The 72,089-nt window shown below is 39.9% G+C and overlaps 1 protein-coding gene and 1 long non-coding RNA gene across 4 annotated transcripts; both read right to left on the reverse strand.

Moving 5' to 3' along the window:
* Positions 1 to 22,932: 22,932 nt before the first annotated feature.
* Positions 22,933 to 40,432, reverse strand: PPDPFL (pancreatic progenitor cell differentiation and proliferation factor like). The gene is made up of 5 exons (XM_062633431.1): positions 40,422 to 40,432; positions 24,654 to 24,753; positions 23,660 to 23,749; positions 23,470 to 23,569; positions 22,933 to 23,042 (listed from the first exon to the last, which is right to left on the reverse strand). The coding sequence occupies exons 2-5, from the start codon at positions 24,706 to 24,708 to the stop codon at positions 23,030 to 23,032; spliced, it is 258 nt and encodes an 85-aa protein (XP_062489415.1). The 5' UTR covers positions 24,709 to 24,753; positions 40,422 to 40,432; the 3' UTR covers positions 22,933 to 23,029.
* LOC134171149 (uncharacterized) lies at positions 25,738 to 27,944 on the reverse strand. 3 transcript variants are annotated; one of them, XR_009967511.1, is made up of 3 exons: positions 27,692 to 27,944; positions 27,195 to 27,338; positions 25,738 to 25,847 (listed from the first exon to the last, which is right to left on the reverse strand). It is a non-coding gene; the product is annotated as an uncharacterized LOC134171149 (long non-coding RNA). The 3 variants fall into 3 exon arrangements; XR_009967512.1 differs by lacking the exon at positions 27,692 to 27,944 and adding an exon at positions 27,594 to 27,651; XR_009967510.1 differs by lacking the exon at positions 27,692 to 27,944 and having other exon boundaries at positions 27,195 to 27,574.
* Positions 40,433 to 72,089: the final 31,657 nt, after the last annotated feature.

Consider the following 72,089-nt stretch of genomic DNA (forward strand, 5'->3'; position numbering starts at 1 on the left):
TGTGGCACAAGTAATTATTCCTCAGACCATGTCTTTCAGATGAAACTGCAAAAGCTTCTGGTTCTGGTGTCTTGTTTAGACTGTAGTAGTAATAGTGCAGTACATTAGACATTTTCCAAAGAGAAGCCCATACTCCAGGGACCTTTTAGTCATAATGTATTGTTTGAAAATATTTATATTACAAATAATTTTGCAGTTTGAGGCAGTGCCACAGAACATGAGCAAAATGTTCAGTGCCACTGTTCCTGTAGAGGTGTATATCTCTCCAGAAGGGGTAGATCATCAGAGGACCTGCTCTTGAAGAACTGCTCCTGAAGGAGTCCTAACCAACCAGAAATAACACAGAGGTGCAAGAGGTGCTGAGAACACGCAAGGGAATAACAATTGCCAGCATTTACTTGTGAATTCCAAGTAAGAAAATAGCCTCCAAATTTGCAGAAGCTTGTTTATAATTCCTATACGTTCCCTCTCTCTCTCTCTGTGTGTGTGTGTGTGTACATGTGTGTGAGAGAGCAAAAGAAAGTGCCAGATATGCCCAGAAGGAGTAAAGCAGTGAAAGAGCTATTTGAGCATAGGAAAAAAGGTTACTGGTGTGAAATGCCATGCTCTGCTGCACATTTCAGATATGCCACAGATTCAAAAAGGTCATTGCCAAGAGCTGTTTCCTTTGTTGTAGAGACACAGTAAACGTGTGAAATGGCTTTAAGAGCAAGGCTTAATACAAACATGTTTGCTCTGCAGCATTTTGCTCTCTCCTTTCAGATTTGTTTTTTGATCAGTCCTGTAGTAAAGATGTTAGTCACAGCCATTTGCAAGCAAAACTGTATGTTTAAAAGAGCAAATATGAAATCTTAGCAATGGGAATAACACCAAGGGAGGAAAGTTGTTTAAGGAAATGTGTCTGTTAGCTGTCTGACACAGGTTAAAAAACAACAGCTGAGCAGTTTTGCTTCCTCAAGGAAACTCAGTGGCCAAGTTTTTAACACCTTCAGGTAAAATTTTGTGCTCAGTCCTTCTGTTGGGTGTTGGCAGGAGCAAAGTGGGGCTAATTTTCAACAAGTTCATATTATATTTAATAAGTAGGGCATACAACATAAAACAATCATTTTACAGATTGATCACCACTTTAAAACTTCCTTTATCCCCAGGTTAACTGCACATTTTGTCTGATTAGTTTACAGAGTGGGGCAGAAAATACTGTCCTTTAATTTTTGTTATGGGGATTGCTTGATATTCTTTTCCATGTAACCTAGTTACGGCTACCTAGAGAAAATAACTGACCTCATTGAAGGTCACAGTGCCTTTTTCAGCAAATAAAGTGGGGGGGGTCTGTTTTGTTTTGTTTTCTGGGTTCTTCCCATTCATGGAACAATTTAACACATCATGCTATACCTCAAAGCCTTTAGAGAATGTCAGTTGATCCGATAGACAGGAAGTTGACACTGGCTTACTAAATACTGTTTTCCTATCACCAGGTTGATTTCTCTTGAGTAGTCTAAGTGCTTCTATCTAGTTTCTGACTAGCTATTCTGTGGTTCCCAAAACTACTGTAGAAGCTGTCCAAGTAGTGGGGTATTAGAGAGTTTCTTTCCTCTGGGGCAATGCAGTTAATGTACTATCTCTCTGTTTCATAATAGCTCTGACATAGCTGAAATTTCTTTCAGACACAGTTACACAGAATACATTCTTGGTCATCACTGTTTTAAACATCAGCAGTTTTAATCTATTACAGTAGCAGGAAAAGACTGCTGGTCTTTGCACAGCTACTCTGACCAGTGAATGATGGGGATAGGGCTAAAGCTCCTGGGAGTCACATACCTAAATTCATATTTGAGTAAGACTCCTTGCAGGCATGAAGGAAGCTTTTATTTCTTATCATCTGAGTCACCATGTAGCCCTAACTGATTTCCAGCTTTGTAAAATGTGTTCAGTGTGTCTCCTCTGTTAGTTTTCAGACACTGAAGTATTTTGGCTATTTAAACCAAAGTTAGGTTAGGACCTAAAGGGAAATTGCATGTGGGAGTGTAGTTCTTGTTTATGGCTTTGTTGTGTATATATCTGTACATGCAACAACACTTCATGATGTAGACAAGTATTTTAACAAACAATTCTCACACATCAAATTATATTCAATCATATATTCAAAGGCAAATGTAAATCTGCCACGATGGTTTTGAACAATGAATCCCTTTAAGCAGTCAAACACACATTAATAGCATTTTGGTGTTATTCAGTTTACACCTACTTACGAGAAACATGCTCTCATGCTTCGCAGAAGTTGTTCTATTAATATACATTTAATGAAAGTTTACTGCTGCAGTAATGAAAGTTCACATGCAGCAGTGTCTGAGGCTTTGAATTTTAGCTCACATTATTTCTGGTCTTTTAAATAAGTCTACTCTATGAGGTAAGGCTTTGATGTGCAGACCTGCTCTTAAGAGGAAGTATGGAGAAATAGTACTTAGACAATAGCACAAAACTGTTAGGGTGAATTAAATCTTACAAAATTTATTTCTAGAGGACTTTCAGAATTAGTTTACAAGAATATATCAAGCGTTGACTACTTTTAAAAATGTTCAGGAAAGGGTTTTGCATAACCTTATTTTGGTTTAGAAACTGCAGTTGGAATTTTAGTTCCTTACAATCTGGAATTCTCCACCTAGAGCAAAGCTTTGCTTTCTAAATTTAAATCAAATTTTAAATTTGCATGTGAAAGATAAGTGTTTGATTAAAGTTATTAAGGAAAAATATCTATGTTTCTCTAAAATGGCATTACCAGTCGTAATAGAGAAGGTGCATTTGAATAGACTGGTGTGGAAGGACTAGTACCAAAACTAGTTCCTATGACCTGCAACTCACCCTCATGTGACAAAAATCAGACCCTATAAAGGGGAAAAAAAAGAGAGAAAGACTCAAGTGCACTTACAAAAGACTGATTTGTCCATTCCAGAATACTGTGCAGAGCAAGGCTGTTGCACAGTGTTATGGGACATGTGCCCCAGCCTGCTCTCAGTATAATAAAACTAGATGGGTGAGGGTGAGAGGTGGAGAGAAGAAAAGAAAGGGAAGTAAGTCTACACTTATGGCACCAGGTAGAGGCACAAATAATAGCAGACATTTCTAGTGAGTTACAGCAACATCAACATGGGTTTCTTTATGTCACTCATGTAAAGTCCCAGTAGTAATAAAGTTGGTGCCCACAGAACAAATAAAGAAAGGGGAGTAGACTTTCATATATATTGCTGATTTGAATTAGTAGCCAATGGTCTTGCACCTTAAAAATGAAGTAGAAGAGGTTTATCATTCTGGGGGAAACAGAATTAAATAATGGTTTATGAGATTTATTTTGGCAGATTTTCTTATTCTGATGTGACTTGATCTTACTACTAGAGAAAAGCACCCTTAGTGAGTTGGTTTATGGTCTTAGTATATTGAAAGAGTTATTAAGCTCACAAATTATTTTTTTCAAGCTAAGGTAAAAAAAATAGGTGGTAGGTATTTACAGCTGAAAACAGTCACTTTTTATTTCAATAAAACTTTTTATGGTGTGCTTAGTTAAGTTGAGCATTTACAACTCTTTCATGGTCCTCTGAGAGTCTGATTGATTGTGACGTGGCTCCTGGATCGATAGTGCTATAGCATAACAAACAGTTGCCAGTGTGAGTTGCGTGATTGCCTTATAGAAAGCAATCTGTCACTTTTCCCCTTCTTGCATATATGCTAATTCAGCTCTTTTTCTGGATGCAAAGCATTTCCTCCAAGAGTGATATCTGTGTATATGTAAAGTGCTTTCATTGCCATATTTTTTCTGAATACCTAAGTACTTAATGAACAAAGTACATTCAGTAGCACAAGGAAACAACAAATAATTCATTCTGCTATTGTCTCTGACCGGTATAAAAAGTTCTTCACAATCAGGCTACAGCATTGCATCTTTGCTAAGCAGATGACTGCAGACTTTTTCTCTGCTCACTAGATGATCTTACAATGTCATATAAGCTTCTAAAAACTAATGGATTCCCACAGGTAATAAGGAAAACATCAGCCCCTTCTTTCCTTTTTGCAAGTACAAAATACTATTCTTTACTGATGCTTTTAAAAGCATGACACATAATGAGGCATCATGACAAAAACCCTCTTACACAAAGCAAGAAACCACAATGGACTGCTCTGTAAGACTGCTTCTTGAAGCAATGGTTAATAACCTTACTAGCAGTAGTCAAAATATTCTTCAGCTGAAACTCAAGCAGAGTTCCTTATACATCATGTTCCATTTCCAGTTTTCTTAAGGCTGTAGCTTTCATATCCACCTGAACTGTCTCAGAATCAAACCAAGAAGGAGAAAAGCTATGTAAATATTACTGAGGCTTGATCTGTATGGTATAGGGCAGAATCTACCTCCTGGCTAATCCTAGAGTGAGCATGATGCTTTATTAAAGCTTAACATCACAGGCAAGTTAAATGTTTACTGTGGACCAGCTTTCCGACAGGACCTTGCTGTCTACAACAGAAGGTAAAGCTGAACAGGGTAAAATGCACTGCAACACTATCTGTGCTATCAATTTTGTCTCAGTTTTTTTACTACAATACAATGTAAAGTTGTTATGTTACCGTATATTGAAAGCATTTCTCTTTTGTGCACTCTGAAACAAAAATCCAAAACACATTTTTAAATAAAAAGCTATATGGCTTGGCAAGATATTGTTTTCTACCCATTCTCTTCCTGTGATACAACTAAAAGTGTTCTTCTGCAATGATGCCTACATATTATGTTTACCCAAGACAAAACTCTCTATTTGGCTCATTCAGATGTATTACAGAAGCAAGTTATCACCTTTTTGCTTGCAGGCTGTAGCATCAGACAAAAGCCTTGGTTCTGTAATGGCCTACAAAACTTTAAACTAGATATTAGAACATTCTACAGAGCACAGGAACATAAAATGTCTTTATGAAAGTAATACTGTCAGTGTAAATCAAATTCTATGATTAAAGACACAGGAATAAAGACATTTTTAGAGTGTCCACATACATTAAAATTAACATATTAAAATATATTTGGTTACAGCAACAATAAATTTAGATCATGCCTGTAGCAGCAGCAGTTTCTTTCAGCAAAAGGAGTAACAAATGCTCTCATCTGATGCTCAAGTACATCACCAAGCTAATTCTCAGGAATATACCAAACAGTTTAAACACCTGCAGAAACATGTGTAAGGCTCAAGTAATTAATAATATCTTCTAAAATCTTCTTGTGTGCCCATATTGCTAGCTGTGCTTCATAGTCATGCAAAATAAATTGAAAAATAAATTACTCAGAAAAACGCTATTCCAAAAACTGCTTCATAGAGGTGCTGTACAAAATGAACGCATGAAAACCAGTAATTTATTGGGTTTGAATTTAATGAGACTTATAAGAGCAACTGTATGTTATATTACATAATATCTCTATCATTACTTGCTATTGTTTAAACAGAAGAAAAAGGTAGTGTTTAGAATTAGAATACAAACCTTGGTAATAAACAAAACTGAGTTGGGTATGTTTATTTTTTTAAACACACACATGCTTCAAAGAGTACAGTAGCCTTTCACCAGTCCAGATCAATGTACGCAAAGTTAAATTTAGGCCCTTGGAGTTTGATCATGAAATGTTTTTTTAAAGCTAACTTGTTACTGAATTCTTCCTGTGTCTTTTTTTTTTTCCTTTAGCAAAAATTTGGCTTTGAGAACTGTTTCTTTTACAGTAGTACCTATTTTTCTAGCTCTCATAAGGGGAAACATGAAGCATCTTCACTGCTTTGCGTGATGATGGATTTCAGAATATTGTTGCTGCCAAGGATAGTTGTGAAATACAAAGCAAATAATGATTAAGATTGCTTCTTTGGAAGAAGTGGTACAATGGAACATGAATATGTGAAAAATATATATTAATGCAGAAGCCACTTATCTTGCTGCATCCCACATCCCATCAACACAGTTGAAAATACGTATCAAATGCCGATGCCTATGCCTGCTCTTGAAGATTCCGTTTCAAACCACTCAGGACTTACTAGCAGCAGAACAAAGTTGTGAATAAACTTAATTTCCTTGACATTACACGGTTCCAGGGAGATACCCCCCAAAAGGGGAAGGACCCCCTGCCCTCTCAGGCAGAGGGGGATGGCCCGAGACAGCCCCTGCCCTGTAGCTGTAGCGCAGAGGTAGGGGACCAAAAAGACGACGAGGGTTGGAAGCGAGTTCCGGTTAGACGTCGGGGGAAACCCTCCCCCCTTCCTGCCCTGCTTCCCCAGGTGTCCCTCCATAATAGGTTCGAGGCCCTGGATCTTGAAGGAGAGGTAAGTGAGAATGTGGGGCAAGGCCAGCCCACAAGGCCACATAGGAAAAGGGGGTCGACTTTGCACCTCAGGACTGCCTCTGTTAAGAAAGAAAGAAGGGTCATTGTAGTAGGGGATTCCCTTCTGAGAGGAACAGAGGGCCCGATATGCAGAGTTGACCCTCATCATAGGGAAGTGTGTAGTCTGCCTGGAGCCCGGATCAGGGATATCACCAGGGCGCTCCCCAGCCTGGTGCACCCGACAGACTACTACCCGCTGCTGGTCTTCCAGACAGGTGGGGAGGAAGCTGCTTCCCGCAGTCTGAGGGGGATGAAGAAAGACTACAGGGCCTTGGGGAGGATGGTGAAAGAGTCTGGGGCTCAAGTGATCTTCTCCGCACTCCTTCCATCTTCCACTGATGATGTGGGAAGGAATGGGAAGATTCAGTTCATGAACAATTGGCTACGAGACTGGTGCTACAGGCAGGGCTTTGGATTCTTTGATAATGGCTGGTTTTATAGGGCACCAGTCTGGACAATGTCAAGTGAGAAAGGTTTGTCTCACAGAGGCAAAAGGATACTGGGGCACGAATTAGCAGGGCTCATTTGGAGAGCTTTAAACTAGATTCGAAGGGGGATGGGGTTGTTGCTGGGCTTGCCCCAGTGGGGCAGCGCTCCAGAATTAATGAAGACTGGGAGGCCTCCTATAATCCTAGGGTGAAATCGGTGTGCTCAGCTCGCTCCCTGAAATGTCTGTACACCAATGCACGCAGCATGGGAAATAAACAGGAGGAGTTGGAAACCTGTGTTAAGTCAGGAGACTATGATCTGGTGGCAATTACAGAGACGTGGTGGGACAGCTCACATGACTGGAATATAGTCATGGAGGGCTATGTCCTTTTTAGGAAAGACAGGCCAGCCAGGAGGGGTGGTGGGGTTGCTCTTTATGTGCGGGAGGAACTACAATGCACCGAGTTCTGTCCAGGGGCAGATGACGAGCGAGTTGAGAGTCTGTGGGTGAGAATTAAGGGGCAGGCTGGCAGGGGCAATACTGTTGTAGGTGTCTGTTACAGACCACCAGATCAGGGTGAGGAAGTTGACGAGGCCTTCTACAGGCAGCTGAGAGAGGCCTCACAGTCACAGGCCGTGGTCGTCATGGGGGATTTTAACTTCCCTGATGTTTGCTGGAAGGACCACTCGGCAACCCAGCTGCAGTCCAGGAGGTTCCTCCAGTGTGTGGATGATAACTTCCTCCTGCAAATGGTGGATGAGCCGACCAGGAGAGGAGCGCTGCTGGATCTCATCCTCACTAACAAGGAGGATCTGGTTGAAGCAGTAAGGGTAGAGGGCTGCCTTGGTTGCAGCGACCACGAGATGGTGAAGTTCAGGATCTTGTGTGGTAGGACTAGTAGAATACCAAGTAGAATTGCAACCCTGGACTTTAGCAGGGCAAACTTTGGCCTTTTCAAGCAATTGCTAGGGGAAATCCCATGGGCAAGGCTGCTTGAAGGAAAAGGGGCCCAAGATAGTTGGTTGACATTCAAGGACTGCTTTTTCCGTGCTCAAGATCGGAGCATCCCGACACGTAGGAAGTCAAGGAAGAGGGCCAAGAGACCTGTGTGGCTAAATAGGGAATTGCTGGGTATGCTCAAGTGGAAGAGGAGAGTTTACAGGTCATGGAAGGAGGGGCTGGCCACTTGGGAGGAATATAAGGCTGCTGCTAGGGGATGTAGGAAGGCAGCTAGGAGGACTAAGGCTTCCTTAGAATTAAACCTGGCAAGAAGGGTCAAGGACAGCAAAAAGAGCTTTTTCAAGTACATGGCAGACAAAACTAACACCAGAGGAAATGTAGGCCCACTGATGAACGGGATGGGTGCCCTGGTGACAGAAGATGCAGAGATGGCAGAGTTACTGAATGCCTTCTTTGTCTCTGTCTACTCTGCTGCAGGCAGTCCTGAAGAGCCCTATACCCCGGAGACCTTAGATGAAGTCAGGTCGACGGAGCGGTTTGCCTTAGTCGATGAGGAATGGGTTAGAGATCAGTTGAGCAATCTGGACGTCCATAAATCCATGGGTCCAGATGGGATGCACCCGCGGGTGCTGAGGGAACTGGCGGAAGTCATTGCTAGACCACTCGCCATCATCTTTACCAAGTCCTGGGAAACGGGAGAGGTGCCTGAGGACTGGAGGAAGGCAAATGTCACTCCGGTCTTCAAAAAGGGCAAGAAGGAGGACCCGGGTAACTATAGACCGGTCAGCCTCACCTCCATCCCTGGGAAAGTGATGGAACACCTTATCCTTGGTGCCATCTTAAAGCATATCAAGGATAAGAGGGTTATGAGGGGCAGTCAACATGGCTTCACCAGGGGGAAATCATGTTTGACCAATCTCATAGCCTTTTATGAGGAAATAACACGGTGGATGGATGATGGCAGAGCGGTGGATGTGGTCTACCTTGACTTCAGCAGAGCCTTTGACACAGTCTCCCACAGCATCCTCACGGCTAAATTGAGGAAGTGTGGACTGGATGACCAGGTAGTGAGGTGGACTGTGAACTGGCTGAAGGAGAGAAGCCAGAGAGTTGTAGTCTATGGGGCGGAGTCTAGTTGGAGGCCTGTAACTAGTGGAGTGCCTCAAGGGTCAGTACTGGGACCGGTATTATTTAATATATTCATCAATGATTTAGATGAGGGAATTGAGTGTACTATCAGCAAGTTTGCTGATGACACTAAGCTGGGAGGAGTGGCTGACACGCCAGAAGGCTGTGCTGCCATCCAGCGAGACCTGGACAGGCTGGAGAGTTGGGCAGGGAATAACGGGATGAAATAAAGGGAAAGTGTAGAGTCCTGCATCTGGGCAGGAACAACCCCAGGTTCCAGTATAGGTTGGGAAACGACCTGCTAGAGAGCAGTGTAGGGGAGAGGGACCTGGGGGTCCTAGTAGACGACAGGATGACCATGAGCCAACACTGTGCCCTTGTGGCTAAGAAGGCCAGTGGCATCCTGGGGTGTATTAGAAGGGGGGTGGTTAGTAGGTCGAGAGAGGTCCTCCTTCCCCTCTACTCTGCCCTGGTGAGACCCCATCTGGAATATTGTGTCCAGTTCTGGGCCCCTCAGTTCAAGAAGGACAGGGAGCTGCTGGAGAGAGTCCAGCGCAGGGCAACCAAGATGATTAAGGGAGTGGAGCATCTCCCTTATGAGGAAAGACTGAGGGAGCTGGGTCTTTATAGTTTAGAGAAGAGGAGACTGAGGGGTGACCTTATAAGTGTCTATAAATATATAAAGGGGGAGTGTCACGAGGATGGAGCCAGGCTCTACTCAGTGGCAAACAATGATAGGACAAGGGGTAATGGGTGCAAACTGGAACACAAGAGGTTCCACTTAAACTTGAGAAGGAACTTCTTCTCAGTGAGGGTGACGGAACACTGGAACAGGCTGCCCAGGGAGGTTGTGGAGTCTCCTTCCCTGGAGACATTCAAAGCCCGCCTGGACACATTCCTGTGTAACGTTATCTAGGTGTTCCTGCTCTGGCAGGGGGATTGGACTAGATGATCTTTTGAGGTCCCTTCCAATCTCCAGCATACTGTGATACTGTGATACTGTGATACACAGACTGAGCACACTTTTGCCTGTGAGGTATGCAACTCCTGTTGAGGTCAGCCAAAATTCTGTAGTCTCACTACAGATCGAGACTGAATGTTAAAGTGTCTAGTGCTAAATTGTCTTTCCCTGCATGGGTACAAAAGTAGAAAAACACAGGAACACTTCCTGTGCAGCATCTATCCAGAACAAGTGTATTAAGTCACTATAGTAAAAAGCCAAAAGAAATTCAAATTTCTGACCATATGAAAACGTCTGTACCACAGATATACTTGTAAGGGTAAGGAGTTAACAGAGTTACCTCTGATAGTTTAGCTTTAACAAGTTACTGCTTCCTACAACTCTGGCACTTGTTGAGGTGAGGTGTAACAGCCATCACCCTGAGTTAGACAGCAATGTCTGTCATCTAGCGGGTAAATTAAAAATTAGGGTTTTCAACTCTTTCTCCTCTATGCCTTGACCCCCACAAGCCTCACAACAGTTCTGTCTGCCTGTGAAGAAAGAGTCACAGGCAGATCATGAGAAATATTAGGGTTTTGGGGTCAGATGAGTCCATTTTCCACCTTAAGCTCTAGAGATTCTAGATTTCATGATAGGAATCTATATGGATGGGTGAAGACAGGTTTAAGGTAAATTCAGTTCCTAATAGCTAATACACCAGTGCTCCCGAAGCTCATCTAAGAGCTAAGCATTTCTTCCCTACAGTTCATTATAGTGCCTGAGCACTCTGCAGAAACAATTTTTCATTCATTTATAGAAGGAGATGTTATTGACTTTACTTTTATTTAACCTTCAGTAGTACCTAAATTGTGCTTTTCAGTTGCAGAGAGAGACTGCAAGAGAGATCTTCCTGAAGGAACAGACATTAGAAATTTCTGGGGACACCTCTAATTTGACAAATCAATGACCACCATTTATTTTAAGATACATGACTTTAAACATTTAGGACTAAAAATGGAGACCTACGATTTATGACTATCTCACAATGGCTATATCTGAAAGTAGGGTAAATAATATCCTGGAAAAAAAAGTGAAGTAATTTGTGACAGGACCCAAATTAATCCAAAGCCTTGAGAGGAATCTCTCTGCTATTTTTCTTAAGGAGAACATGTCAAAAGGAGCACAAGATAGAAAACCTTTCTAAGCACAGCAAGTTTCTGATCTATTGGCAGATCAAAATTAAATGCTTTGAAAACACATACATCCTTCATAGCCAGTGGGACCTTGCAAGTTGCTCCAAACTTAATCTCAGTCTATCAGTTTCCAGGAGCATTTGGGGCTGTAGAAAATAACATCCCCACAGGGCCCATAGGAAGTATTTGTCTTTTCATCACCTTGGAAGCCTGACTGTGTGTGCTCCCCACTGCAGTTTCCTTTCCACATCCCTTCTGCTTCTTCCCACCTGACTCAATGTTCACACATGCACACTTTGGCACACAAACTGAGGTGTCTTTCCCACAGCTAATTCAACTGCCTGTGGAGGAACTCTGATTTATATAAACTCAATAATAGTGATTCCTTCTTCTGGAGTGAAGATTCCTAATAATGACTCCTGATCATTATTCATATATTGTTCTTATTGTTTCAGAAGGCAATAGATAGCATCAAGCATACACAGCTGATGACAAAACGGTTTCTAAACCCTTGTTTGTTTCTTTAATATATGAGTTCACTGGGTGGAGGGGGGCCTTTAAAGACAATATTATAGAACAGCCTCAAAATATTATAACGTCAAATTTGAATGCTTACCTTATTTGAATGTTTCACCTATGTGCATAGTTAATTACTGCATTCAGCTCTTCTCAACATGAGAAGATCGTGGACATGTTGGAGCAAGTTCAAAGATGATCAGAGGGTTGGAGCAGCTCCCATATGAAGACAGGCTGAAAGTTGGGGCTGTTCAGCCTGGAGAAGAGAAGGCTGAGTGGAGACCTCATAGCAGCTTTCCAGTATCTGAAGGGGCCTACAAGGATGCTGGGGAGGGACTCATCATTAGGGACTGTAGTGATAGGACAAGGGATAATGAGTTCAAACTTAAACAGGGAAAGTTTAGGTTAGATATAAAGAAGAAGTTCTTTACTGTGAGAGTGGTGAGGCACTGGAATGTGTTGCCCAAGGAATTTGTGAACACTCCATTCCTAGCAGTGATCAAAGTGAGGCTGGACAGAGCCTTGGGTGACATGGTTTAGTGCGAGGTGTCCCTGCCCATGGCAGGGGGATTGGAACTACATGATCTTAAGGTCTTTTCCAACCCTAACTATTCTAGGATTCTATGACATTATTGCAGCCTTCTGGTATCTGAAGGGGACCTACAGAAAAAGCTATAATTGTGATTATTGATGCTGTGCCTATATACATGCCCTGTGCAAGCTTAAATCTTTAACTGGTTCAGGAACTCTGCAGCCAGTCATCTGCATAGGTGAGATAGTAGGCCAGAGGTGAGGGCTTTATTACTGTTATCATTATTACTATGATCATAATCATTATTTTATTAGAAATAAAGTTCAATCTTGAGCAAAGCACAAGACAAAACTTTGATAATTGAGGCTTAGCTTGTTGTAAGGCACAGGCTATTACTGTAAGAGAACTAGAGAACATCTTGGGCCAGCAGAGTTGATGTTAGTTACTTTGACACAGGCACCAATTTTCTTAATTATGAGCCTATGACTTATGCTCGTTACTACTTCTGTAGGTATCATTGCAGATTTTAATACTGTCTTCAGTGCATGTTTTAGTAATCATGCATAACATTGGGAACATCTCTGGACTTGCTGATTTGACTTGATTTACTGAAAGGTCATTTAATTTACTGTCAGATCCGCTAACCACAGGGGAATCTGAGATACATGTGAAAAGAGGACGACATAACATATGCACAGGCCTGCTTAAGCAAACATTAAAAACTAAAGCAACATGCCTTTGGTAGAAGAACAGCCCAAACCGATTCATGATTCTGAATCCAGTGGGTCTGTGAGGACTTATATAATAAGCCCAGGATGCTTTACCCAGTATATGAGGACAACTATTTTAATACACCACCTGATCAGTAAAACAGAAGATGTATTTTATATACTTTCAACTGGATTAGTAGCAGCTGTTACCAAAACTGTGTCATTAACTATGGTGCCTAAAAGTTAAACCACATGGAAAATTATGTAATGCAAAGTTTCACTTCAGTCTGAATCTCAACTCAAATAACAGTATAATGCTTCCATAAGCATTATAATGAATAGAAAAGTTGCTATTTTTAATGTTATTACTGTTAGATTTTAACAATAAAAGCAATTTTTAAATATACAATGTATGACCATTCCAATGTAAATTTATATGTACACACAAAAACATGCACGAAAGTGCATCTTTTTACAAAAAGAAAGCAACCTCCTTGGAAAACAAAAACTACTTCATAAGAATTCAATATGTTCAGAAACAACTTTCACTGCAGAAATGCAAGCACCATTACGCAGTATCCTTGATTATAAACTTATTCTAGTACAGGCCCCACTAATTACACAAAGGCATCATTAATCGTGCTTTGGTGGTCTGATATGAGACTGAACACAGGGAACTAGGAAGTGAAATACATTGCTTTATAAAATGCATGCAGCATTATCCACTTTATGTGAAAGAAAAGATAAGATGCTAATACAGTTTTAAGATTACACAGTCAAAACAGGGTATGCAAGTAAGAGTTTCTGTGGAAATGCTAAACACTCTGTTGCATACAATAGTAATGATAATTTTGGGGAAGGAGCTATAGTTCAAAAATACATACTACCCTAATAAGCTTTATAAAGTACATATATGTATAAAATTCTTAAACAGTTCCAGAAATATTATATTTTGTATTTGGTAAGATATAATATTGTTGCTTTACCCTTATATTAATATAGGCTTTGAAACAATATTTTTACTATTAGTGAGAGAAAAATCTTGTTCTTATTGATGTTTGGTTTTAATTCTGACTGTTAGCCTCCATAGGTCACAAATCACTGCTGTTAAGTATTCCCTTTCCTGTTCAGTCAGAGTCTGGACTGGTAAAAGAAGAATAGTTATAAAGTGGAAAAAAATCAATTTAGTAAGAAATGGTCTCTTTGGAATTTTCAGAAAACTGCAGAAGGAAGCAAGCTAAAGTCAGAAGGTTTATATTCCACTTTCTCTGCTCCTGTCTCTCCCCTATCAAACATTTCTGGCTTTCCCTATCTTTAAATACTGACTGTATGTGTTGCAATCTCTTGGTTTTTTTTTAATGTACTCATGAAACAGGCCCATAACAACCTACAGGTTGATACCTCTTTTGTGTCCTAATTTAACTCTGTGTCAGAAAGCAGGGCTAATTAGACAATGCTGAAGGAAATGTTTATAAGTCTCAAAAGAACGATCTCAAAAGAGAGATTTTGCTGTGCCTCTACTGATCAAATTGTGCCTACTCTTTGCAATGACCCAAAAAATGTGCTGTTCAATGAACACTGAGAGTACAAAGTATTCCTTCTCTCCTTTAGCCCATGCCTCTGTGCACATTACTGTAGGAGGCTCATAAAAGTGAAGCACCAGGGATAAGGGCCTTTATTTAGCTGAGGCATAATAATTTTATACAAGTGCAATGCACATAATATGTTGAATTGCAAACGGAATAATCTAAGATTTTCAAATGCATGCTTCTAATAAGACCATATTTTAAGAACACTTTTTAAAACTAATGTGCTCAGACATGCATGCTTTCTCTATTATGTATTCATGAATCTCCTTCTCCTTCAGAAACTTGAAATAAATGTTGAATTGATTTGCCAACTAATTATACAACAGTGCTAAGCAAGTCTCAGCACAGTAACTTCAACTCTAGTGTCCTGAGTGACTTATGTAATACTAGAGACACTTGGATTTCTTGGAAATAAGGAGCTACATGAAATGAACTCATTCTGTATTTGTAGCACAGTGTTTCAGCCAAATATAAGCAGTCCTCTTTCTAGGTCACTCCTCAACATGAGGGAAATGGAAGCGAGGTTTCTTATCTGAAATTTATTTTCAGATGAACAGTCTTTTCAATCCTGAAAAGACACCATAAAAATATCATTTATTTGTTCACTCTGAAAGTTCATCCCTTTCATTAACTAAATGGATACCAAAGCAGATGAAATCCTACTAAAAATATATCATTACAAGTATTCTGCCATAAACTACATAGTTATTCTTCATATTGTAAATTATGTAAATAAAAGGTAACTTTAGTTAATGAATTTGCATTATTTTAAGCTAAATGGATAACAAAATCATGATAATATATGTAGCTGTTTCAGAGAGAAATTCTCAGGAGCTAAAAACTAACAACGTTACTCTCTCAGCATCTGTTTGCTCAAGAATTTTCAGCTCATTAGAGATTTCTGTACCTATAGCTAAAACATTTGTCAAGTTAAATAAATAAATAAATAAATAAATAATCACTGATTCTTTTACTGTAAAATGGTGAACAACCTCCAATAGTTCTGTGACAAGAAATCTGTCATGTTAGCTCTGGACCCCAGATGAGCCTGCAGATTTTCTTTCTGATAAAAAAAAAAGTGAGAGTTTGGTTTATTGAGCCTTCTTATCCCCTTGCTATCTGCTCACTTGATGGCTCTGGTCTAAGTAGAGACATCACTGCTAGTGCTGCTTATTGAAAGGAAGGGAGAAGCAAGCCCCTATATGCAATTTACTTCAGTAGTTACTGTTGCTTAGCAAAAGACTAGTAAAATGCTTGCTTTCTCTGATATTGCAGGTTAATGTTTAATTTTCACCTTATTCCTCACACTACATCTCCTTGTAACAGTCAGTATGGTCAGCCAAAATGTTCCGACATATATTTTTTCTGTTCTTTCACAGAAATACTACAGATATTTTTAAAAATACATTTGCCCCCAAATTCCCAGGATTTTGAATTAAATACACACTAGGGGTATGTCTCAGGAAGGTTTTGCTTGGCTGCAGCCCATCATCGTGTTCCCCATAAAGACTTAATTCACTTTAACACAACATATGGATAACACTCTGGGCGGTGGAAACAAGAGAAGTCATTTCTGAGAAGACTAGCCATAAAAGAGGTCTTAAATAAACTCCCACTAGCCATCACAGGAACATATCCTGTCAACATGTTTCAGGGATGTTATTTTTCAGCCAAAAAGTCAAGGTTTTATAGGAGTAAAAGAGTGTGCTGCAATCCTACTGCCCATTTTACAGCAAGGCTGTAGTTTCTTTCAATCTGTTTTCCTTACTTGAGAGTTGGCTCATATAAATGATACCCATGCCTGGTGTTTCTGAGCTTCTCATATTGTCTAGATTATTTCCTGGCCACAGCAAAATACTATTGGTGTTCGTGTTTGGTTTTATTTCTTTCTTTTTAACTAGAGACAGAATGTTGTATGTCCTGGAGATAGGCTAACCCATTCTACAATTAAAGGGACTGCTGTTTGCCATGGCTATCCTTTCTGTCTTATTTCTGGATTATTCCTGTGTAGATGCTGAAAGAGTGTTTGTTGGGTTTTGTTTTAAGTAGTGCAGAGAGCAACAGGGGAGAGTAAAGAGGGTGAATGATCATTGACATTAACCTCTGTGGCTCTTGCTATGGTGATGTCTACACATAATTAGGATTTTAGGTAGGTGTGAATGACTATCACAACTATTCACTTTGTGACCTTTTTGGGTTTTTTTTTACTTCATATCCACCATAAATGTATTTATATCTATTTATTATGAAAACCACTTTTGATCTCAGTGAATTTCAGCATTAGGTTATGTTGAAGACGAACTGCCTTCAGTTTAAATAAATCTCAGGTGACTTTCCAGTTTGGGACTGAACTTAATGCTATGAGCATGAGCAAGTCAAATATATGGAGGGTATAGTATTTGACTGATACTGTACAGAAAAAGGCCTCTTCTCAGCTGAGGAATGTTGTGGCCAATAAATTGTAGTCCTTACTCTTGGCAAGTCTTCCTTTAATATATATGATAAATGCTGTGGGTGATTTATGTCAAAAAAAAAGAAATAAAAATGTGAAAGGACATCCCTTTTCAGAATTAGTCATAAAGTCCTCATATAATATTATAATGCCTGGCAGTTAATGCCTGTCAAGATTAATGTCCAATGCTGTGTTGTAAAAATGCAGAATAAAAATCAGTCCTTACATGAGAGAGCCACAGCCCATGCACATTTATCTCAGAAGGTCTGGGCTGACCTGCTCAGTCACTGGAGCTCTGTTTTAACAGTGTGTAGGTGTTTAAAAAGTGTTTACACCACAAAGCTGCCCTTCCAGATAACACTCCTGCTACATTCACAATATAGTGACAGATAAACAGAGAACAAACAACTCCCCCACTAAATACATTAAGCAATAATGGCACAAGATTAACGTAGGACAGTAAGTATGACAATCAGGAAAACAAGCAGTGAAAATAACCATCTGTTTGCTTAATGCATTTCAGTTTGTCATTCTTTGGCAATGAAATTGAAAGAAATGCAAAGCAACTAATGCTTCACCTAGAAAAAAATGCTCCCAGAAAGCACAGAATGAGAACAGGGAGGGAGTTTTCGTAGGGTGCATTGAGGTTTTTTTTCCCCAAAATTGATTGCGTATTTTGCAGGCAGGCATTTTATTGTGACAGAATGTGAAGAGATTACTATGTATAACGTACATTTACCTTGCCTTTTACATTCAGGACTTCACTCAGTCTGCCACTGCCATGGATAAATTCTGTAGCCACTAACTAGTGTCAGTGTGATTCAATAGTAATTCCAGCTTCACCTGAACTGAAATGTACAGTGGATCTCAGCTGGAGTCATGACAGCATTAAATTAACCTGGTTAAAATATAATGGGAAAATACTTATCCAAAGGAACTTACTTCATTGTGTATTTTATCCCAAGTATTATCTTTTTACTTCTGCACTAGTATGAGAAGTGAAACTTGCAATTTAGAGGTGCTTGGAAAGGTAGATTATATCTAAAATAGGTTTATTGTAAGAACCTATTATAGGTTCTAAAATTTATTCAAAATTTAAAATGTTTTTTTGACATGAGGAAGCTACTCTATATGTAATGTGCAATGGAATTAAACACAAAAAGTTGCACAATACCTGTCATCAAAGATAGGATTGAAAATCATTTTAAAATTAAATTAAAACATATACATTTATGTGCTATTTAATACAAGTACTTTATTGCAATGGGAATATATTATGATTTGAGATAGTAAGGAATCTATTCACTAAATTCCATTTTCAAACAATATGAACAAAAGCATGTGGTTTAAGGTACAACATTTTTGTGCCATCCCAAAACCACACCATCATTTTTTTTCCTTCTTATTTGGTTTACTTAGCAATAACTTATATATTCTCACCCAATCTGAAATAAGTAAACTACAGAGTGGGGAACCTACTCTTAAGAGACTGGCTTTTAACTTTAACAGAAGCAAAAAGCTTATCTCTGGCTGCTTCCACCTATTGATCCATTCCCATTGTGCTGAAATACTACTTGAAGTCGATGTAGCTGGAGATCAAATAAAATGATACAACCTCGTCAGAAATCACTATCAAGGCCCTTGAAGAAGAGGTGGAATCAGCACTTTAAAACTTTTTTTGCTTGTTATTTGGGTCATGCATTCCTGACTAACACCTGAACTGCTATTCACAGAGAAAGTCAAGTTGGCAGCAATGGGGAAGATCTTTAAAGGTGAGTGGAATCAAGCACTGAAAGTTTTACTATTTTACTATGGGTGTTTTACAGACTCACCATCACTGAATGCTTCAAAGTCAGGATGAGATGGTTTTTCACTTGTAAAAAGAGCAACTCCAACAAAAAAGAAAAACCAACCAAAAACTCCAACAAAACACACACGCAAAAAAAATACATATAAAAAAACCAACACCACAACACCACCAAACCTGTTCAAGAGATTATCCCAGTACGGTTACTGATGTCCAAGCAGTCCTGTCAGTCCTTTTCTATTATGATAGAGGCTGTACCTCGTAAATGGACAGGACAGTTTTGTCTTGCACCTAAGACTGCTACCTCAACTAGACAAGTAAAGTGAGATTATGGGTTCTGATTTGCAAGTATAAATGAAAATGAATTTTATTGATGGCAAAGTTTTAAGGAGATGTAGTGACTGACACAACTAAGGAAAGCACTATCTTTTTGAGATGTACAGATTTTTTTTTCCTGTAATCAGTTGATCTAATAAAGATATTATATCTCTGTACAGATCATGTCCTGTCATCACAACTACAAGCACTTTTATTATTCTATTTTTGAGAAAAAGTCATTAGAATGTCTCTGAACGTTCTATTGACTATTGTAACTGGGATCTGAATCTTCTCTTCTGGCATAGGGTTGGGAAACAGGGATTTCTTTCTCCACAGTTTCTGAGATCCAATCAGCAGGGAGGGAAAAAAAAAGGATGGTTTTCCCTGGAATTACTCCCAATATACTGATCTGATTCTCTTTCCTACTAGTGATAAGACTCTTTCTATTACAAAGACCTGTCTTCCTGTGGTCACATACAGTATATTTCACATCTGCTACAGCCAGAATAGCTTAAAATGACATATGACAGAGCACAGGACAAGAGAAATCTGACAGAATCCCTCCATCATTGAAGAGTCAGCAAAGACACAGAATGTGATCATGGTCAAAATTTTCACAGCCAACTGCTGTGCAGAAATGTTTTGCAAACAACATTAATCCTTGTAGAAAGTGCTGAGTGAACCCTGCTTGGGTCTTCCTTTGCAGAAGGGTTGGAAAGTGACAATAAGAGACAGTCTTTCAAGAAGAAATAATGCGTGATTAGTTAAGATCATGAAAAAAGAGGGATTTACACATATCTAAAAGTATCAGAATGTGGTCGTACCAAAACCAGAAATTATTTTTCAAACAAGTTACAGAGGAATGCACATGGTATATGGGAGTCTTAATCACTGCACATATTAGGAAAAGAAATTTACTTATGCCTAACAACTCAAATTGTGTTTGATTTGCTGTTCACTCTTATATTGAAAATATGTTTCTTAAATGGGTTCATTTATCATTCTTGCTTCTGCAGAAAAGGCTAGTATGCAAGAAAAAAAAAATCCCATTTCATAGCAGTAGTTGGAGCCTTTAGTTAATCCTTACTATTGTCCATCCATAATATGTAGTATCGCTTAGCTTACACACAGGCAAGAAAATCCTTGGAAACAAATGGAAATTTATGGTATTTCTTTCAAACCACAATAAATGGAAAAAATCACTTCATAGTAATGAGTTTCTGTCTCTAAATATGCTCAACAGGAAGATTTCATCCTTCTTGAACTAAAACAAACAACACGAGGTTTCTGACTCCTAAAATGGGATATTAATAGGACCAGTAGACTATGACGGGTTTTCCTTTTAGGAAAGAAATGGAAACCCTATATCGAATATCACTGCTATATGTGCATTTGGGAAAAAAAAAAAAAAAAAAAATCTTTTTCAAGCCCATTTTTCTGTTCCTAACTTGGCGATGACAGCTGGTTCTAACTTAGTACTCACATGCTGGCACAAGTCCTGCTTCTGATATTTCCTTTTTCTAGATGGATAACAACATGCACATTAACTTCATAAAAATAAATATCTACCTGCAGTCCTTCTAACAGGAAAAGATCATTTTTTTCTAGAACATTTAATCTTTGATCAATACAATTGCACTGGTTTTACCCAGATAAGTATTAAAATATTAATTACCTAGTTTTCTTATTTTAAGCTGTATTTGAGCTAAAGTTCAAAGCTTTCTCTTCATATTTCTCTGTTTCTCTTTAAATCATTTCAGTTTTGGCTTTTTCCCCCTACAAAATTACATTATAATGACATTTAATTCAAGAAAATGGATGTTTTCTATTACCACAAAGCAAAAAAAAAAAAAGCATAAAGCAAGCACTTTAACATCTCATTTACCCATACCCCATCAGAACTCTGTCATAGCAATATTTAGAGTTATTTAAGAGTTGATGCATTGGAGGGTAACTGTACTTTGAAGAACTGGCAAAAATAACAATTAATTGGGGGTGGTGCTGCACCAGTGCTGAGCTGATCACAGGAAACAATAAAGAGTATGGTGTAACAGGCCCTCTGTAGAACAGAGCTTTCTGTCACCATGATGACATTATAAAAACAAGTGGTTCATAATGCCTAAGCAGATGAATGCAGACACTATGCATTTTTGTGGGTATTAACAGCTTATTGGCTATTTCAGCATGCTCCACATACAACTTTATAATAAGGACAAAAGCAGCTTAAGCTCAGCAAGCAATATGGAAGATTGCCACTGTAGTTTCCCCCACAGCAATTCCAAATCCTGTTTTTCTCATGCACAATAAAGGCTATAGCATTTCTTTCTTCTGTGACTTCAAGCATCTTCAAAGAGAGACAGAATCACCTTCTTCCAAGTACCAAGTATGTCTTTTCCTTCATAACATGTTATTATTGAAAAGTGTGTTAGGGTCTTTTTCTTAGCTTACATTCCACCATTCCTTTTTCATCTTCCATCAGGCTTTAAAGTGACTAACCGAAGAACGTGCCAAACAGACCACAAAGACTTGTGTGAGAATTTTAAATTTTATAGTACCTCACAAAATACCCACATGTTCCCAACACCACAAGCAACACTGAACATCAGTTTGTTAGACACCAAAAATAAGTGAGAGCAAACATTGATTAAATCTTTATTAATAAAAAAAATCTCAGTATAAAAAATAGCTCCTTCTGTACACTTAAAGATGAAACTACACAATAGTCACAAAGATACATAACAAGTCAATTTAAAGATTCCTGAAGCTGTTTTCAGAATCATGTTGTTTTCTGTTGTCATGTGTCATACATTTATTGTCTCCATCAAAACTGTAAGCTCCCCAAAGCAGTCACTTGAGACACTTAAGTTATGCATAACCATGACAATCATTAACCTACAAAGAAACAGGTTGGCTACATTAATGTTTGCTATTGTTAATTCATCCAGTGATGGACAAAAGTCAGGCAGGTTTAGGGAGAGTACGTCAAAAAGTTGCATAGATTATTTACAGAAATGATATCGTCCAGCCAAAAGCCTGTTATTTTCTATGACCTCTCATGTATTTCAATCTTTCCTGGTAGAATAAACAATCTGATGTACTGCTTTGCAATACTGAAGAGTAAATGAAACTATGTTACTGTATCTTTCAAGAGCATGAATCATGACAAAGGTAGACTTGGTTAATAACACTAATGTTATTACTTTGAGTTGAATACTTTGCCAGATCTAGCACAGAAAGCTGACAGGCAGCAGTGAATATTAATAGTCACTGGAGAACAAGTAGCACTTTAAAGCTACAGCAGAGCTGGTAAGGATAATCTAAAACAACATTAGAAGTATCAGCTCTGATTAAGGCTGCTCTTCTGCTTGGAAGATGTCAGCGTCCATTAGGATTACTGGTTTCTTCTCTCTCTCCCTCTCCTATTCTGTCCTCAAATACCAACATGCACAGGTACGAATGAAAGTTGTACCTGGGTATTTGAGTTTGGGATCTATGCACCCTGCTCAAAGAAAGAGATGAAACTAATAACCATTTCTTCATGTAATTGGGCTTTCTAAAAAGCAAAGCTATTAACAAACATACTTGTACACTTACTCCTTGTACCTGGTATGCAAATACTTGATAGAAAACATGTACCATATAGCAGTCTCCTACTCTGGACTACATACCTGAATTTTGTTTACATCCGTGTGACTATCAGCCTATAAACCTGATATCTTAAAGGTAAAACTGACGGGTATCACCTATTGTAAAGTCATTCAATATACATGCTTCTCCTAAACTTACAACATCTTCCTGCCATTTTGCTCTAACTCCAATTCATCAGGATATTTAATACCGGTAACTTCCATTAGAGAGACATCTCAAATTATAGGAACTCTGTAATGAACAATGTAAGCCATGGACATGTCCATTAAGCAATGACATTTAAGCAATGACCACTCTCCCAAAGGTTTTGTTTTCTTCTTGCAGCTGAACACAGACATTAGGAAGATCCCAGGCCTCTTGGAAAAACAAGTCTGTATGTAGTATCTCAGTCAGTGAAGCCAACATGCTGTCCTATTCAGCTGTTGGTACTACAGAAATATATATAAAAAGGTTTAAGTAATCATTTTAGTTTCCTCAAATATACTTATCTGAGTATTTTTGAATGCATTCATATCAGCTTTTTAACATAAAAAGGGTAAACTGCATAAATGGGTGTGCAAGTGCTACAGGTAAAGGATAAATACCCCATGAAGAACAGTAGATAAAGGATAAGTAGAATGCAGAACAGTAACAATCACTAGCACACGCTTAGTGTAAAGTAGCATGAGTGCATTTGTTAAAATGAAAACATGGGAAGCTTCAATAGCTGTACACTTTTAAGAGTCTTTTAAGCCCTCAAAATAGCATTGCACTCCCCAGTTTGTTTTAGCCTATTACAACTTGTTTATCAGAACTTTTACCACAAGGAAAATGGAATGAGTAAGTTACCCCCATCTTTGTAAAAACAGGACTCACCTGCTTGCTGACAGTGTTTTTCTGCCAACAGTTGGTGGAGATGTTTCACTCTGGAAAAAGCTTTTTATCCACCAACTTCTATCAATTAACTCAGGTAACCCTGGCAAAGGAGACAAAGCCAACACCATTAGACACTAGCTAAATAACAAATAGGCAAACTACAAGATTGCTTGAAAGAAAGGCACAATACCATGAAATGCTTTGTCCTGGTCAGCAACATTCACAGCATCTGAACACCAGGAGGAGCTGGAAGAAACACTGGACTCCGAGTTCTGCCTGGCTGTTTACAGAAAATAGACACACATAAAAAAATGCTTTGAGAGAGTACACTATTTCTACACCAAGAATTTCTCAGACATTTTAAAATATAAGTTTATTAAGTACAAAGTACAACTTCTGTATTACATAATGCCATTTTAAGGAACATAATTTTTTCTTATAAATTGATCTCAGTCTACTTAAAATTATAGAGAGATCTATTTGCATAACTTTCACTTAAATCAGTGACAAATCTTAAGATCATGTGCATGTTGCTATCAGAACAAATGATTTTATTATTGAATATTCAAGTCCAAACCAACCTAATTGTTGTACTTTTCACTGTGACACAATAATTCCTACACTTGCACTGTAGCGTCCATGCAGTCCAGAGGGATCCTAATTCACCATATGTATTCTCAAGCTACTGACTGTTTCACATGCTTAGAAACAAAAATGTGAGTTGATTCTGTGCTCCAAGCTTGCAAAGTAAATATGAAGTTTAACTAGAAGCCTAGACTATCCAGGCTAACACTTTTTCTATGTTATATTTTATATTTTAAAAATAAAAGATATTACATATGCCATTACACCCACATTACATTTCTAAGTAGGTAAAAAAAATTAATAGGGAAAATAAATTAATAACCAGAAGCAGATGCTCATTAAAACTGAAGTCCCTTGATATAATGAAAAACTCCCCAAACTATTAAAAACTACCACGCAAAGCCACCCTTTTGCCTTCGGCTCGTCCAGGTATCACCTGAGCCACTTTGACTTTTCATGAGGGGCAACAATCCGGGAATCTCTTCGGGAGAGCCTCTGGGGCGCTCAGCCTCTATCCTCCAGAGGACCCTCCCCGGCAGACAAGAGGGGGAGGATGAACACAGGGGGACGACTCCTCTCTCCCCTCCCCTTGCACTTACTTCTGTAGTACTGGTTCTTGGCCAAGAGGCAGCCGGCTGAAGGAACCGAGGCCATGGCAGCAGCGAGACTGGGAAACTGCCTCTCCGGGACGAGCCTGCGGGAGGAACGAGGCGCTTTACCGGGGAAGCCGAGACCGACGCAGACCGAGAGTAACAACAGCGGCGGCGGCAGCAGCCCCGTCCGTGCCCGCCCCAGCGGTTCACCTGCGTTACCCACGGAAACCACCCGTCCCCATGAGAGCAGGGCCGCAACGAGTGTCACTGGGCGCCCGGACTGCGCCTATATCGGCGGCGGCGGGCGGCCCGCCCCGGGGGCGGTGGGGCAGTGGGGCGGGACAGGACGGAGCCAGCCCAGGCCCCGCCCGGCCCCCACCCGGCCCGAGGTAACCCGCGGCGACCGCCAAGGTCTCCGGTTTGTTCCTCGATCCTTCTGACCCATTATGAGCTCTGGAGTGCATTAAGCGGGAACTAAAACCGGCGGTGTTAGCTATCCTCTGCCCTGTGGGGAAGGGGAAGGAGGGGATGAAGCAGACAGGTACCTCTTTCAGTAGAGACTTTTATGTCGCCTATAAATATGGACATCACAACGCACATATGCTAGAGAAAGTGAAGTTAAAGGAATGTTCTTCACTCTCACAGTAAAATAAGTGAAACCTAAGTGAACGGCTTTGTAAAGTTAGAGCGAAGTCCCACATAAATCACCAAAGGAGGTTTTTCTCTTCCCATGGATAAACGCACAACTCTCTCTAAACTGTTGTAATCCTGTCCCTTGTCCTACAGTGTGTTTCCTCAGCATTCGGAATTGTCAACAGAAAAAGTAAAACAAAGTTTTTACTATTTGAGTTGCTCCTGCTCCGCAAGGAAATGTTTTATTTATTTGTTATTTTTTCACAGCAGGAGTTGTGGGTAAGAACACTGCCATGTGTGGTGTGCGACACCATGTTACACTGATGTATCTGACTGCTTGAATAGTGCATCCTACATGAAATGATAAGGCCATAGTTCAGAATTGTTGCTAGTATGTTTGCAAGGATGTAAAGCACACTGCAGGAAAACTGCCTATAAAATAATACTCATACAGGAATATAACATGTAAGCACAGTTTATTTTCCTGGGCCTTTTTATTCATCTGCTTAGTCTTGACAACATGGTGGTCTTTCCTGGGCAAAACTTGGAGGCTCACCTTCGTGAAATCTGCAAGATTGACAAAGAAAATACAGCTGAGCTGCTGCCATGCACTAGCACCAGCTACCCCATATGTTTATCTCATTATGTAAAGAAGCACTGCAGGAGTAGGAAAGTTTACAGATTTTTTGATACCCCATTCACAATGTACCTCTCTACCCACTGTTGCAGCTCCTTGTTTATGGACGCTTAAATGTAACTGAACCATCAGCTTATTGTATCGGTGACCTCTTTTCCTGTCTTAATACTAAATTTTCATTTTGAGGCTCATTCTATTTGTGGGCAATATATTTCTGCACCACCCCATTTGTTTTTGTCACCACAAATGCCCTCACAGTAGGCACTGTTGTCAGATCCATTCCTGAAAGAAGGGAAACCTCCCCAGAGAGCCATAGGAGGTGCACCCTTGAGCCATGAGGGTGGGCATTTGTAGTGATAGGACTTTGTCCTAGACAAGAGCTGGCAACATCATAATTTATTATATCTGCTATTCTCTTTCAGCTTTAAGATCCTGTTTTAATCTACTCATAACTTTGTCAAGGTTGTTACTTTGTCAGAAAAACTATTCTGACTCTAACATGCCCCAGGTCTAGGCATTGTATGCAGCAAGAAAGCAGACATAAGTTGTTCTGTTGTAATCCGAACAAATGTGCATCCACATTGGAGCCATGCCAAAACACTCAGGAGCTGTGGAACACCAGGTATGTGAAACTTTAAATTGCTTCGCTGCTGCATTCGTATTATTTTGCTATATCACATAGCATACATGGTCATATAACAGTTTTGTTCGGGAGCACTGTTTCATGCATTGCACTGGAATAGAAAGTACTTATTTAATGAGAAGTTTCCCCCCGTTTCTCCCACTCAATCTGGCATTATGTCCTACCTATTGTATTTTCTTCAAGTAATGCTCTGAATACAGAACTAGATTTTGCCAGTATTTTTTCTTCCATGGTTATTTTTACAGTGTGCTTATTTTTACAGCGTGCTTCTAAAATACTAGCACATTTATTTTCAGGCATTGCAACAAAACCAAGGCGTGCTATGATCTTCAGTTAACAAGTGGGAATTCTGAAATCTGAAGGAGTTCAGATACAAGAATCCACATATCTTAGGTTTCTCATATGAAAGCAGTCTAGGCCTTTTTTATATCTATTTAGCACTATGCCACACTTCATTTACCCACTTACTGCTCTCATTCACTTCTCAGCACATTAATAAATCAGATTCTCATCATACATTTTAAAAATTGGTTAGTAGGCACCTATGATAAATGTAAGGAACTTCAATTACAAGCTCAGGGGCAAGGTTATAATTTAGCTTTCAAGACAGAACTCAATTGCCTTAACCACTGACCTGTTCTTTTTTCCATGAAAACCTTTGCTGCATTCACCACTCAACATGTCCCAGCCACAGAAGTCCTACTAAATGCACTCTGTAATCTCTTTAACATCACAAGTTCGGTTCATATCCATGCTTTGTGCCAAAAAGACAGGAACCCTATGAAATAAATAGTGCGTAATTGTCGATTTTATAAGAATGCATTTACAGAAGGCACATTTTCAGCCTTTCAACTTGACCTTAGCAACAGTGTTAAATTAACTTATGTTAATTGTTATGTTAAATAGACAAAACACTGAATTATGTTATCCCATGAGCCATGGACACTCATCAAAAGTATAATTTAAATTTTAAAATTAAATAGGTATCACCCATTATATGAGTAAATCTCCCACCTAATTGTGTCAGGATTACCTGGCATAACCCTTCTTTAGACATTAAAAGTAAAACATTCCAGTCAAAACAATAAAAATGAAATAACAGTCTATATTGAGCTTAATCTTGAAGCTTACCTGTTAATTATTCACTAGACAAGGTTTATCTTGTAAACTTAGCTACTTTTTCAGTTCTTGGAATATCTGTGAGCATGATGCCAGTCTTTTTGTGGACTTGTTTTGGTTGTTTTCTTCCCTGCACTTTTGCAACAATTTTTTTACTTTCCCTTGTTACTTAACCTAAGAGTAAGTGTGGTGTTAGAAAGCGTAGTGTTGCTTCATGGCTGTGTCCTTTGAATGATTGTATGGGTGCTCTAACATTAAGGTTTAGAGAGATGTGAACAATTTCAGTGAAAGCATCTTTCCATATGCATCTACAGAATGGTGCATTTATGGCATGTGAAGGTAGAATATTCCCTCCTACCAAACTTCTTGAAGAGCAGATTTTGCAGTTTTTCACTGCCCAGTCTTATTGCCCATCCATAATTAATATTTCAATCAAACTTTTGTACAACAAGTATAAATAACTCTTATTTGAAGGCAATTGTGTCTTAATTTGACAGGATGACTCTCCATGAGAAGACTTAACTTCCTGGGTAATGTTTTGTAATGGGTGTATTGACATTTTCAGAGAACTGTCATAAACATTTCCTTCATGAATCTTTCAGTAACTCTAATTATTTGCTATCTCAACAAATTGTTTTGCATACTTGTCATGTCAGATTTTGAAAGGAGTCTGTAAGTAGGCTTGCATGAAAGAAATTATGCAGCTCCACTATGTCAAGTAACAGACTTTTGCTGTGCAAAAGTCTGCTATCAAAACCTGTTTGGCTTATTAGCTACCTCCAAGGACCAGTGTCATCTCTTACTTTTACATTAATTTTTTTTACTCTTCAGATATTCCCTCAAGACAGACAGCTCAGCAAGTGTACAGGCTCATCTATCAAAACCAAGATTTGAGGAACCGATGAAGAATTAAATGGCAGTGTGTGAGGTGGCAGGGGAATTGGAAATTTGTATTGTATGTAACCTGTGAAGAAGCATAGGGCCATAAAGACGCTGGGGAGGGCCTGAGCACAAAAGGAACAGAAAAAGTGTTTCTCTTCACTGCTGTAGTGTGTGGCACCACTGGAAACCATCAGCTTTGTAGTAATGACCACTCCCAGCAGTGAAGTGATTGCTTACTGGCAGTTCTGGCACTTTTAATATTATTATTATTTTTAATCCTTACTACAAATGTGAAAAAAAAAATAGAAAAAAGATATAGTTTCTTTTTATTCCTGACCATTTAAGATATCAGATGACACTGAAAACAAAGAGTAACTACTGAACTCCAGACTCCATGCAGCACACCTTTGAATGAAGCATATTGCCTGAAATGTAACCAGAAATAGGAAAACCACATATTTTGACCTATAAGCCACACCGCCAAAGTACTGGAAAAGACTATACACATTGCTAGACTGTTGGTATAACTTTATGAACTTACAGTTTTCAAAACCAACAGTTACAAGTTTCTCGTCATTTAGTTCCATGTCCTGTCTAATACAACACTCATAAGGAAACAAAGACATTTTAATGTGTGTCATTTTAGCTGTATTTTAAAATTTAATTAAAACACATTTTTCTTTGGATCCAGATACAAGCAGCTGGCCAAGTCTAATAAATTTCCTTCAGCAAGCTACATCTTTTACATCTTTCTAAGGAAGCATATGAACACTTGGCCTTTTTGTTACTTTCGTCACTTAAGTATGCCAAAGAAGAAGGCTTAAGGGTCCAGCATGATGAAATATAGAGGTAATAAATTGTACTCCTACAAAACAGAATATATAATTGAATGGAATATAATTGAACAAATCAAAATTGAAACATAGGCAAGTTTATATACCCCTTTAATATGTCCATGGAGATTGACTTTTCTATAGAGATGAGTTGGCTTGTTATTCAATTTCATATCCAGTACAGAGATGCACAGCCCAAACTATGCATATTTTAGTATCCTTGTCTATTTTGATTCAAATAAGCATTTTATTGTGTAGCATCCACTTTTTCCAACTGCTGCAAACAGGACTTTGCATTTTGATGTACACACAGACTGCTCTGATTCAGTTCTGTACCTACTCTCTCTCTGTTCTTGCAAGTAGCATTGACTTCGCCTCACCAGATTGAACACAACCTGACACCTCTGCAGCTCTGCAGAGGTAGCTTAGAAAGTGTTTAAAGCCTAGCGTGCCCCACAGTGTGTAGAGACCATACCTCAGCACTGAAATACCACACCCTTGGCATCCTCATTTCCTGGCTGGTTGTTCTGTCTCCAGGCCAGATGCTCACAATGGAGCAGCATGAGGTGCAAAAGGAATCAAGAAGTATGTGAAGAAGATGCACATATTCATAATTTTGCAGCTGGAATATTTCCTATTAACCTAGCAACATAACTGCCCTGGGACAAAATCCACCACATCACAGAGAACTGTTTGAAGTTTAAGCAGTCAAGGACAGCATACTTGCACAGCTAGTTTAGAATCAACAACACAGGAAGATGTGTTGGAGCCCTACATGGTGAGGTGGCTATGCCCTGTAGTGAGGTGATTTGTGTTGTCCTTGATGGAGGTGGCACTCTGATGTCATTTTTCCCTGCCTCATCTCCTGAACCCCAGTGCTAAGGTCATACTGAGTACAGAAAGGATGGCTAGGATGCTACAGAAGTGTCTGCCTGCCAGGTCACATCAGGACCTGCAGCCAAGCCCGTACAACTGTTCTGCAAGTGTCAAAGGACCTGTCCAAAATTAGCTGTACACAAGCTTCTGAGAAGGAACCAAACTTTAAAATGTTCAGGGCTGCAGGAGCTTACTCTGCTGCAGTGAGTGCAAGCTCACATCCATGAACAAGAAAAATGACAGCTGCTTTAGTTCTATGTAAATCACAAATGTCCACTGATTCAGTGAAAGCCATGTTATCAGGAGGACTAAGTAGCCCCACTTAGACAGCTCATTCTTATGTCATCTTATTCTACTTCGTAGCACTTTTTGTCTCCTCCAAAGCCACTATATAGTGAAGACACAGCATGTTCTTGTATGTCTCAATCTGCTCCACTGCAATAAATTCATCCACCATGTCATTATATGTCTCCGATACCTGCTCTGTTTTCTACAGGAACACCTGAAGCAACATGAAAGCCTTGATCCACCCACAAATCAGTCCAGCCTGGGGAAAGGCACAGTGGAACACTGACAGTGCAGGACTTATCCTGCAGTGATGTCAGGCCAGATACTCAGTTCATTATGCTTGTTATTTCCTTCTCTCACACTTTAACCAGCTGGCCTCAGAAATGCAAACATCATAAGGACTGACCAGGGGCTCTGACATTTTTTCTAGACTCCCTCAGACTTAGAGTTTGTCTGTACTAGTAGTTTAAATATGCTTGGAATCATTCCTTGGTCCTGAAGAAAACTGGTGTGGAATGGCCTATATCTACACTGGTTTATATGGCAAAATAATATGGTTACACCCAAAGTGGTCTGTGAAGTATTGTCTCTTGCTTCTGTTAAATGCCAAGCTGCCTGGGATTTTTTTGGGATGGAGCAAGGGAAAACGCTAAGCCAATCCAGGACTTTTCTAATACTTTTCTAGTATGGAGAACCATGGAATCATGGAATCAACTAAGTTAGAAAAGACCTTTAAGATCAAGTCCAATCGTTAATCATGTTCTATTCCCTGACAAGGTTCCCTGACATTAATTTAAGGGTTAGCTAATTTAACATGATGTCACTGGTGCCTAGTGTAAGAGATCCAGAGCTCAATAAGCTTGCAAACAAGTGAGTCTCTCCTAGATGTCCATTTGTAAACTTACCATGTTTAACATTAGGGTCTTGGCAGCTACTTAAGGTTCAGTTATTGCATTTTTTTAGATTTGTTACTGTTTTCATCTCCACCAGTGCTTCCGGTGGAAAGTCTTTTGCTCAGGCTGCTGCAAAGCTGCCTCTACACACACAGTGCCAAGTCTTCTGAAGGGCTTTCTGCCTAAAATATGCAACATGTCAGCAATGAAAAAGTAGAGAATAGGAACTGTCAATCCCTGCTTCTGTGATAGCTTAGAACCAAAAGGACATAAAAGAGCCAGACAAGCAACATCTCTGGTATACCATTAGTGCCAGCCTCAGTCCTATTCAACACCATTGCTGAACCTCTAGGCATGACATACAGACACTGCACTTCAAGTTGCCTCCATGAGAAAGCAGAGGTAGCCAAACTGGATTCCTCTCAAGGTAAAAATGTTCAGCATCCCAGCAGAATTCACTCCAATAATAAACTCATCTGGAGGCAATGAAGGCATATTTGGCAGCATTTACTGGAGCTGAGGACAGAAGATGAGAGGTTTCTTCAGGACCCCATGTCTGTGCAACCTCATGTTTATGTCTGCAAACTCCTTTTGACGTGATTTGTGTGTTATGTGACTTACTGTGCATCAGCATGCTCTTGTTTTCCTCTCTTGTTTTGCATTTCTAAGTTTATTTTTGGTCTCTGACCTAGGTTTCCCTTTTCCTTTTTAAATAAACATGTTTGAGCTGTTAAAGGTATGTTGATCTCTCTTGTTTTTCAAATTCCAGGGCTCCTAAGGCTTCATAGCCTGTAAGGCTGCACAGCCAGTTTCTGCAGAGTTCAGAGTCCAAAACTAGAAGATAGCATAAAGAGCAGAGAGACGAACCCCAAAAGGATAAGACTTTCAGAAAAGGAAAAACAATCTAGGAAACTTTGCTTCAACAGATAGAGGTATCTTGTTCAGATGTGCCAGATGCCAAGACCTGAAGGTCACAGCCTTTGGTCAGACTAGAAAGAGAATGACCATCTTCCTGTTCAAAGCAAGGAAAAGTTATTATTCATGGAATCATAGAATAGCTTGGGTTGGAAGGGACCTTCAAAGGTTATCTAGTCCAACCCTCTTGGAATGAGCAGGGACATCTTCAACTAGATCAGGTTGCCCAGATCCACATCCAGCCTGGCCTTGACTGTTAGGGATAGGGTATACACCACCTCTCTGGGCAATCTGTGCCAGTGTTTCACCACCCTCACTGTAAAAATTTTCTTCATTATATCTAGCCTGGATCCACCCTCTTTTAGTTTGAAACCATTACCCCTTGTCCTATCGTAACAGGCCCTACTAAAAAGTTTGTCCCCATCTTTCTTTTAAGTCCCCTTCAGGTATTTAAATGCCACAATACAGTCTTCCCAGAGCCTTCTTGAGGCTGAGCAGCCTCAGATCTCTCAGCCTTTCTTCATAGGAGAGGTGCTCCAGCCCCCTGATCATTTTTGTAGCACTCCTCTGGACCTGTTCTAAAAGGTCCATGTTTTACTTCTGCTAAGGACTCCAAATCTGGACACAGAACTGCAGGTGGGGTCTCATCAGAGCAGAGTAGAGGGGTAGAATCACCATTCTTGACCTGCTGGTCATCCTTTCTGATGCAAATCGGGATACAATTGGCTTCCTGGGCTGCAAGTGCACACTGCTAGGTCATGCCCAGTTTTTTTATCTACTAGTACCCTCAGGTCTTTCTCCTCAGGGCTGCTGTCAATACCTTCACCCCCCAGCCTGTATTGATACCAAGGCTTGCCCTGACCCACATACAGGACCTTGCACTTGCCTTTGTTAAACTTCATGAGGTTCACATGGGCCCACTTCTTGACCTTGTCCAGGACCCTCTGGCTGGCATCCCTTTCCTCAGGCATGTCACTCAGCTTGGTGTCATCTGGAAAATCCTCCATGGTGAAATGTATTAGTGTGAGAAGAAATTTATCCACCAGTCTTGGTTTGCCTACTTCATGGGGGCATAGATAGCTGTGATGGAAGATTCCTAATTGTAGGACTTAGCTTTCTTGCTGGCAAATCCAGAGTAACCATGGAGAACAGGTCCTCTTCTTTCTAATATGCTTCATGGTCCCAGGGTGTGCATAAAGCAGAGAGGCTGGGATTAGTAAGCACATTACCAAATTCTGCAATCAAAACTCACAAACACCCCACCAAAGTACAGTGTGGATGCAGTTGATTGATTTGTGTCAGCCTTCACTCTTTGCATGCCACACGCCTTGGGAATACGAGGTTGTATTCACTGCTACTAAAGTATAGCGGTATAGATACAATTATAAAACAGTATAAGTACAGATTTACAAGCCTAGAAATACAGAAGAGAAAATGAAAGAATGGCAAACGTTCTTTTAATCCATATTGTAAGCTGTAGGATATGCTTTTTATCAAAGCACCAACAAAACCACATGACCTCTTCTCACCCTAGAGGTATGTTCTGTAACAAGCCTTAAAGAGACACTAATTAAATAAAACTAATTCAGTTGACATGTGTTGCTTCAGCCCTCTGCATTTATGGCAGGATCAACACTGACAGGTGTTTGTCTACTTACTGTGACATTAAATCATATAAAATTTGATGTAAAATTATAGAAATGGGTGTTTAGACTGATGTGCTGCTGAGAGAGGTGATCTCTTTCAGGGATCTCTTTCAGGTAACCAGGAGCCTGACCACACTGCTGGTGCTACAGTCACTCTCCTCAGAGTGACTAGACTGTGATTCCAGAAGACTCAACACAGCATACAGCTGCTTGACATAAAAAACCTGGCTCCTTGACCTTCACTTTATTCTTATAGTTTAAAATAGTTTCAGCCTTGTAGGTTTTTAATCCATTTCTCTCTGAAAAACGATAACTGGTGTCTACACTCAGCCTTGTGATTTCAGGAACACAAGTATACTTGTAGTATAGTCTTATTTACCAGGTTCATAGTAGGTTTTCTTACCAAATGCCAGTATGGGAAAAAAAAAACAAACCAGGGGTCTAAAGAACAGAGTCAATAGTGCAGTCAGTTTTATATAGCTAAATGAAGATTTTCTATTTATTTTCATTTGATCAGTGTTTTACCTCCTTCTTATTCTAATCTAAATCTGGTATGAAGAGGTGAGTTTAGCCACATTCTGATTTACCAGTGGGAAGAATGTTAGGCATTTTTTCATATATCTTCACACCACTGAAGTACAACAGTTGTAAAATGGTCTTACTAGGGTCAGTCTCAGCAATGAGGAGTCTAATCAGGCAGAAAATGTGCAGCCCATTGCCCTCACCCTCCTTAAGTGCAAGTTTTTCCTCCATTTTGCTTGGAATGCAGCTAAGTTAACTGCAAGTTTCTGGAGTGAATTCAAGTCCAATAGATCCTTTATAAATTTGGAAATGGAAAGCATTTCATTGTCTATGTGAAAGCTGACTTTTGGAGGAATCCTGCAATTGGTACCAGTTTAAAAGGTACACTGAATTGTTATGTATGAAATCACGTATTAGGATTACAACTAATTTGTTCCCTCCATCCTTCCTTCTCTTTCCTGTCCTCTCATATCTGCAGCAATCTAATCTATTCCCTTTGAAGAATTTTGTTGAGAAAAACATGAGTTATAGAAGACCACCAAATTATAGAAGACCACCAAACACTTATATACAGAAGCTAAACAAAGTGTTGTAGGACACACAATGCAATAGAGAGGCAAGGTGAAACAGTTGCTCCAGTAAAACCAGAAATGATTACCTGATTGTTAAACACTTGAAAATGTCCTAGAGGATATGATACAGAGTATATGTATGAAATTGAAACTGTGGTCTTTCATAATACTGTGCAATGCTCAGCACTAACAATTTACAAATCTTGTGATCCAGACTTCTCAGAGGATTTGCTTTAGAAGTGCACCCTCTGCAACACAGGCACCAGGCACAATGAAATAAGTGATAATGGGGAGGGGGCTTGGCTCTGATTTTTTACACATACATTTCATTCTGTTAGTCAGTGAAACCAAAATACTATTTAATAACACAGTACCACTGCCATGGTTGATAATGGAGTGAGAATTGTTATTTGCAGATTGTCAACTCGAGAGGAATAGATTTGTTGCTGTTGATTAAAAGTTACCATTTACAATGTTGATAATGGTTAAGATTGAATGATTACTTGTTGACATATAAAATAAGTCCATGTTACCAGTTTTTTCCATGTGAAATAGATGTTTATGTGGTACTACAGATAAAATTCACCTGTGCAACTGATATTAACTGGATGTTTTAACAGCCTGAGCAAATGTCTAAAGACTAAAGAAATGAGAAGGTGCTATTGTTTCACACCTAGTCCTAATCCTTCTAGAAAAGAAAAAAAAAACAAAAAAAAAACAAACCCTTCCCCAATAAACATGATATAAAACAGGAAATTTGCACTGCTAGAGTCCATGTTACACTTACTCTGACTATGACAAGGCCATCTGACACTTTTATGAGGAAATAGAAATACACTTTTCAAACACTTGCCTTCCTTTGCTACCTGCAATTACCTACAAGTCCCATTAAATGCTTACAAATCTCATTATCATACACAAATGAGCCATACAGAGTGTTGATGTACCCCGTGCTTGCGGAAGTGAAGCTTTATTCAGGGCAGAAGAAACATACGATCAAATCCTGCATTATCTATTTCTATCTCTGACAAATGCTGTAAATCCTCAGTAAATAAGAAGTGTCAAGCCGTAACAAATGGTTGAGGCTTCATTTCTGCATCATTACTGGTTTTGTTTTGCTTCTGTTTTTGTAACCTACTTTGCTTCTGTTCCTGTAATTCTCTAATTGCCAAAGAAAAGTGGGAGAAGTGCTGGATTAATTTCATATGTCTTTCTCAGAAAAAAAATGCAGAGATTGGAGTATTTAAACTCAGCAAGAGACTCTAGAAATAGTTAGAACTGGGTTATGCAATCCTGGAAATGTCACCTCCACTTGGTTCATCTCACTTCCCTTCAGTTAGACTTTGCAGCAGCTTAGCTCCTCCATATCAGCCAAGAGAGAGGAGCTTATAATTGGATACAAGTGTTCATATTCACTCCTTCACCTTGGAGAAAATGAAATGTTGTCAGCAAGTTTAGGTGGTTATCAGTTCCCTGGGTAAAGTCCTGCAGCCGCTAATCATAGGCTGTCCTCACTTGTTAATGCAAAGGCTGCTGCCAACCTGGGAGAGAGAACTGCTGCCACATGGTATTTGACCAGCATGCTTTAAGCCCTTTCAGGACTGCCAGAAAGTTACTGCCCTGCAGTTTGAGAAGTAATTGTTAAAAATCCCCAGCTTGTCATTATACCTACAGTTTTCTTGTAAGCCACCTTTGGGTAAAGATAGCTCTGCATATCTGAAAAAGCTTTAATATTGGAGGAACATGTACACAGAACATGCACATAGAGGTTAAAGTTAGGCAAGCTGCCAAAACAAAGTAGTTTTGCTCAGCACTGGCTTCAGCTTTCACACACCTGCTCTGTAATTCACCAACTTGGTACTTTGGTCTTCAGAAGGATCAATGCCTGGACAGAAATCAAGAGAAGTATTTCTAAATACCTCTGAGGATCTGAGTACAGGTACTTTTTGGTTTATCAACAGAGTTCTATTTCTGTATTTTCATCTGGGAGATCCAAGGACACCAAACAACTGATGTTAAAGCATGTTTAATGAATATTGTTGGATTAATTCTCAAAACCCCATCTATTTTTATTTTAACTCTTAAAACCTGTACCTTTATTATAAAGTGCAGTTTTCTAATTAGCTTATTAAAGAAAATATTCACAAATTAAGTGCAGTCCAAATTCAGTTGTTTAAATCTTTAGGCATATTCTTTTATGCACAATTTGCAATATGCAGAGTTTCAGGCAAATGTAGACAAGATGGTTGTGCCCAATCACAACAGCATGTACAGCAAGGTTAACTAGTCAAACTAAATGCCAACAAGTAAGAACAAACCCTATGCTCAGGCACTCAATTTTATGCACGTAATTACTGTGATTTTATCTTTATCACAGATATAGGATTATATTTTTTATTTTTCTGAAAGTGTAGTACTTATAATAGAGACAAAACCACCATCTGAACCAAAGAGCCATTCTGAGTGTGAAAGCAGTGATTCAGATACAGTTCATTAACCTTTTTCATTTTAATTACAATCCAGTCCAAAATTATATTTTTTATATTACACCACAATGACTTCTTTAATTTACCGGAAGTACAAAAAAAAAAGATAAAAGAAAAAGTAAGATCAGAAAATCTTACTGCAGAACTTCATAGTTTTTCTACAAAATTTGGCTGCAAAATATTGCTCTAATAGTAATTTGTGTCAAAGTGTGTGTTATTTTATGGGTTTGACATTGATAGGAACTTTGATAGTTCTGATATGGATAGTCCTTGGTAATTTTTAAAGCACTGACCATTTCCTTTCTCCTGGTTCATTTATTCAGGGTTTCTCTATTGAGCTTTTTAAACTTAAGCACTTAGTCTGAGTCAAACATTTCATTTGTGTTATAGTTTAGGAACTTTAGAAATTACGAGCTAATGGTGTAATTCAGTCCTGCCACTCCCCACTGGAAGCTGAAGGATGCCCACAAGCACTGGAGCTCAAAACCAGGAGACTGAACTATTGCAGTTGTCTCCCTGAAGAGCAGGCTCACAGGGATAACCAGGGTGGCCCTGGCAGGACCTCAGAAGCACAAGAGGGTCTGTGAAGCAGTTGTGTTCCCACTGAGTGAACTCTTCTCCCTGTGGTTTCCCTGCTGTACTCTTCCAGGTACTAAATGAAATCTGGCTCACTCTGTTCTCTGCATTGGCAGCAGGCTCAGCTTGGAAAGTCTGCTTTATGGCTTCAGATTCCATCTTCTCCAAATTTGCAGCATCTTGCCAAAGGATCATTAGAGTCATTTTTGTCATTTTGGCTTTGTAGGAGGTAAAAGACACTATCTTAAGAGCCAGCTAAAAACTCTCAACATTTTTTTGCAGAAGTGGAGATCTGAAAACCTTAAGAAATCTGTAGGAAAGCTTAGAAATGCATCATTAGCACTGGCCTTTTATACATACATATATTTGAGCTACATGGAAATCTTACAGGTAGGTATTTGCCTGTTCAGCTGTTTTCTCAATGGAACTGCAAGTGCTTTGAAGCCATGTCTACGCTATTCCCATTACCACCATAAAGAGGCCTCAGGCTGCAGTGGCTTGTCTGCATCTGCATTTTCCTTAGTTTGCCGGAGGCATATTCCTGCTTTGTCGAGGATGTAGTTCTCAAGGCCTTGACTACAATCATGCAAGCTCTTATATCTTCTTTGAAAAACACCTCTTACTCCTGCACAGATCCTGGGGCCTGTAGAACCACTGTCTGCTGCCATCCTACAGCATCTGCACTGTTCTCAGTGCATTACAGAAAGCTACAGCTTGTGAGGTTGACAAAGGAGAAAGGACAACAGAGGCAGCAAAAATATACAGGTATCTCCAGATTCAAGGAAAGTGCAAAAAAAAACCAACCCATCACCTTGCATGGTTGCTGGAGGCCATTTGGCTACTGGGTCTCCTCTTAAAAAGTTGTTTCAGCACCAGCTGAATCTCTGCTGTTTTCTGATGTACTCAAAGCATGGCAGATGCCACCATCAAATTCATCCAGTTTTGCCAAATCTGGATATGCATTATGAGCATTGGTGATTCACATTCATCTCTTGCTAATTTCTGGATACAAAAGATTACTGTCACGGGACTATCTCAGAAACTGCTCAGTGCTGGAGGTGCATCACACCTCTTTCTGTTTCGCTTCTTCCAGTCTAGAAATGTATAGGTATTTCTCCAGGAAAACTGTGCAAGACTTGAACAGATCCACGGAATAGCAATCTGGCATTAGTGAACCTGTTGTGGCTGTGGATGTAATGAAGTCTGCAGGCCACCACCATCTGTTCCTTTCCTGTCTGGTGAAAGTCTACAGCACCCTGGACATCTTTGCTGTAGTCAGGGGAAATAACACACTCAACTGTGCTAGGTAATGCTAGCCAGTGTTTCCTGGACAAGGCCAGTGCTTAATACAATCACACAGTCTGAGTACCTACAGGCAATTCATGCACACAAGTGTGAGCCATGTGCACATTTACTACAGGTTTCAGAATTACTTGCACTTCCCAGAAAGAAAAACCACACTCATCCCAGTGAAACTGGTATCTGTCATGTGTAGGTGCCCGCCCACATGGTGGCATACCCTCTGACTATGTCATACCCTCTTCTTCCAGCTGACTCCAGTGTACATGGGGACTTGAGCTACATAACTTAATCTGGACGGTGATTAGGTGCTAGGGAGCCTGATATGCCATTTCTATGAAACGTCCTTTCAATGAAAATGCTGCCACATTCACTACAATTTGACAAGTATTTCAGAGTCTGTGCAATTAAGTAGGGAGCTCTTTTCAAGCCGAAGTGGCTGCAGAAGTAGGAATATTTAGCTAGTACTTTTGCAAATCCTCAGCACATACATGGCTTTATCCTACCTCATTGTACATCCTTATCCAGGAGCAATTTCTAGTTTATGTTAGCCCTCCTAGTTGGCAGTCTTCAAAAACGTTTCTAATTCAGGAGCCCTAGGCACTTTAAGGGGGGAAGGTCCAGCTGGTGAGTTATTCAGTTTTTGTGTGGGAATGCCTCCAGAGTTTTCTCTTCCAATGGGTGCTTTTAATCCACTCTCAGGAGCATTGCACACACTGTGTGACATGGAAAAGTGGGCCCTGTACTAGAGTACTGCAAGAAATAGGGTTGTGTAACTATAAGCAGATGTCTGCCCAGTGGTGTAGACTTCCTCCTGTTGTGAAGCTCAGTGCTGATAATGCTGTAATTCAAATAAAATGAGGTGGAAGTCCTTCAGACCAGTGGTTGAGGAGCTGTTCCTATTCAAGTGCCTATCTTACAGTGCTGGGACACAGCCCACAGGGCTGTATCAACTTACCCAGAGACTGTCTGACATGTAGGGAAGGAGTCTTTTTCTCATTTCTAATATTCAGCTCAGTGATTAACATGTCCACTTTGGACACATATTTGCTTTGCAACTTGCATATTTTGAAGACAAAGAAAAATGTAAAGTGTGCAGTACATCAGATTGCTTTCTTAAGGTTTTGTTTTCAGATATTTCTCAGGCTTCTATTTGTCAATCTGCATTACCTCCAATTACCTTGATCATTCATCTGTGGCCAGAATTTCTGGCTCAAACATTCTTCACACTCTCCACCCAACGCTTGGAGAGAAACTGTAATTCCACACAGTTTTTACTTGAGTTTTCAAATTATTTTTTTTCCTATTTCTTTGCATAGGCACTAAACCATAGCTCTGGGGAATCTTTCAGATTTGCTAGTAAAGCTCACCAAAAGGTTTCATAAATTTTTAATCTGAATCCAAAAACAAAAATGAAAGAGGAAATCATAGTTTAAAAATGAATATTACATACTCTATTATCTTTCTTTTATTTGCCTTCAGGTCTGCCTACTTAAAAAAAAGCAGGTGTACTTGTTTCAGTACAATCTAAATCCTTAATGAATCTTCAGCAGTAACGGGCAACACTAACATTTTTGCAAGTTTTTTAATATAGTTTGACAGGTAAGACTATGGAAAGCAGTAGTCCATTCTTTTGTATTTATGAAACAATCTGAGATTCTATAATATCCTGTCCTGACATGATCTATTGTTGTACTCTTATTTCTTGCCCCTGTTATCTGGCTGCTGCTGGAAATTTTACTCATAGGTGCTGATGAGTTGCCTTTGAATACAATCATGTATTGTTGCCTGTTCTTTCAGTCTGGTTTATTTTGGGTGATAAATGAACATCTCGAGGCAGTCATCAGACTTTAATTTGGTTGAACAGATCATAACTGAAAAATCATGATTTTCCTAGAGCGCTGTTGAAGAACAGACAGTAATTTTATATTTAGCCCTACATTGTTTGCTGTTTATTGGTTCTCCGCAATATGCACTACAATGCTTTTTCTAGTACTTATGGAACTACTCATACATGTTCTACTATTACCAGCAACAAAATATGTTTACCCACAGAGCATGTGATATTGGGAAAAACATAGAAACACAACACTATTAACTGTACACATCAAACAGTATGCTTACTTGCTTTACATACTATTAAAACTAGAAAGTCTGGAGAGTCTCAAATTTGAGAAGTTTTATAGTTTGTCTTGCAAGGCTTTTAAACATAGCTGCATATAAGTCTTTTTCTGCTGTTACGTTGATGTAAGTGTATTGGTGACAAGAGATTCACTTCTGATTTGTAAGACTGGAAAGGTTCTACCTCTTCCTCTCCATGTTGCTGTCTTTGCTTTCCTTTCTCTTTCTTTCAGCTAATACAGCCCATACTGATTGAGCTGGAGTTTCCTTTTGTGTTTCATAGATGCATTGAGTTTGAGGACTAGTAAATAAACTCATCTGAGCTCCTCCATGACAAAGACCACAGGATATTGGCCTCCACTGAGCCAAATAACTTGCATGTGGCTGAAAGACATCTTTCAGGAAGCACTTAGTCTTGCTTTGAAGACAGTGAAAGAGGGAGACTGCCACTTCCCCACCTGCATTTTCTTGTACTCTCAGTTTTCCATCTTATAGACAGTGTCACCCAAAATGATATCTTTTCTTACTTTTGGCTACTGTTAGTTGTTTAGCACATGTAGAGTTCTAGTAAAGGTGATATACAGGAAAGGAGCTGGGATCTCAAAAACCCTTCTTGTCATAACAATCACATCAACTACAGCGGCAGCCAATTTTAACAGAATTTACTTACTTGAAGAAAGCAAAGTGTTCTGACTGATTTCTGATACAACAGAATAAGCATGGTCAGCTTTCAGGAAAAACTTTCAAAGAGACAGGATCTCTTTGCTGTTTTCAAAGAAACACCATCAGAGTACTCTTCCCTCCACTGTAAGTAAACCCAGTAGCACTGCAGGCTTTACACTCTGGGGACCGTGAGGCTGCACCATCCACTCTTCTGCTGGGACTTGTAGGATTCCAAGGGAACAGAAGGGAGCCCAGATTGTACATTTTTTCTCTAGCTCTAATGTTCAGCACAGCAAGGCATCTTTTGTGCCATCTGATGCATCTCAAAAAGGATGTGTGTGAACGATGCTTCTATGTGGCAATCACTCTGTACTGCTGAAACTCCAAGCTAGACTCTGCATGGCAGGTTTTGAGCCCTAAAACCTAGATCCTTTGAAATTTGTTCCCACGTACCTATCTGGTACAGTTTCTAGTACTGTGAGTTAAAGAGCAGGACTTTCAGTAGTCCTCAAAAGTCAAAATCCCTTGCTAGGTCCACTTTACATTAGCTGATGCTTCACATAGCATTCTGTTCAACTACTTATCCCCCATTTTTCTGGTATAGATATTTATTTTGTTACAGGTGCAGGGGAAAATTCTATCATCATTTCCTAGCAAATTCAAGGCAAAATATTTTTTTACAGCTTTTTTTTTTTTTTAAGTTAGTCTGTGTACACCTCATTCTGAAGAATGCCCTGGAACACAGTGTTACCTGCCAAAATCCATTACCTTCTGGATCCCCTAAATTCATTGAAAATTATAGAAAGAATGAAAAAAAAAAACAGTTGTATGACCTGCTGCCACAAGCAGATAAAGCTTCAGAGAAGAAACATTTGTGGCCATGCTCTCATGGGGTGCTGCTGGGAAGTAATTTTCACTAGTTATGCTTACAGATCAGGAAAGCAAGGTAAAAAGCCTGATGATGATAACAACTAGGTGCGGTATCCATCGTGAGCCTCTTTAGGGAAGCAATTTTCAAGGATGTATGTGGAAAAAAAATACCTGTTGAAAGCCAGTTAAAGTATTTTGTGGAAGTCTTGTAACAGCATACATCTTTTGTGTAGTTTGGCCTGTAGTTCATATTTACTCAGATTCTCGCTGTAATCCCTGCTGCAGTTGCCTTATGTTATATGGAGTAGCTGAGAAGCATATTATTTAATTATGAGAAAATCTGTTTGGAAGATAGCTTGACTATCCATCTAACTGGATATGTTAAAAGGTCCCCTTGCTAACATATTATATCACATCCATATAAAGCTGCCTCATATATGGTAGTCCAAATCATATGTTTTAAATAGCTTCATGTGGAAAATACTTTTACTTTATTTGGAGCAAAACCTCTAACACTGTTTCTGCTGTATCAAGGACTGCTGCTGTCAGTCACTGGAATTAATTCAGTCAGAGACTGAACTAGTGAGAAAGTTCCAGAATATCACTCCAACTTCCAAAAATGTGTTCAAAACAACATTATGTACTTTTCAGCTGTAAACTCTCCTGCCTCTCTTCCCAGCATCAAGTAAGCAAGATACAAAGGATTGCTGGAAGAACCAGAGCAAACATGCACTAGAGCACCTGATAGCACATCATGCCAAGTTACATACTGCACTGGTAAAAGTCCACTGATATTCTGAGAAATAGCAAACAACACTGACTTTACCCTAAAAGTCTCTGGGGCTTCAGAGGTAAACAAAGTTTTATTATCTGTGCAGCCTTCTGTAAACAAGCTATGCTTAGTACTTTTTAAGGAAAACTTGGCTTGACTTAAATACAGCCTCCAGTGAACATCAAAATAATAATGAGTGCACCTTCCATAAGCCATTGTAAAGTCTTGTATGATTCACTTGCAGTGAATTGCCCCACCCCATAGACTGAGAATGAGCAGAGCAGCCACTCTCAGACTGGCCCCAACCCTGGGTTTGTAAGGTGGGCAGGAGGAAAGGTCTTCCCCTGCTGTGAGACACACTCAGGACTAAAGGCCAGTCTTGGTAGAAGTGTCAGCCCAGAGTACAAGGTCAGCTCAACGCTTAACTGAATCCCCATCCATACGAGCAAAACCTTCCTGTTCAAACTGACAAGGGGGGTGGTGCTTATGCTGTTTTGCTGAGGGAGTTTCCAACTCCTATGCTGCTGATGCTCATGTGCAGTGGAACAGCTCATAGGGTCCCTCTGCTAATACTGACACTTTCTGCACACCAGACCCATTCTGCACATTTCTTTGCTCTTTCTATATTCCTGTGAGTTAAACCCTGTGGGTATTGTTCAAGTGTGGTAATTTAAGATGACCAATACAGTGAAGTCAAGCCCTAAAGGAAGATTATCCTGTTTCTGCTGAACCACATTTAGAAGGATCACAGCAACAGGAATAAACTGGTTCTTCCTACTTCCAGCCAAGGCATTCAGCTGCCTGGACATGAAAAATCTCAAAAGTAAATTTCCTTCATTGAAATGTAAAGCTAGAGAGTAGTCTTCAAAAGATCTGTGTCAGCATCTCCTTGTTTCAAGATTTCATATTAAAAAACATGATAAATGCTATTTTATGCCTGTATGTTCAAGCCAAGCAGTTTATGGTGTTTAAAAATTAATACAAATTTTAAAGCTTTTGATAATGCAAACCTCAGCTTTCTGGATTTCCTTTTTTGCTCCTTTATGTGTGCTGCCAAAATATTTGTTAACCAGCTGCAACCTTTACCCTAGTTTCACTGGGTACTAAAATAGTCTGTTGTGCTGTAGATGTGTTTCTCTGCTTTTAATTTGCTGTTCACGTCTACAATGGCATGTAGTAACCAACAGCCTTTTGTGAGGCAAAGGTAACCAATGGAGTACAGCAAGAACAGAACACAGAAAACGTTGAAAGTTTAATCCTACATACAAGCAACATCCTCTGACATTTAGGCAAACCTGAGTTCAGATTTCTGAACTGAATACTCATGATCATGAGTCACATCTAAGGCATTTTTTACCCAATCTCTTTTTTATTTCCTATAGACTCTCTATATTCTCCTTTAATGTATAAACAAGGAATTTTAATGTGTATTAAGCTAAAATGCTTCAGAACCTCAACACAGGGATGAGAGAAAGAATGATTCTGATTTTGCCTCCTTAATGCAGCTTGGAACAGTTTAAAACCTCCTTAAAATAGTCAAAACAAGCTAGAACAGTTTTCTTAGTACATACTAACAGGCCAAATGCTAATTCAGTGAAAATCAGACTGATCAGGCAAACTGGATAAAAGAAAAAAGGACTTCAGGGCATAATCTTGTAACTGTAATTTGCAATATGCAATACCTTTTGTCTAAGGGTTTTATAAATATTAAAACCCAGAATGTAATAAGTCATTGTAGACATGACTAAAAGGAGTATTTATCCTTAAACAAGCAGGTAAGGTCATAGTCACAATTTCAGAATTCAGGCCTATTCCCTGATTCAACTGCCATGTGTTAAAAGACCAGTAAGAAAAGGTACCATTGCAGTCTGGACAAGGTTGCCCAAAGGTAACAATAACAAGCTGCATCAGGCTGCAGAATAAATGATCTGCACCATCCTGATTAGTCTGCAGATTGGGAAGGCATTGAGCACCAGTGTATTGCAAATTCCTAGTTATATTGCACCTAATGCAAGTCTCTAACTTGGTGGCTGAAAGCCAAATTTTAGGCTTTTTAATCTATTATTCATGGAAAAAAAAACAAGATGGTATATGTCTGGAAAACATACTTTTTAAAGGATGTATACATTCTGGGATTCTTAGTAACAAGAAGAATCCCAAACCTCTGTGGATTTAAATGTCTTAACCAAGTCTGTTGATACTGGATTTAAACCTAAGAAAGAATACAGCTCTGCTGCTAGAGTCAGTGGGAGAGTTCTGACCTTAACTTATTTTCTATTGTACAGAAAATCTCACATTTCCATTATCCCTATGTACATGTGTAAGTCTTCTAAAAATAGTACACTGTAGAAAAAAATTGTTCTCTTAATGTACTCTCTCTGTATTTATGTATTCTTACACATACATTCCACTTTAACTGCTGAAAAGTCACACATAAATATATATAATTAATTATTCATAAATAAAAGTGACATTTTAAAATTTTACCATAAGACTGAAATCAGGAAATTGTCAGAGGAAAGCAAAACAGTCTGCAGAAAGTGAAAAATCCCACCCTTCCTCCCAAGCCTTATGCCCAGATGTGAAAGAAAGATGGATCTCAGGCAAGCTTTCATCAGGAATGTTTGTCTTAGTTATATATATGCCAATCTTCTACATTCATAAAATATACGTAAGGGAAAACATATCCACTTTTTGAGTGATGGAAGAATAGGACTTGCAAAGGTTTGAATGGTTACGCTTAAGGCATCGATATGGACTGCTTGTACAGACAGGAGGTATGTTCTTATATCTGTTATATGTCTAACAATAAAGAGTTATTTTCAGACTTTTCAAGAGCAGAAATACACAATCCATAGTCCAAACACACTCCACAATGCAGTGTTATCTCCAATTTCTTCCATTTCATTAAGAAGCTTTAGAATCTTACTGCAAATCATTAGTCTTATTTTCATTATCATGTCATGTACTCACAATGTCAATGTATGCATAGAAGTAAAGGAAATACTGTGAGGGTTCTGAAACAAATACATGTGTACTCTCACAGTTCTGCCAAGCTCAATACATGATTTTTGGTTTGTTCAGTTGGTGCGGGTGGGGATTCTTTGCTACAATAATGTGTCCACTGTTTTAACATGGACACAAGAATAAAAGCTAGAAAATTCCTGACTCCTGACTCAACCACTCAGCAGTGTTTCTTTTTCTTAAAAGTATCATGTATCAGAATGAATCAAATATGTTATAAAGAATGGATTAGACTAGAGAAGGTATTAAACCTAAATTTGTGTACTTTTGTAATTTTCTAGTTTAGTATTAAGGAAGGGTGAACTCTAGGTTCAGTAATATGTGAAAGCTATTGAATTCTTACTGTACTTTGTGGAAACCAGGGTCAATCAGAAATAGAGTGAAAAAGCAGAAAAGAGGAAAGAGAAATACATGTGTCTGAGCTAAATTCTACTTTTACCTACCTGCATGGGCACATCTACACACAGAAATCCATGTGCTAGGGTATGTCATGTTCCAGTTCCTCCATACTATGTATTAAAGCTGACATAATTTGCCCATACTCAATGTCAAGTAAGCTATATTGCTCAAGAGTACTTTTTAGGGCTAAGATATGGGATTGACATTTTGGAGAAGTAAGGGGGTGTGTGAAATTAGAAGACACTACCTTCCTGGCACCAAGACCCTTGCACATCCTGCTCCTGATGGTCATGTTCCCCATGAGCCTTCTCCATTGACTCACCAGCCAATGGCAACCCGTGTACAAGATCAGAGCTCCTCAGGAGCCAAGGCCAGTAGCCTTACCTCTGTACAAGGGTCTGCAACTAACAGGCCCCTCTAGGCACCAGATTTCCTCTATATGTAGTCCTGTGTTGTGTTTCTTCCATGTCACACTGTAGCTGGGGCCTTGCCTCATCACCCTAGGCACATGGTGGCCTGACTCTCACAGCATTACCCAGGGCACTCATTGTAGCTGAGCTCTTGCCACATCACCCAAGGTACATGGTGGCCAGACTTCCATGGTGCTACACAATTCACAAAGCTTCATCACTGGGTGAGGAAAATAGGGAAATGTCTTTTAATTAGTCAGCCTGCCACTCCTCTGTACCTAATGTTCAGTCCATGCCTCCTACATGCACATTTCTTGTGGAGCAGCTCATGCCCAGCTGTGCTTGTGTCCTGGCTTGACCCACAGTAACCTCCCTAGGCAGACAGTCCTTCAGTGCTAAAAAAGGCAGCTCTAGATGGGTGCGAGTTTCCTTTGATTGCTTTCTGAAGAGGCCCACAGACTAACAAGCTTAATAACCATGTCCTGTAAACATGATCCTTCACACACAGCTCATGAATGCCTGGTCTGAGGCCAGGGCAGAGTGGGTACAGAGTACATGCATGTGCATGTCATGTAGATGTGGCTAAAAGCACCCACAGGGAAAGGTGGTGGTGAGTTGCTAGCAAGATTTAAATTAAAGCTTTAGCTTTTTGTTCAGTAACTTGTAAAGATAGGTAATTCTTTACACAAGCTTAATTACTGAATAGGCACACTGACTTTGCTAAAATTGGGAAGAGAGTATGGCCCATATCACAATCTCCATAGGTAAAACACCCTCCTGAGCATGTTCTGCTCTTTTGTAATACATGCTTGCTGCAAAGAGAAGGGGAATAAACCTATTTTTTCCTCTATTGAGCAATGACTGGAAAAGAAGCAGGGGCTTACACTGCAGCAAGAGATAAGCTATCTAATGGAGTAATGGAGTAGACTGCCTGGGGAGCTATACTGTCTCTCTCACAGTTTTGGTTTGGTTGGGATTTTTCCATCAGGATATAACACAGCTGCCTGTCAGGGATGATCTACATATAGCTTATCCTGCCTGGGAGCAGGGCATAGACTAACTGACCTTCTTGGATCCCTTCCACACCAGTTTTCTGATCAGATTCCCCATGCTAAGATGCTTCTGTAGATGTGAAATATGCTTTTACATACATATTTCCTTTGCATTCTAGGGGCACAACCCTTAACTCTTACAATTTATCTCTTTTCTGATACAAATTCTGTTTCATTAAGAGTAATGACAGTATAACGCACATTTCTTCATCTTATATATACAGTTTTCTCATTCATCTGTAACTCTTATCTGGAACGTAGTCACCCTTAGCTTTCCTTTTAATCTACAGTTCAAAGCTCTGGCAGAGTTTATGGTCAGGACCCTGCCCAAAACAGTAAAGGTGAAGGATAGAGCTGGGCATCTAACAGAGATGATTGTTCACATGATGTTAGTTGAAGCTGGAAATGAAAGCCAAGATGAAATGTAAGAAAAAGCTGTGGCACAGCCAAATGAGAAAAAAGCAATTCACGACACGTTTTCTTTGAAGACTGGATGATGCACTGCCATGTGATGGAGTGCAGCATCTTTGACAATGGGGAAAAATGACCCAGTTTTTCCTGTCCACAACTGTGTAGGACTGAACCCTGTGATGCAGCAGGTCATCTTAAATCGTTTGTCCCGACTGCACAGCGAGATAGGCAAAGGCAGGCTATTTCAAGCTAGTAATTTCTAATGTTGCCAAAGATACAGTAAAAGCAAAAATACTTTATTAATACATAGTGCCATTGGCAACACCTCTAGCTCATTACCTGCTTCTGAGTCTTATCTTTTTCAAAGATGGGCAGGGTTTTTTTTAATGGTAATTATCAGGTTCTGTTGACTGTTTAATAATCCTGCAGCAGCTTTTCTCTGTTTTTCACGAATTAGCTTTAGACATTTAATGCAGTCTTTTATATTACACAGTTCACTCTCATACAAACAAAACCAGTAAGAATCAGATTTTGCATGTTATTCAGGTGCTGTTTTGTAAACAGGATGTCCTGGCAGATTCCTTTGTGCTATTGAAGTAGTTCTAACATGTTGCCAAATTAATTGATGACACTACAATAGCGTGCTTTCTGCTCAAAATCTCTTGTTGCTGCCATGCACATAAATAGTCTTTATATGTGTTCTAGTAAAAGACATAACCAAAAAAGCTGTCCTTCACCATGAACCATTTCCAGCTGTTTAGTTTTAAAGCATGCAAATGATTTGTGAGCTTTTTACTGAAGAACAATGCTAGGAATATAATGTCAGGAGTAACTGTGACCCATTAACACTATTTATGAAACATCTACTGTAGATCTCCATAATATTTATGTTAAAATTAAAATAGGTGTACAGACACATGAATATGTATGCTTAGAATTTAAGAAAGTCTTTTATCATCATTTTCTTCTTGAAAAACACAGAGAAGGGGGCAGAGTTGCACTGATTGGTATGTAATGAATCATAGCTCTAACTGAATTATTAACTTTAGCCCATGCCAAAATACTATTGCTTTACCTTATTCCCCATGAACTCAACTGATTAGAATGAGAGCTTTTTGTTATGGACCAAACATTTTCTGTGCTTGAAACACAGGGGAGTTGCTGAGGCTGGGAACAAACGTCCCCTACCACTTTTCTCCCACTGCAGATCGAGAAAAATTAGAGCAGGGCCTGTTTACTGATGCTTGTTCTTCTTGTTTGTTCTCATGCCTAAATTTGTATCAGGTCTTTAGTTCCTGCTCTCCAAGGCTCGCAACATTTAACATCAAGTGGGAGAACAGAGGCCCTAGTTTGTATGCAGAACCTGTTAAAGAGGGCATGTCATTTGAGGTCAGCTGGCACCTGCGAGAAGAGCTATAGTGAGATCACAAGCTGCATTTATACTTATAAATAAAATAGAACAGGTCCTATGTTCTGGGAAGGGCATGTCATGTTTTATAACTGTCTGGATACACTATCTCCTTTCTAGAGCAGATTGCCTCATTTATGCTGACCTATGTATAGAAACCCTGGTCTATGCTACCTCAAAAACCACACCCAGGAACTGTGTGAGAAACAGCATGTAAAGAAGGGGCAATAACCCTAAACCATAATAACAGCAGCAACTCTGCTGCTACCATTTTCCCTCATTGGAAGCGCTCCCTCTCAACCATATCAACACCATGGTAAGATGTATACCTAAGAGACAGATCCAAGCCAGGATTTAAAAGCATACAGGAATTTCAAACTGACAGCATATAAAAAAACCTCACAAACTATTTCAGTCTGCAAGATCTGGTATGAGCTATATATCTCCATTTACTTACTTTTAGAATCATAGACTCATAGAAACGTTAGGGTTGGAAAGGACCTTAAGATCATCAAGTTCCACCACCCCTGCCATGGGCAGGGACACCTTACGCTAAATCATATCACCCAAGGCCTCGTCCAACCTGGCCTTGAACACTGCCAGGGATGGAGCATTCACAGCTTCCCTGGGCAGCCCATTCCAGTGCCTCACCACCCTAACAGGAAAGAATTTCCTTCCTATATCCAACCTAAACTTCCCCTGTTTAAGTTTTAACCCGTTAGCCCTTGTCCTATCACTACAGTCCCTAATGAGGAGTCCCTCCCCAGCAGCCCTATAGCCCCCTTTCAGATACTGGAAGGCTGCTATGAGGTCTCCACGCAGCCTTCTCTTCTCCAGACTGAACAGCCCCAACTTTCTCAGCCTGTCTTCATACGGGAGGAGCTCCAGTCCCCTGATCATCTTCATGGCCCTCCTCTGGACTTGTTCCAACAGTTCCATGTCCTTTTTATGTTGAGGACACCAGAACTGCAAGCAATACTCCAAGTCAGGTCTCACGAGAGCAGAGTAGAGAGGCAGGATCACCTCCTTCGACCTGCTGGTCATGCTCCTTTTGATGCAGCCCAGGATACGGTTGGCTTTCTGGGCTGCAAGCGCACACTGAAGCCAGCTCATGTTCAGTTTCTCATCATCCAACACCCCCAAGTCCTTCTTGCAGGGCTGCTCTGAATCTCTTCTCTGCCCAGTCTGTAGCTGTGCCTGGCATTGCTCTGACCCAAGTGTAGGACCTTGCACTTGTCATGGTTAAACTTCACAAGGTGGGCATCAGCCCACCTCACAAGCTTGTCAAGGTCCCTCTGGATGTCATTCCTTCCCTCCAGGGTATCAACCGAACCACACAGCTTGGTGGCATTGGCAACCTTGCTGAGGGCGCACTCAATCCCACTGTCCATGTCAGCGACAAAGATGTTAAACAAGACCGGTCCCAACACCGATCCCTGAGGGATGCCACTCGTTACCGGTGTCCAGCCGGACATTAAGCCATTGACCACAACTCTTTGCGTGCGGCCATCCAGCCAGCTCTTTATCCACCGAGTGGTCCACCCATCAAATTGATGTCTCTCCAATTTAAGAGACAAGGATGTCTTGTGGGACAGTGTCGAACGCTTTGCACAAGTCCAGGTTGATGACGTCAACTGCTCTACCCCTGTCCATCAGTTCCGTAGCCCTATCACAGAAGGCTACCAAATTGGTCAGGCAGGATTTCCCCTTAGTGAAGCCATGCTGGCTGTCACCAAGCACCTTGTTGATTTTCATGTGCCTTAGCATGCCTTCCAGGAGAATCTGCTCCAAGATTTTGCCAGGCAAAGAGGTGAGACTGACTGGTCTGTAGTTCCCTGGGTCATCCATTTTCCCCTTCTTGAAAATGGGGGTTATATTTCCTTTTTTCCAGTCATTGGGAACTTCACCTGACTGCCATGATTTCTCAAATATGATGGAGAGTGGCCTAGCAACTTCATTCGCCAGCTCCTTCAGGACCTGCGGATGGATTTCATCAGGTCCCATGGACTTGTGCATGTTCAGGTTCTTAGGATGGTCTCAAACCAGTTCCTGTCCTACAGTGGGCCCAAGGTCTTCATTTTCACAGTCCCTGCAACTGCCTTCCAAGACTTGGGTGGTTTGGTCAGAGCCTTTGCCAGTGAAGACCGAGGCAAAGAAGTCATTCAGAACCTCAGCCTTCTCCAAATCCAGGGTAGCCAGTTCTCCTGAGAGCTTCCTGAGGGGGCCTACATTCTCCCTAGTCTGTTTTTTATTTGCTATGTACCTGTAGAATCCCTTCCTGTTATCTTTAATACCTCTAGCTAAGTTTAATTCTAACTGGGCCTTAGCTTTCCTAACCTGGTCTCTAGCTTCCCAGACAACATCCCTGTATTCTTCCCAGGCCACCTGTCCTTGCTTCCACCTTTTATAAGCCTCTTTTTTCAATTGAATTTTCCTCAGGAGCTCCTTATCCATCCAAGGAGGTCTCCCGGCCCTCCTGCTGCACTTCCTTCTGGTTGGGATGCAACACTCCTGAGCTTGTAGCAGGTGATCCTTGAATATCAACCAACAGTCTTGGGCCCCTCTGACCTCTAGGGCTGTATCCCATGGAACCTTCCGAAGCAGGTTCCTGAAGAGGCCAAAGTCTGCTCTTTTGAAGTCCAGGGCAGTGAGCTTGCTGCACGCTCTTCTCACTGTCCTGAGGATCTCAAATTCGAGCATCTCATCATCGCTGCATCCAAGGCTGCCCTAGAACGTCACATTTCCAATCAGCCCTTCCCTGTTGGTGAGCATGAGGTCAAGCAAGGACCTCTCCTTGTCGGCTCCTCTATTACTTGCAGAAGGAAGTTGTCTTCTACACAATCGAGGAACCTCCTGGATTGCTTGTGCCGGACTGTACCGTCCTTCCAACAGATGTCAGGGTGGTTGAAGTCCCCCATGAGAACAAGGGCCTGCGAGCGTGAGGCTTTTCCTATCTGTCTATGGAGTGCTTCATCTGCAGGTTCTCCTTGATCAGGCGGTCTGTAACAGATCCCCACAGTAATGTCTCCCATAGCTATATTCCCTTTAACCCTGACCCACAAACTCTCTGTGGGCTGCTCACCTGTCCCCAGACACAGTTCCATGCTCTCCAGCCTATCCCTAACATAAAGGGCAACTCCCCCTCCCCGCCTGCCAGGCCTGTCTTTTCTAAAGAGCCTGTAACCTTCCATTCCAACACTTCAGTCACAGGAGCCATCCCACCATGTTTCTGTGATGCCTATTATATCATACCCCCGTAGAGGTGCACACATCTCTAATTCCTCTTGTTTGTTCCCCATGCTACGGGCATTTGTATAGAGGCATCTGAGCCGAGCTCCAACTGAAGCGGGCTCATTGGCTGGGATTTCTCTACATTGCTCCAAGCATTTACTATAGGTTCTGGCAACTGAGTGGGTGTGTTGGGATGGAATGATGCCCACCTCCCCCAACATATCTAGTTTAAAGCCTCCTTGACCAGTCTGGCAAGCCTCCTACCAAAACTGCTCTTTCCCTTCTTTATCACCAGACCAGCTCCACCAGCCCCCACTAGACGTGACCTACAAGCTTGGGTCCCGTGTTCAAGACACCCAAACCCCTGACTATGACAGCACCCTTTAACCATTTATTAACCTGACCAATCCTCCTAGCTTTTTGAGGTCCTCCCCTTTATCCTGGAGAATTGATGAAAAGACAACCTGAGCTCCAGAGCCCCTAACCACCTCTCCCAGGGCTCTGGTAGTCCTTCTTTATGTTCCCCAGGCTACCACTATCTATATCCCTAGCACCCATATGTATCACCAGGAGTGGGTAATAGTCCGTGGGACTTACTAGAGCAGGCAGCCTCTCTGCCACATCCCTGATCCATGCCCCTGGTAGACAACACACCTCCCTTGAGACGGGGTCTGGCCGGCAGACGAGTGCTTCTGTGCCTTTCAGTGTAGAGTCCCCTACTACTACGACCCGCTGCTTTTTCCTAGCAGCACCAGTAGAGATCTTCTTTAGCAGTGCATCAGCCGGCTGTTTCTGGCTCGAGTGCGTTTCCTCATTAGGCCCCTGCAGGACAGCAAAGCGGTTCTGGGTGGGGACAGGGGATTTAGGAGGAAGCCCCTTGCTTTTGGTTGTCCTTTTCCTTCTTTCGTTGTTTTTTTTTTTTGTCACTAGTTCCCATCTTCCCAGGTTAACAGCCCCTTCTTTCCTTCATGAGGCAGAGGTGAAGCTCGAGGCCCCTGCACAGTTTGGGCCGGGAGCAAGCATTCCTGCTTCCTCTCAGCTTCCCTGACGTCTCGCAGTCTATTAACAGCATCCCGCAGCTCAGCCACCTGCTGAAGGAGCACCTCCACCAGGGAGCACCGAGTGCAGCCCTGCCCATTGTGCACCCTCCCCTCACCAGACCAGTGCAGGCACTCTCCTCTCTACACCCCGAGCTCTGCACTGCAGCCTCCCCTCTCATCGGCTCTGTCTGGGTTCCTCCGCTGGCCACCGCCGGGGCAGCCAGAGCAGAGCTTCCGGACCGGGCCCTGGTCATACGCCGAGTGCTCACCATCCCACCCACCGGCCGGCCCGCACGAACTGCCTCGCCTCGCCCCCTGGGGCAGGCTTTTACCCACCCAGGGCTGGTGCCGCTGCTCCTGGCTCCGCCCCGTGTGAGTCAGCTGCTCGCTCTCGTCAGCTGAGCTGCCGGCTCCTGGGCAGGTCCTGTCGAGGACTTGAGGCTCCCTCGGTGGGAGGCTCTTGTCGCTCTGAGCTGAGGCTCCTGGACGCTGATCTCCCCCCCGCTCCGGTGTTGAAGGCGTCCTCTCTCGAGCTACTCACCTCAGCAATTTTGTACAAACACAAAGGAAGACACAGGCATGCTCCAAGGAACCACCAATTTACAACCAGGCAATTTACTTAAAAGTTGCCACAAGTGTCTGATCTTCAGGCAAGTACCACAGTTCATTTTCCTGACTGGATGTTGTCCAGAGTGTATGGTACCTGAATTTCAACAGATACTATCTGCTTTCTTTTATGATGTTTTAACAAAATTAAGTATCGCTAAGTATTTTTATTACTGTAAGGGCTCTTTGATAAGAAATCAATTACAAATCTTAATTGATTTATTAGTTTAAAATAAAAAAAAAAATCGTTAAAATAAAAACATTTCATTAAAATCAAAACCATTTCATTAACAGATGAATTAATGGCTTCATATTATATACTTTGTACAACTACTTAACAGATAAAGGCTTTGATCCACTGCTGCACCCACGTGGGCAGTCTGAGGCTGTAGGTCTTACAAGAGGCAAGCTGCTGCCCTCTAAAGTGCTAACCCATACATATTTTAAAATATAATGCCACATAAAGGCTTTCCTACATGGCACAGTTCTTCCCTTCCTTGTCCCTACTGTACCACACTTTACCAGACACTGGTCATCTCCCTTTCAGGCAGAGGTGGCACAGCAGCACTCCTCTGGGGTGGCAGGGCCATGACCAGCAGATGTGTGACAGTAAAGAGTGTGTTGGCCCCAGGGCTGTTCTTCACTGACATCATCGGTCACTGTAACAATCCAGAGTTCGCTCTCTATGTTCATACTGCTAAGTACGATTACAAATAATAATAATAATCTATGCAATCTGTGTTGTATTGCTGGTTCTGATCTTACTGTCTGCTCATGAGAAATTGCAGCTGAAATTTGTCTAGGAGTTTGCATTTGCTGTTATTTACATACTGTCAGAAATGTTAAGATTACCCATGCTTCAAGCGTTAAGGAAAAAAATTAACTACATTCCCTTCTCATTTAATCTCTTTGGCTCTCCACATTGTTTTTCCCTTTCAGTTTCTATCAAACTGTTTGACAAAACCAAAACAATTGGGGGAAAAAAATAAAAAAAAAAAAAAAAAAGCAATGGAATAGATTTTTTTTTATTTCAATCTGAGACTGTACTCATTAGTTTTGAAATTATAGTTATTAGCCTCCAAAGCATACGTATTCAACACAATATGTGGCAATGCAGTTGCACCCTTCTTATTAGCTCATCACCAATTCCCTTATCTTCAAGCTGAATATCTTATGCTCTTGTGTGCTTCTTTGCTTTTGTTTCATTTCCCTGTAGTCACAATACATCTTATAAGCATCAGCAGAGCTTTGGGAATTGGCTGATTTGCCTGCTCCATTCTGAAAGTGCAGAGATTCCTCGCTAGGCTTGTGTGAAGAAAATTCAGTCAGGAACAGAAGAGACATGAAAATATCTCAGGTCCCTGGCTATACGGGACAGTTATTTGTCCCTTATGCTCTTTCAAAAAAACTTAAACAATCTAAATCACCTTGAAAAGATTGAGGGTGACAAAGAGCAGTTGTTCTTTTCATGATGAACCAGCCTCAACATAGGAAAAAAGTTATGATAAAAGTGAGCCTTGGGAGCAGAAAAGCACCATGATACAGATATTAAGCTTGATGGCAGCTGTAAACTACAGTGAACTCTATCCTAGAGTGATTTTTTTATGCTGTATTAGTTTGTAATAATTCTGGTATTTTAAAGACAGTTTGGGTTTTGATTATATTTTGGTTTTGAGTTTCTTCATCAAAAAAAAAAAAAGCAATAGCAAGCAAAGACAGCAGCTAGCATCAAATCCTAAATGCTGAAGAAGAAGAGCTTTTCATACTGCTGACTTGTGCAGTATGAGATTGAAATTAAGAAATAACAAACAGAACTGTTTAAATGTTAAGTTTTACAGCACAGCTGTCTATTGCAAAATGTTGTTTGGTCAAAAATAAAATGTTAATTTTGAGTATGTTTCTGGTTGGAAATTATTAGACTTATTCAAACTAAAAAAAACAATGTTTACTATTGATTTCTCTCTACAGTTCCATCTGAAATCTTAAACTCCCTGACATAAATGGGAATGTGGAGTTAGTGTTGTTACAGCAGGCATTGCCAGAATTAAGCATTTGGACATAACTAGGGAAAAAAAAGCATTTTACCATTATCATTTTGATGTTTCCAAACCATAATTCTCTGGAAAAATTATCCTCTGAGAGAAATTTAAAGTTTTATTATTTAGGATGAAAACATTTCAGAATTTCCCACAGGGTAAAACTTGGATTTTTCAGCCAACACAGAAGCCTCCTGTCCTCTGCAGCACATGTGCCTTGGAGCCCTCACCCACCAGCAAGAAGTCTCAAGAGACACAAGCAGTATTCTCATTAGCTAACACTGCTACAACACTATTTTAATTATAGATTTTAATAGAAGAGACCATACACCTCAGCAACAGTAAAGCTTGCTTGAAAATAGATATAAAGAGTCAAAAAGTTAGTATAAAAAAGCAGAAACCATTTCTTCCACTTATCACCTTCAGCAGTTAAACTGGTTATGCTACACACACTTCTATAAATAAGGTAAAATCCTCTCCTGGGTATTTGCATCCAAGCTCTCTTTGAACTCATCTGACATTTGCCAAAGCGTAAAACCTTTTCCCTTATTTCAGTTCAATATTTGTATTGATTCTGTAATATGGGCAATTCATCCTTTTTATACCACTACTCAACTTGTAAACAGGTTAAAAATTGTTCCAATCAGAAAATATTATCCAAACTTGGGAAGAAACAAACAGAAGACTGATTCAAATGCATAGATCAATCAACCTATTGACTCCAACTTCTACCTCTGAATCCTAAGGACAGTCTTCTATTTTCTCAGCTTTGGGTTCTCTTTCTGATTTTCAAGTGAAGGAAATTAAACATTGTCTAGTCTCATTTATTTAAATAATATCTAGACCTCCAAGCTAGGAAATAGATTTTCACACTTTTCTGGTTGCCTAAGATGTGCTGATAATCTTAGACTCTAGTTCCATTTGCATTTAGCAAAAGTTAGCAATGTCTCCTGGTGAGAATATCCTTGATAAAATGGCATTTCCATTTTTCAGGTCCTGAAACATGAAATAATAATCAAAGGAGTTCGCACACACACATACATTCCTCAACCACCACAGAAGTAAAATAAAAACAAGCACTGTTGGAGTGATGGGTCCCTGAAAGATCTATATACTACTATACTTATGAATGGCATGGTTCAAGGTCTCCAGTTTCTCCAAGTGCTCCTGTAGTTTTTCAGAGCTCACAGCCTTAGACAAGAAGACCTGTTCAACCCACCCAGGTAGATTTCTGCAGTTTCCTCATTGTAGTTTGGACATCAGAGTATGCTGCACCAAACAGGACCTCTTCAGTAAGCCTGAGGGACTTTCAGTAAGACTGAAATCTTCTAGCCTTCTTTTTGGCAAGCAGTGGCATTTTTGAAACAAAGTGCTATTTAATGTCAGGAGATAGAAAGAAATGCTGCAAAATCAAATGATTTTGCAATACAGCAGGGAAGACTACCTGTTTTAACCAAGGCTTTGAAAGCAATTTCTTATCTCACCGGCTCCAGGGATGCGAATGGGATTATTGGTCTGAACATAGGCAATCTTGTTCTTACCTTCCCCTTCTGTTTACAAGCTGCCATGCTTGCCTACCCCAGTTCTTCGTCTTTTCCTGTAGCTCTAGAAGTATCCGTGGTTTATCAAATTGTCCCCAAAACAGTATGTTTCATCAAGTATTCTTGTAGTCAAGTGCAGTATGATTTGTTCTTTTAGAGATGCACAAATCTATGTCACAATCTTTAACAAAAAAAAGGCATATTTTTAAATGTTTGTATTGCTAGTGCTATGTTTTGAGGACATATCAGAGGTCAGCCTTGAATGCTTGAAACATTGACAACTAAAGCTTTTCCCCACAGCTTGTTACAGAGAGGGCTACAGGCAGAGGAGGCTATATTATAGAGAATCACCATCACAGTACAAATCTAGATATATCTGTCTTCATCTCGGCTTCTAGAAATAGTAAAAGGTGATTGCTACTGATGAAAACAAGGCACTACCCATACTTTTAAACTACTTTTTTTTTCTCATATCAACCAAGATCTTCTCTGAGACTTGTGTTATGATCAATGTATCAACCTCAAATCAGGCTCTACAGCTATCAGTTAACTAATATGCCATTAGTTAAGTCGTAAGCCATAAAATTCTGTGTTTTGATTAAAGAGTGATAGCCATCATTATTTGGGTAATGGCAGAGTCTTCTCGTTTCATTCCTGCAATAGAATAATGATGAGCAATTTACTGCTTTTGAATACACAGTAATAGCATGGGCATATATTTATTATACTCATTATCATCAAGGAAACCTAATCAACTCTTCCTATATGCGCAAGGTACAAAAGTTCATAACTCTGTTATTAAACAGCATCAAAACAAATGAGCATGATGTCTGTAGGGCATAAAGAGATCCTCACCTGACCACATCTGGCCTTGTGCCCAGAAAGCTGAAGACAAGGAATAGTACCAAGGTGTCATTGTAGTCAAAACTTGTCATGCTAAGGAAATAACTGCCTTCTCTTGTCATGACTTTCATATGGATCACCTGTCTTTTATTTCTAAACCTGTACTGTACTAGGTACCTATCATGCCAAGAAGCAGCAAGATGCTCAGCTACATCCACTAACATTTTGAGGAAACACTCTAATGTTGTTTTTTTTTATTGCTTTTTAGGTAAAAGTATTTCCTGTAACTGAAAGGAACTATCCAAACACAAAATAAAAAGAATGAATGAGTGCTAAAACAGCTTTGGGAAAAGTGGGACTTGGGCTTCCTGTGGTGTGAGTGGTTCACATGAGGCATATTTGGTGCTGCCCTGGGCAAAAGATATGCTGAGAAAATGCTGACAGATTTACATTTCATGTATTATGTATCCATACCCCTAAAACACAGTTCTTCCAGCTTCACACAGGAAAAACCATCATTAATTTAGAATGAATGGGTGCTGGATCACGTCCAAAGAAGGGAAATGAAACTGATGAAGAGCCTAGAGCATAAGTCTTATGAGGAGCAGATGAGGGAAGAACTGGGGTTGTTTAGCCTGGAGAAAAGGAGGCTTACAAGAGGCCTTACTGCTTTCTGCAACCATGTGAAAGGAGGTTTTAGTGAGGTGAGTGCTGGTCTTTTCTTCCAAGTAAAAAGTGACAGGACAAGAGGAAATGGCCTTAAGTTATGCCATAGGAAGTTTACATTAGATATTAGGAAAAATTTCTTCACCAGTTGTGTTGTCAAGCATTGGAACAGGCTGCCCAGGGAAGTGGTTGGGTCCCCATCCTGGAAGGTATTTTTAAAAGTGTAGATGTGGCACTCAGGGACATGGTTTAGTGGTGGCCTTGGCAGTGTTAGGTTAATGGTTGGACTTGTTGATCTTAAAGGTGTTCTCCAACCTAAATGACTCTATGATGAGGGGATAAGAGATGCAGACTGAAAGAGGTACCATATCAAACTGACAGAGAAAATGCATCATTGAGCATAAGAGTAAAGGAATGTAAGGAACCTTATATTTTCTGTTCTGGTTTCTTCTATAATATGATCCTAAAAATGTGACCAAATTATATCTGCATTAAGTCAAATAATTTGTGCATAGTTAACTTTCCAGCTAGTACTTTAATGTTGAGAAAATTTAAAACTGCTTTCAAGTCCTGAACTATTACTCATGCTGCCTGTTAGATACTAATAAAGGCAGAATAACTGTATTAGTGTTGAGTCATCACCTTTGACATCAAGAAGGCTCCTCTGGTAAGTCTACATCATTTTAAGCACTACTGAAATAAGATGCCTTGTTCACATGGCACCATTTTGAATCATGTCTCCACATCATCCAATATTTTCGTGTTTCTGTGTGCAATAGTTACAGTTTTGTCAGGAATTCAGAATATTTCATTATATGAAAAAAAAAATTATCATACAATCAGTTAAAAAACCAAGATGGATGAAGTCTAGGAAATTCCCTATGTCCTTTGCTTTCTTTACATAGAGTAAAGGACATGATATGCCCTACTCAGTTTCTATGCCACCTTAATTTGAATTGAAGGATCATAAAAATATGCTTATAATAAGACATTTTTGAAAGACCTTTATCTGTCAAAATTTAATCTCTGAACAGTTTAGCTTCAGTAGCACTCTGTTGGTTCCATTAAGTTACCTCTGATTTACCCTTAACAGAAAGCATAGGATAATTGGTGTCTTCTATTAAATGGGATGCTTTATTTTTAATGAAGAGAGATTGCTTGCTGCGTGGGGATTACAACCAGATTTATTCCTCATACTATTCCACTGAAGTCAGCAGATAAAATAGGGTGGAGTATGACCATTCTATATTTTTGTAAAACGAACTTTATTTTTTAACAGTGAGGCTAATGTCAGTCTTATTGCACCACTTTTCTTTTAATGAATTGTATTTTTTCTCCTTTATACTTTGTATGCTGCTTGTTTTCTTAAATTGAGTATTTTGGTGTTAGATATAGAATCACAGAATAGTTTGTTTTGGAAGGGACCTTAAAGATGTAGCTCCACCTCCCCTGCCATAGGCAGGGACGCCTTTCACTAGACCAGGTTGCTCAAAGCCCCATCCAACCTGGCCTTAAACACTGCCTGAGATGGGGCATTCACAGCTTCCTTGGGCAGCCTGTTCCAGTGCCCCACCTACACAACAGCTATCACAAAACATTTCTTTATGGAGGGTCCTGAAAAATGCTTGGAAATTGAGAAAAGCAACTAATGTAACTATGGAACAGAGCCACAAACAGTACTAGATAATGTGAGAAAATTAGTCTTCCCATTCTTGCTTATGTGCATCCATCCTGTTGGTTTTGTTTCTGTTTTTTTCAGTCTTGTCATTTATCCTAAGTTGCCACAAGCAATCACACAACTAGGAAGAACCATCGATAGCATTGTCTCCATCATCCAAACAGGATTTACAGCTGTATTTCAGATATGATATTCACTATATTTTGTATTCTAATAATCACCTGAACTAAGACATGTTTGACATGGATAAATAAAGACTGAGGGAAAAAAAACATAGGAAAGTGTTGAGGGTGTTTTGGACTATTTTCAGGGTAGCATAACTTTTATCTGTTAAGATTAGCCTCATGCCACCAGACCTGACTGTTCATTGGCTGTGTATTTAAATAGGAAGAAAAAGAACTCAGCATTGAAGTAACATACTGCCAAGGCACCAAAACTTCTGAAACCTCTCACAAGACTACAGGAAAAATAGAACAGTGTACAAACATGTCTGTGAGTTTTAAATTACAGTGTATGTAGCAACATATTTGCAATGATTGCTTTGGTACCATACCTACAAATCCTCACAAATCCATTTGTGCAGGGGCAAAGGCCATTTGCAAAGCAGGACTTCATACTACGTTACAGAAAATTCATATTATATTGTCATAGAGGTTTCAGATTTGTTCTCAGTTTTGCTTTTTTCCCTAAAATTGATTTTAGATTGAAAACTACTGTGTTCTCCAACTGTGAGAAATATAAAAGTAGCTGAGTGGCTGCTTAGCTATACCAGCACAACCAAGAGCATAATTTGTTCACTAGCTATAATTTACAGGTCTCAACATTCAAAATGCTAAACTTCAGTTAGGACTCATTCTGGCAAGATCTCACCATTTCGAAAGATTAAGTGATAAGGACTGTCTTCAGAATCAATGTGAGGCACAGAAAAGCACGATTTCCTGAAAAACTGTGTCTTGACTCTTCTGAACCCTAGCATGGTTCACATTGTTATAGCAAAACCTGGCTCTCCCACTGACATGTCTGTGGGGAAAAGAATATATAACCAAAATTTCACTATTCAACAAAGTTTCTTTTTTTTTTTTGAGGAGAAAAAAAAATAAAATCTTTACTTTGTGCCTCCATATAGAATTTTGATATGTTTGGTGTAAGCCTAGCTGACATCTTACCTTATCCCAGAATTTTCTTCCTATGCTGATGTTTCATAAAGACAATCATACTGATATCCCATTCCTGTAAATACCATTATCAAGCAAGAAATCTGTCTCATCTTCTCATTTCTAGCAAATGCTAAATTTCCTATAGCTTTGTGGGGAGCTTGAAGGTATCTCTCTGCTAGAAATGCCCATGAAAATTGGAGGAGCCATCCCTGTTACCATACAAAGAAAATCACATGTATTTTTCATTAAAGCTGTCAACAAAGATAAAGAAATAGAAGTGAACTAGCAGGAGGTCATGACAGGGGTTCTTCTGACAAGAAAACCTTGTGTGACAACATGAACATTCTTGTTTAGCTCAGGAAAGCTCTTCTGCAGTGATTGTCTCTGCTTGGTTCACATGGCAAACTATTCTTGAACTGCGTGAACTCAATTTCTTTAGATAAAGCTAAGCCAGAAGATTTGATCTACAAGCACACCCAAAATATCCTGGTACTTACAGGTATTCAGTCTATGGGATGAGATTAGTAGCACTCCAAAATACAGAAAGTGTATAATATTGCTATCCTATTGGATTATTTATTTATTCATTCATTCATTTTACTAGGAGACGTGGTGGGGAATCTCCATCCTTGGAGATAGTTAAAACAACTATACAAGTTATTTAGCACCTGATCTATATGGACCTACTTTGAGCAGGATGTTGGACTAGGTGACCTCCAGCAGCCCTTTCAAATCTAAATAATCTCTGATTCTTTATTTTATCCTGCAAATTAAGTGTTATTGATCTGTTCTGCTTCAGAGTGTAGACATAGCCCTTGTAATCTTCAAGGGCTTCACTGTGTGCTGGAGCAAGCTATATATATATATATTATATCACAAGAATGATCTATCAATTATAGGTACAGTAAAAATTTTAGATACAACAAATTATCAGGGTTTAATAAAGGTCAGATAAAAGGCAGAAATTTGAGAAGGCGAGACAGGAATGTTTCAAAAGAATAAAGGTCAGCAGTACATGCCAGTAAACTTTTTATGAAATTAGCATCCAAATTTACCCAAAATAGAATGAATCAAAATTTTTGAAGTCTGTCCTTTCTCACCTTAAACCTTAGCAGATCAGCTTGTAAAATACTATTGTCTTTAATTTTATCTGTCGCGATTACAGGTATATAGACATTCAAAATCTGCCTTTAGAACAGTGAACATCATTTTGTTTAGGACATTTTAAAATATATATTTTTATTTACAACAACATTGAACATACTTGAAGCTCTTCATTTATTTTATTGTGCCTTCACTAAATACAATATACTTGATGTCCTAGGACTCCACATTTATTTCACATAGAGTACAAATTATTTAAGAATCAGCTATTTTGTAATGAATTTGAAACATAGAGAAAAAGGCTTATCAGGAGCAGCTAAGGCAACTGCGGTTGTTTGGTCTGGAGAAAAGGAGACTCAGGGGAGACCTTATTGCTCTCTACAACTACATGAAAGGAGGTTGTAGCCAGTGAGCTTCAGTCTCTTCTCCAAAGTCATAAGACGAGAGGAAATTGCCTCAAGTTGTGCCAGGGAAGGTTTAGATTGGATATTATGAAAAATTTCTTCACCAAAAAGGTAGTCAGGCATTGGAACAGGCTGCCCAGGGCCGTGGTTGAGTGCCCATTCCCGAAGGTATTTAGAAGACATGTAGAAGTTGCACACAGGGATGTGGTTTAATGGTGGACTTGGCATTGTTACTTCCAAAGTTGGACTTGATCTTAAGGGTCTTTTCCAACTTCAGTGATTGTGTGAATCTATATCTGTACATTTGAATGAAAGGTTTTGAATATCTCATGCCAAATATTCCTGAAAATCTCAAAGAAAAATAATAATTTTATAATAATTTTATTGCAGTTGTTCACATATTTCATTATTTCTTGAGTATTCAAAAATTTTTGAGGTATAGAAATATAACAGTTCCTGTCCTGAGAAATTTGAAGTTATTAGAAACCAAATCCGATAATTATTTGATCATGAAATATATAGTGATTTCAAAATACTAATCTCAAGTAACTCTCCCTGCAATATTAAAATTAAATTAAATATGAGAACAGGTTAAAGAATCTTTGGTGTGCAATTGTGAAATTACACAAAAGACCCAACTGTCCAATAATTCCCATACTGAATTCTCATGTTAGAAAGATGCTCATCTGAAGTCTAACGTATCTAGTAGATTCAGCCCAGCTACTTAATGCATTCACACAGGGAGATTGAACTCCAGACACCCAAATTTACAGGAAAAAATTGAGGACAAGGAAAATATCACCAGACTGTTTCCATGATGAAAGTGATATATGACTTCTTTATGCTACTCATTATTTTTCAGCTGAAAAGATTGCTGTTCATTTTGCACTCCCTAATATATTTTTCTTTTTGAGGTTCTTTCCTTTGTAAAAATTACCTTCGTAAAATCTTCAAAATGTGAACCAAGTCTATTCATAATATCCAGTGTCAATGCATATTTAAATCAGGAGTCTGTATATTCCCTTTTCCTATGTAATGCAAGAGAAGTTCCTTGCTGCAATTCATATCCATCTCATCTCTGCAACAGATGAGTTTTACAGATCCAAACCTCAAATAAGCAAAAAAAAAAAAAACACCCTAAAATTAAAAGCCTTTATGGCTCTAATGAAATCCCCCAGGTCTGAGAAAAGCGACTTGCTCTACTGGATGATCTGTAGGCTTACTGAATATGCAACTGGGGTTTTGTTCTCATTTTGCATTTTTTTTCTTATCATTCATCTCTGAAAGGGATGTCTGCCTGTGAACACAGCAAAGAATCTGTAACACTACTAGAAAGATACTTTAAACGCAAAAGCATTGGCAGAGTCAGAGTATGTAACTACACAGATCAAGGCAATGCCTGGTACTTGGAAAAAAGGTTGCCAGAATTACAGTGAACAACTCCCATTTACAAGGGTTTCCAAGCACCAGCAACAGACATATGTGTTACACAAAGAGGATAGAAAAAGGAACTCTGGCACAAAGGAATTAATTATTTGAACAAGAAAAAAATGTTGTCAAAGTCCTCTAGTGACCAGCTGCACAGGTGTGTTTGTGCTCAGGCTACCAGGTTACGGCTGTTCAAAATCTTGCTGAGTTTAGAAACAGAAAGAATTGAAGAAGCTTGTCTTATCTTATGACAACAGAAAGCACAAAATCAGACTTTCAGTGGATGTTTCCAAGGAGGTCCCTAGTGCAAAAAGAATAAATGAATTTCCTGCCATGCAACACCAGAAGCCTACTACAGAGACTTATAACCTGTCAATAACAGTGGCAAAAGTAAAAGAAGGCTCAGACACACTAAGTTTACTTTTTAAAAAAGTTCTCGTACATTTGCAATATCAAAATGCTGTCTTTTGGTTCAACACATATATAGTGACAGCCTGGGGCAAGGAGAGCTGCAGAGGGCAAAGCTGGCTTTTCCTCATGTTCAACATCACAAGGTTAAGAAAGGAGCAACAACCAAAGTGACTTGCTTTTATTCTTTATTTACTCTCTTAGCTTTATTGAACAGCCAGAAAACACATTTTTCTCACACAACAGCACAACGTGCTGGTGTATAATACTTGGATGTTAATTGTTACTATGATTGTGATAACTAAGTAAAGCAGCTGCTTTTAAAAATATTTGCTGCCTGATTTTTCACTCTTCACATAAATACTGCCTAAGCAGCTTTCAGTTCAACACCTATTTACCATAACTTCTACTTTCATAACTTTGTGAAGCACTGAAACTTCACTAAACACACCATCTTTTTCCCCCTATATCAAACAAAAATTAATAAAAACACACCAAAGACAACTGCCTTTTAACTTCCATCCAGTTTCTCATTATCATTCCCCTTCTCATGGGGAACTCAGATGCTGCTTGGATCAGAGAAACTTGCTCCAAGGCTTACTTCATAGGTAAGAGGCACTTGTTCATTTAAATGACTTGTCACTTTCTCAACATGAATACAAAAAAGGCTTTACTTTTTCATTCAAATAATGGTCCAAGCATCATGGAAATAAGTCTTATGTAAAGAATTTCATGCAGGGCATGTAATGAACTTGAGAACAACAATTGTTTTCAGTCCTGCATGCAATTTCTACTGGCTGTCTGTTGCAGGATATGCTACTTAAGGAGCACACAGTCATCTAGTGAAAAGGTGAAGATGAAAACTCAGAAGTGGTAGGTCTGAATAAGGCCAAAAGAACATTTTTTGACATTTCTCATAAAACTGGAACTTCTTGAGCCTGTAGCGAAATCAGTGCCTTGGTTAAATCAGCCTCCCTGTCAGTTCTACTTTCAGTAGTTTCTCCAGATTTTAAAGGCTCTGGGGACATCCCAACTTTAATAGTCTCATCTGTGACAGACCCTCCTGGCTCACTTATCAAGACCCAGGGCTTCGGTTTTGCCTCATCAGAGAGCATCTCATCAAAGATCAAATTTAGACTAGCATTACATTCACAGTGCATCTATCACACTCTTCAGTGTTTTCATTTTGTATTTGGTTTAACCTGTATTTTTATTTCATCAGGCAGTAGAATTAAGAAAAACAAAACAAAACAAAACAACAATAAAAAAGACTCAGTTTTAACATTTACCACTGCATACAATCTATAGTGATACTAAATTCTAGCTTAACAACACCAAGCACATGTAAATTGTCATTGAATATTCTTGTTCTACTATTATGGGACATCGTTACACTAGCATTGACCTTTCATGGATTAGTATCAAATTAGTGTAGTGCTCTGGGAGCTGAATCACTGTTCAAGATTTGGGATCTGACAACAGAAACATGGAAGTCAAATAATCCTGAGTTTCTGCCCTTGATTAACTGCAGGAAGCGAAATGTGCTCCCTGTTTTCATCCAAGAAAGGATGCAGCTAGGACTATCTTGAGTTTCACTTACCACAGCTATAACCAGGTGTCCTGGCTTCAGCTGTAACAGTTTTTGGGTTTTTTTCCTAGTAGCTGGTGCAGTGCTGTTTTGCCTTTAGTCTGAGAACAGTTCTGATAACACACCGATGTTTCAGTCGTTGATGAGCACCACTTACCCTGATCAAGGGCTTTTCAGTGTCCCATGCTCTGCCAATGAGGAGTGGCACTGGAAGCCAGGAAGGAGCAGAGACAGGACACCTGACCCAAACTAGCTAAAGACATATTCCATACCACAGCAAGTCATGACCAGTATATAAACTGGGGGGAGTTACCTGGAAAAGACTGATTACTGCTGGGATTGGGATGGGTATTGGTTGGCTGGTGATGAGCAATTGTAGAAGGGAAAAGAGGGTTGAGCAAATAGCTGCATGGTACTTAGCTACCATCTGGGTTTAAACCACAACACCAGGGAACTAGCCAAGAATTTGGTGTTTCTTTTTGTTACAAAAGCACATTTTGCTGTATCCCTTGGCCCTTGGTTTTATATGCCAAGAGCTGCCTTTAGCTTCTGTCATCGAAGAGCTGGTGCCAGTGATCTGTTCCAGGTTCTCACAGCCCAAGTAAAACCCCACATCTGAAGAGCAAGTCCTACGCTGTTCTCAGCAGGACATACAGACCTGGCTTACATGTTTCTTTGGGGCTTGGCTTTCTTGGCAACTCAGGAACAGCAACAAAAAACACAGCCAAAGATTCACAGCAGTCCTAGAGATTCTCATCAAGGTCCCTTCTTTGCCCCAATGCTGTCTTCATTTTGCCTAGAGAACTATTAATTTTTTATTCTCCCTCACAACACAGTTAGGAAGTAATATTTGAATAATTCACTGAAACAAAACAAACCAACAACCCATAATTATTTGATAAAGGATTTGTAAATAACTCACCTGTTAACATGTTAAGAACAAGAGCAAAGGAAGCAGAATTGCTGGTCTGTATTTCTCCCATTTTATAATCAATCAGGTTATCAAGCAAGATTTTGGGAACATCTAAAAGAAGAGGTACAGATGAGGGTTTACCACTTTGGGTTTACACCTTGCACTGCAAGGTGTGCAGGCTTCCCTATGCTCTCAACAAATGAACTTGGCAATTATTATTTCAACCCGTTTTTTACACCACCTTATCCCACCCTAAACAGCTGATGCATCTCTGAAACAAACTCTGATCAGAGGCACCTGTCCCACTCTTCTGTTCCCATTTCCTCAGCTGCACATTTGCTTCTCAGCAACAAGGCCCAGTGAGACACTATGTCTCCAGAGAACCTCATTGTGGTGATGGTGGCAGGTCTCTATGACAGTGTAATGCTATGGGAGTAGAGAAGATTGCAAGGTAATGTGAAGTAACAGTGTTGCTTTTTTTCAAGCCTGCACAAGAAATAATTCCGTATCTGGAAATGACACCGAAGGAAGGGGAGAAAATAAGGTTAATACTCTCTTGGCAGCCCCACAGTGCAGCATTAGCAGAAGGTACAAAGCTGGGTGAGAGATTTCCCAAGGCTGAACCAGGGATGAGCTGATCTGGCAGCCTCCCATCCACAGGGGTCGAATATAGTCATTGCTTGCTGGAGAAGCTTGGAAAGAAAGAGACGTGAGATGGGCAGTGGTGTGAATGCCCAGAGGCTGGCAGGGTGCACAAATGGAAAACAGGTTGTTTACATTGACTTTTAGTATTTCTTACCTAAAGCTGAATTTCTCCTTTTACCTTCCTGATTTCCATTTTTCCCTCTTCTTTGATCTTGACCCTCAGTTTAATAGTTTTCTATTATTTTTGATGATGAAAAAAGTATTGTGTAATCTCTTTCAGACTTGCTTTTCAGCATTTCCTATCTTCCTTTCAGTCACAGTGGAAAAGACCTCAGACATTGCTTTTTCAAGGTAGGTCTTGTTAAGGATGTTTTTCTTAAAACACACCATACAGTAATGTAGAAATGCAAGCATTTCAAACCTGAAAGGACACATAAAACAAATACATGGGGTTTGAAAATCTCAGTCATGCCTTGCATTTTAATATTTCATGATCTGCAATATCACTGACAGAATTTTTCAAAGTTCTGTATAATGAAGGTGACCTTTTCACTTCTTAAGAAAAACCTTAAATAATTAAGTATCTGTCTGGTATTAACATCAATAAACATAGTAATAATTTCTTGAGCTTTCTGACAGCAGTGGGGGAAAAGCAACACATTTAAGGTCTCACGAGCTTAATTTGCTGAAGCTGGCCTTCTTTGGATTTACAGTGCTATCTTGTGGCCAGATCAGGCATCTACAGTACAATAATCTTACAGTACAAGAATATCCTTAGTCTTTTTGGCCACTAAAGACATTTTCAAATTGTCACAAAATGCTACAGATACCAAAATCTGCCAAAACAGATGTTTTAGAGATGTGTATTCTCTTTTTATTTTATTTTTCACTAGACAAGTTACTTAAGTTGTCCATTTATTAAAAAATTCTCCAAACATTTAACTGTTTGAAAACTGGGGGGTTGGAAGGGAGTTTACTTCTGTTATTGAAAGAATAATTTAATATGACCTTTCTCTTTAAGAAATAGTCATTTTTTAGTGTGGATTTTTTAAGTCTATCATTCATAGATTGTCATAGCATCATAGAATCATAGAATCATAGAATGGTTTGGGTTGGAAAGACCTTAAAGATCATCAGCAGTACTCCAGGTAGGGTTTCACGAGAGCAGAGCAGATGGGCAGAATCACTGCCCTTGACCTGCTGGTCATGCTCCTTTGGGTGCAGCCCAGGACACAGTTGGCTTTCTGGGCTACAAATGCTTATTGCTGGGTCATGGTGAGCTTCTCGTCAACAGGCACACCCAAGTCCTTCTCAAGACTACTCTCAATCCATTCTCCACCCAGCCTGTGTCTGTGGTTGGGATTGCCCAAATCCACATGTAGGCCTTTGCACTTGGCCTTGTTGAACTTCATGAGGTTTGCACTGGCCCACCTCACAAGCCTGTCAAGGTCCCTCTAGATGGCATCCCTTCCCTCCAATGTGTCAATCACACCACACAGCTGGTGTCATCATCAAACTTGCTGAGGGCACTGTCCATGTCGCTAACAAAGATGTTAACAGTGCTGGTCCCAATACCAACCCTTGGGGAACACCACCCATCACTGGTCTCCACTTGGATGAGCCACTGACCACAGCTCTTTGAGTGTGACCATCCAGTCCAGCCAATTCCTTATCCATCAAGTGGTCCATCTGTCAAATCCATGTCTCTCCAATTTAGAAACAAGGATGTCATATGAGATGGTGTCAAACGCTTTGCAGAAATCCAGGTAGATGACATCTTGCTGCCCTTGATGTCCCTGGCCATCAACATTATTAGAGCTTTAGCTTTATTAAACTGCTCAGACAGATTGCTCAGACAATTTATCTGTATTTCTCGCAGGCTGCCTGTCCTTGCTTCCGCCCTCTGTAGGATTCCTTTTTGTGCTGGAGTTTCTCCAGGAGCTCATTGTCCATCCCTGCAGGCCTCCTTACATTCTTGCCCTAATTTCCCTATGCTGCGATGCATCACTCCTGAGCTCAGGATAAGCAATCCTTGAATATTAACCAGCTTGCTTGGGCCCTTCTCTCCCATGGGCTTTATCCCATGGTACTCTACCAAGCAGATCCCTCAAGAGGCCAAAGGCTGCTCTCCTGAAGTCCAGGATATATCACCTGGACTATCAATTTTCAGATCAGTAAAAATATTTAACTGCAAAGGCATAACT

Source organism: Pezoporus occidentalis, unplaced genomic scaffold (genome assembly GCF_034315485.1).
Source record: "Pezoporus occidentalis ecotype Australia unplaced genomic scaffold, CSIRO_AGI_Poc_V1 ctg4, whole genome shotgun sequence".
NCBI lineage: Eukaryota > Metazoa > Chordata > Aves > Psittaciformes > Psittacidae > Pezoporus > Pezoporus occidentalis.

Coding starts and splice junctions, on each gene's coding strand:
- PPDPFL (XM_062633431.1), bottom strand. CDS start 24,708: ATGGCCTCGGTTCCTTCAGCCGGCTGCCTCTTGGCCAAGAACCAGTAC. Junction 23,750..24,653: donor CAAGAACCAGTACTACAGAA/GTAAGTGCAAGG, acceptor TTCTGTAAACAG/CCAGGCAGAACTCGGAGTCC. Junction 23,570..23,659: donor CCAGGACAAAGCATTTCATG/GTATTGTGCCTT, acceptor CTCCTTTGCCAG/GGTTACCTGAGTTAATTGAT.